Consider the following 72,089-nt stretch of genomic DNA (forward strand, 5'->3'; position numbering starts at 1 on the left):
TTGTGGTGAGTTGTTATACAACCGTAGAAAGCTAATGCATCTCATTAAGCAGAATGCTTAATGGTTAACCAACTAATGAAATTCAGACAGAGCTTCAGGGGAAGAAAGGAAAAAATACACCTTCCCTAGTGTGTAAAACAATTTTTTTCCTTCTCTGGCATTCTGGGGTTGAGCCCTCTGGTTGTGAAAGCTTCATAGGTTTCTGGGAACACCCAGATGGAGATAATTCTGTCCTAGAAGTGATGGCTATATCGAAGGGTTGTTTGTGGAGTAATTGAAGATACCACTCTAATCCTTCTCACAATTTTCAGGGTAAAATGACTCTTCAACACTGGGGCTCTGAAAGGAGAAGTCACCTTCTTCGCCCAGTCATCCTAGATGTTCCCATAAAATAGTAAATGAACAGGAAAAGAAAATCAAACTGGAGAATGGAAATCTCAGCTCAGGATTAGGAAGCAAATAGCATTCCAGTTTAAATGGAGTGGAAAAACCAGAAGCAGAGGAAAGAAGGCAGAAATTGAGATATACTGTCAAGGAAAGTATGTCTTTTCTCGTGGGATTATAATTTTACTGGGGATACAAGATGATGAAACCAATGAATGTTGTTTCTAACACAGACTGCCTAGAGATGGGATATATTAGACATTTCTGGTTTGTGAAGCATGTGGCTGTCCCGTGCAGAACTCCACTTCATGCGGATACAAAACAGAGTTAAATGTTAAAGAAACAGGTGAGGAAAGTTAACATGCCATGAGGAATCCTTTATAATGATTAGTTAGGATTTCAGATTTCATTCTGGTTTGGCCCTGTATCCAGAGTGGTCTTATTTCTAATGTCTCTGATCCAGTGGGGGCTGGTTTTAAATGTTCCTGAGACAGGGTTTCTCTCTCTCTCTCTTTTTTTTTTTTGGATGATCTTGCATGCATTAATCATTTGAAAGGCCTGATGCTAAAGTTCCAATACTTTGACCACTTGATGAGAACAGCTGACTCATTGGAAAAGACTCTGATGCTGGGAAAGATTGAAGGCAGAAGGAGAAGGGGGCAACAGAGGAGGCGATGGTTGGATGGCATCACTGACTCAGTGGACATGAACTTGGGCAAATTCTGGGATATGGTAGGGGCAGGGAAGCTTGGAATCCTGCAGTCCATAAGGTCACAAAGAGTCGGACAGGACTTGGCAACTTAACAACAACAGCATGCATTAAGCTAAAGATTTTTTTTTTAAACTGAAATTCATTTTATTATCTCAAGATTTCTCTTCCTGTCTCTGTCTGTTAAGAATATCCAGCTGGTTTTCTTATGAATTTGATTTCATTTAATTGGTCATCAGTTTTTTGTTCCTTTCCCCCCGTTTACTACTTTGTATTTATCACATATTTCTCCCGTCTTGGATCAAGCTAATATCTATGGACATAAAATGTGCACAACTCTATTTGAGATCACTATTGCCAGTGTCATTGTTTTTCTGTAGGTTAAAACTTTTCCTGAGTATTTAAAGCAGCTCACTTGTCTGGAGTCCTCACTGCAAATGCGTGTGCTATGAGTCTGTCCAAGTAGAAATCACTTTAAGTGCAGAAGCCTTATTCCGAGTTCACTTACCAAGAGCTTTAAATTTACAAACTCCATGAAAAAGGCTGGCTCCGAAAAATAACAGTAGTGTGAATAAAGAGGATGTTCCTCCCAGGCAGAATGACAGTCAGTAAGTCTTCACATCTATGTTTAAAAATGTCTCAAATACCTACCTCTCCAAAAGCCTTATCTGATAAATCTTCTTGAGCAGTCCAGATATTTGAGCAGTCTGGAGAATTTGGGGTTTTAACTCTCTTGGACACTTACATTTTATTTTGTGTCATAGTTTACTGTAATTTCCTGATAACCCCCCGCCTCATAATTTTCTCACTATAGAGAGGGGATAATTTACTTTTATAACCTGTTTATCAACTAGTGAAGAGCCTAGAATATATTATGATTTTGGACAAGACTTTGGCTAAGAACTGTCACTGTCTCTTCATTTAAATATGCATTAATGATGTGTCACATTCTAGGCTAAGATTTCCTGGTGGCTTCCCTGGTGGCTCAGATGGTGAAGAATCCACCTGCAATGCAGGAGACCCAGGTTCAATTCCTGGGTCGGGAAGATCCCCTGAAGAAGGGAAGAGCTACCCACCCCCATATCTTGCCTGGAAAATTCCATGGACAGAGGAGCCTGGTGGGTTATCACAAAGAGTCAGACACGACTGAGCGACTAACACACACACAAGCGTAAGCTGGGTCTGGGGAAATATTCACAATGCTTTAGAATTATATCAGCCTATTTTTGAACTGAATCCTGCATTCTAGACTCATGAGTGAAAAGACATATTTGCACAGTCTTATGGGTAGAATGAAGCTCTATCTAACCCATCCCTGCTCCCAACTTAATGATATTTTATCATAATCAAGGGTCTTCTCTGTCCCCTCCTGTTTGGTGTGCAAACTCCTTATGGCAACGTTGTTTTGCTCAAGACAGAAGGACACATATCATCTAATCAACAAATAAGATGCAAGTCACTTCATTACTGTATTTAACTATCTCTTAACTGCTAGAATTAACACACTATATGACATACAGATGGTCAAAAAGTACGTGAAAAGATGCTCAACATTACTCACTATTAGGGATCCACAGATCAAAACTACAATGAGGTATCACCTCACATCTGTCAGAATGGCCATCATCAGAAATTCTACAAACAGTAAATGCTGGAGGGGGTGTGGAGAAACGGGATCCCTCCTACACTGTTGGTGGGAATGTACGTTGGTGCAGGCACTATGGAGAACAACACAGACGTCCTTTAAAAAGCTAGAAATAAAGCTGCCGTCCATGTATGCATCCTAAGTTGCTCAGTCGTGTCCGACTCTGTGCAACCCTATGCACTGTAGCCCGCTAGGCTCCTCTGTCCATGAGATTCTCCAGCAAGAATACTTGAGTGGGTTGCCATGCCCTCCTCCAGGGGATCTTCCCAGCCCAGGGATTGACCTGGCATCTCTTACCTCTCCTGCACTGGCAGGCGGGTTCTTTGCCACTAATGCCATCTGTGAAGCCTGATTCGGCAATCCTACTGAGCATATATCCAGAGAAAACCATGATTTGGAAAGATACATGCATCTGAGTTTTCACTGCAGCACTATTTACAATAGCCAGAACATGGAAGCAACCTAAAATGTCTATCAACAGAGGAACAGATTAAAGAATATATGGTACATCTATACAATGGAATTTTATTCAGCCATAAAAAGAACAAAATAATTCCATTTGCAGCAACATGGATGGTCCTAGAGACTGTCACACCGAGAGAAGTAAGTCAGACAAAGACAAATATTACATGATATTCCTTAAATGTGAAATCTGAAAAAAACCTGTACAAATGAACTTATTTGCAAAACAGAAATAGAGTCACAGATGTAGAAGACAAATTTATGGTTACTGGGGTGACGGGGGGAGGGATAAATTGGGAGCCCGAGACTGACACGTACACACTGCTATACGCAAAATGAACTTCCCAGGTGGCGATAGCGGTAAAGAATCTGCCTGCCAATCAGGAGACGTGGGTTCGATTCCTGGGTGGGGAAGATCCCCTGGAGGAGGGCATGGCAACCCACTCCAGTATCCTTGCCTGGAGACTCCCATGAACTGAGGAGCCTGGCGGGCTATAGTCCATAGGATGGCACAGAGTCAGGCATAACTGAAGCAATTTAGCACACACAAACATATGTAAAGTAGATAACTAATAATGACCTACCGTATAGCACAGGGAACTTTACTCAGTACTGTTATGACCTATACGGGAAAAGAACGTAAAAAATGGACACATGTATATGTATAACTGGTTCACTTTGCTGTAAAACACAAACTAATACAAAGTTGTATATCAACTATATGCCAATAAAATTAAAAAAAAAAAAAGAAAAACAGCAAGAACAACAACAAAACACTGTATTACAGGACAGTATAGGCTGAGTTAACAGCATGGTCTCTGGACCCAGTTAATTCTGGCTTTCTAGACAGCTCCAACAAAGAATTCTCCAAATGCATAACTGCTTAACCATATTAGGATATTGTTTTATATTTAAGTGAAAGTTTCTCTTTGGGTTGATTTCTGGCAATGTTGAGAGATAAGAGTGAAAAATTATTTTCTCCACGTGGATATCTCTGACAAAGTTCTGTCTAGTCGAGGCTATGGTATTTCCAGTAGTCGTGTACGGATGTGAGAGTTGGACTATAAAGAAAGCTGAGCACCGAAGAATTGATGCTTTTGAACTGTGGTGTTGGAGAAGACTCTTGAGAGTCCCTTGGACTGCAAAGAGATCCAACCAGTCCATCCTAAAGGAAATCAGTCCTGAATATTCATTGGGAGGACTGATGCTGAAGCTGAAACTCCAATACTTTGACCACCTGAAGTGAAGAACTGACTCACTAGACCCTGATGCTGGGAAAGACTGAAGGCAGCAGGAGAAGGGGCTGACAGAGGATGAGATGGTTGGATGGCATCACCGACTCCATGGACATGAGTTTGAGTAAACTCCAGGAGTTGGTGATGGACAGGGAGGCCTGGCGTGCTGCAGTCCATGGGATTGCAAACAGCTGGACATGACTGAGGGACTGAACTGAACTGATATGAAAGTCTCAGTGTTCCAGGGCCATTTGTTGAGAAGGGTGTTCTTTCCCCAATAAAGTCCTACTACTCATGTTGAAATCTCTTGAAGATGTGTATATTATAGTATTCCTGGACTCTGTAACCTGCTGTATTCATCTATATACCTATCTTTATGCCAGTGTTACAGTCATGACTGTTTAGTTTTACCACAAATTTTGAAAACAGGTAATTAAAATCTTCCAATTTGTTGCTCATTTTCTAAGTTGCTTCGGCAAATCTAAGTCTTTTCCATGTAAGTTTTGTCTTGTGCTTGTTCCTTATAAACTGCATTTCCATGCAAATTTTTAGACACAGATTTTCGAGTGGCTGGAATTTTGCTTGAAATTGCATGGAATGTGGAGATTGATTCAAGGATAATTGACATCCTTACAGTATGCAATCTTCCAACCCATTAACTTAATATACCTATTTATTTTCACTGATCTTCTTAAACCCCTCTCGGTATTCTTTAGCTTTTATGTACAGGCCTTGACTGTTTTTATTAATTTTGTTCTTAAGTATGTCATAATTTTTTTCTGCCATTGTAAATGGAATGATTTTAACTTTCTTTTCAACTTATTAGAGCCTACATAAAGAAATATAGTAAAAAACCTTCAGCATTTGAATCATAGGTTTGAATTCATTGTCAATGATGCCAATGTCCTTGCTGTATCCTGTTCTGGTTTGGACGCTGGCTGTCTTCTCAAACTCTGTTTTATGTCTTTTAGCATGCTTTGCCATCTTTTGTGTCAAGGCAGATGTCATCTACTGGGCATAAATAGGTCTTAGTAAGGTAGTGGTAAGGTACGGGGAATGAGAAATATTCTATAGTCCTATTATATTATTAGTTCTCAGATTTCCAGTGCCCCTGTGCCTAGCACTCTGAACTTTACATGTGCTTCTAGGTCCTGTTTGTTGTTTTTTCACGTCTGTAGATGGTGCACAATGGCTAGATGGGACTATTGCTCAGTTGTTAAGTTGTGTTGAACATTATGAGTTCATGGACTGCACCACCCTCTGCTTTCCTGTTCTTCACTGTTTCCCAGAGCTTATTCAAACTCATGTCCATGGAGTCGGTGATGCCATCCAACCATCTCATCCTCTGTCACCCCCTTCTCCTCCTTCCCTCAGTCTTTCCCAGCATCAGGGTCTTTCCCCAAAGGGGCTGGAGTTGAGCATTCTCCTTAACGCAGGTTGATTATGTTCTGATAAAGCTCCAATAGATTAGGCTCTGGAAAATAGTTTCTCCTGTGGGCATGCTTTGTTAAGTAGAACAGAATGCTCTGGTCTAATTTAAAAGTGTTTCCTTTTTCCCTTCCCCTACCAGAAGCACAGGGCACTTTTCTCTGATCTTCACCGTGAGAATCTGCTTAAATTCCTGAAGGTAAAACTCTTCAATGTGTGTTCCAGGTTTCTGCTCATGGATGCCTGTGATTCTTTGTATCTTCCTGTGTATCTCCTGTTTTGGGTACAGTGGTTTGTCCTGTGACCTTACTTCTCTGATAGATCTAAGAAGATTTGTTGATTTTTCAGTTTATTTGACTTTTTCCTTGTGAGCATGGAGTGATGGATTCCAAGCTATTGACAAGCCAGATTGAATTTTATTGACTTTTCTTTACTATTTGCTTTCTGTTTTTGTTGTTTCTGCTTTCAAATTTATTATTTCCTTTCTTTTACTTACTTTGCATTTAAATTGTTCTTCTTTCCCTAGATTCTTATGGTGGAAGCTTTGGTCATTGACTTGAACATTTTATTTGTCTTAATAAAGCATGTAAACCTACACATTTCTTGTATTAGGAACTGCTTTAGCTGCATCTGATATATTTAATAGAAATGTGAAAGTGAAAGTGTTATTCCCTCAGTCATATCTGATTCTTTGCAACCCCATGGTCTTAGACTGCCAGGCTCCTCTGTCTAAGTTGTTCTCCAGGCAAAAATACTGGAGTGGGTTGCCATTCCCTTCTCTAGGGGATCTTCCTGACCCAGGGATCAAACCTGAATCTCCTAAATTGCAGGCAGATTCTTTACCCTGTCTGAGGCGAACATATGCATTTAAATTAATTATCTTTAATAAACTCTTTTTAATGTTTCTCATGATTTCTTCTTTGATCTGTGTATTATTTGGAATTGTGTTAATTTCCAAATATTTGGGGTGAATTTTCAAGCAGTTTTATCGATTTCTAATATATTTCAGTTTTGGTCAGAGATCATACACTATATAATTTCAATCTTTTACATTTCTTGAAACGTGTGTTATGGACTCATATGTATTTTTATCTTGATGAATGTTAATTGTTCAGCTGAAAAGAATGTATACGCTGCTATTTTGGGGTGAAAGTCTTTATAAAAGTATACATTAGGCCAAGTTGGTTGATAGTGTTATTCTATTATTCAAACGTTTTCTATCTTTATGGATTTTTTTTTTTCTTTTTTGGTCTAATGTGCCATGGCAGTTGAGATATGACAGGTATAATCTACCACTATTATGGTAGATTTGTTTTTTTAACTCTTTATTTGTATAGTTTTTCGCTCATGTATGTGGAAGCTCTATAATAGTTATGTTCACATATAGAATTTTTAAGTCTTGGTTTATTCACTCACCACTATTTAATGCTCTTCTTTGTTTTTCCATTAAGTTGTCTTGAAAACAACGTAATCCATTCTTCTTTGAAATAATTTATTTTTCACTGGAAGATAACTGCTTCACAATATTGTGTTGGTTTCTGCCATATATCAACATGAATCAGCCAGACATATACATGTGTCCCCTCCCTCTTAAACCTCCGTCCCATCCCTCACCCTGTCCCACCCCTTTAGGTTATCACAGAGCACCAAGTTTGAGCTCCCTGCATCATGCAGCAAATTCCCAATGGCTATGTATTTTACATGGGCTTCCCTGGTGGCTCAGAGGTTAAAGCGTCTGCCTGCAGTGTGGGAGACCTGGGTTCGATCCCTGGGTCAGGAAGATCTCCTGGAGAAGGAAATGGCACCCCACTCCAGTGTTCTTGCCTGGAGAATCCCATGGACGGAGGAGCCTGGTGGGCTACAGCCCATTTACATATGGCAATGTATGTGTTTCTGTGCTACACTCTTAATTTGATCCGCCCTCTCTTCCCTTACTGTGTCCACAAGTCTGTTCACTATGTCCAATCTTAACATATCTTTTGAAGGTGGTTTTAATTAGTATTCACAATGGTATATATTTTTTAATACTTTCACTCTGTTTTTATATTTAATGTATACTATCCTGGTGGCTCAGCTGGTAAAGAATCTGCCTGCAATGTGGGAGACCTGGGTTCGATCCCTGGGTCAGGAAGATCCCCTGAAGAACGGCTACCCACTCCATATTGCCTGGAGAATTCCACAGACAGATGAATCTGGCGGGTCACAGTCCACAAGGTCACAAAGAGCTGGACACGGCTGAGTGACCAATGCTTTTCACTTCATACTAAGCTATACGCTTAGTATACGCTTTTTAAGTGGCCCACTTAAAAAAAATTCCTGACTTACTGTATCTGCTTTGAGTTAGACTGTCAAGATACTTTTATATATATTTTTAAGAGCACTTAGACATTTAGATACTTTTCAGTTCAGTTCAGTTCTGTCGCTCAGTCGTGTCTGACTCTTTGCGACCCCATGAATCACAGCACGCCAGGCCTCCCTGACCATCTCCAGCTCCCGGAGTTTACTCAAACTCATGCCCATCAAGTTGGTGATGCCATCCAGCCATCTCATCCTCTGTCATCCCCTTCTCCTCCTGCTCCCAATCCCTCCCAGCATAGATACTTTTAATTTAACGTAATTTCTGCTATTCAGAAGTTTGATCTGTCCTCCTGCTATTGATTTACTATTTACCTCATCTATTTACTAGTATTGTTTCTTTTTCATTCTTTTCTTCTTTCTGGGGATCAAGTGATTAACTTAAAAAAAAATTGTTTATTTGACTGTGCTGGGTGTTAGTTGGAGCATGTGGGATCTAGTTCCCTAACCAGGGATGGAACCCAGGCCTCTTAAATTGGGAGCGTGGAGTCTTAGTCACTGGACCACCAGGGACGTCCCCGGGTGATTAACTTTCGATGTTCTATTTTAGCTCCACTTTTGGCTATCTGTCTTTAACTCTCTTATTTTTACTCTCGCTCCTTTTTTTTTTCACCCTGTGTCTGTTCTTGAATTTTAGTGTATAATTTTTGCTTACATTGTTTTCCTTTACGTTTCATTTCAATGCTTTGAGAGAGTGTAAGAACCTTCCAGAAATATGCTTCCTTCTCCTCCTCTATATTCTGTGTGCTGTTTTATCCTTTTATTTATATTATAGACTCCTTAGTACATTGTTATTATTTTTTCCTAAATCAAGGTTTTTCAAATTTTGACCCAAGAACCCTCAAAACCCTAAGATTCCTTCTAGTTGTTCTTGAGATGGGAACTACCTCCAGAATAATTCTGAAACCTTATTTATTATTTTCCTCTCATCCTCTTGGGGGGGGGTGGGTATATTTGTATTTCCAGAGGCTACATATCATATGTTATTGTAACAAACTGACAGCTCCGAGCGGCAACCTTCCATCTTGGGGGCTCGTCCAGGAGTCGTGACCTCCAGAGAAGAGGATTTCAATCCGGGGCCAGAGACGAGGCTTGGTCACAGGAAGCTTTTGTGGAATGAAGTTTTATTAAAGAATAAAAGGGAGAGAGGGGAGCTTCTAAAATAGACATCAGAAGGGGGCAGAAAGGGTGACCCACTTGCTAGTTTTTAGCAAGGAGTTACATATCTGTTATATATCTTTAAAAAAGGGCTTCCCTGGTGGCTCAGATGATAAAGAGTCTGCCTGCAGTGTGGGAAACCCAGGATTGGGAAGATCCTCTGGAGAAAGAAATGGCAACCCACTCCAGTATTCCTGTCTGGAAAATCCCATGAACAGAGGAGCCTGGTAGGCTACAGTCCATGATGTCGCAAAGAGTCAGACACGACTGAGCCACTTCTTTCTTTCCTTCTTTTCTGTATATCTGTTAGCAAGTTGCTAATCAGTAAAGAATGACTTCAAAACTGAGAGAGTTGCACCAGGCCCCTCTCTCACATCATGCACTTTGAGATAGCATTCATACAAGGTGACTCGTCCCTGTCCATAAAACAATTAACATGCATCTTAAAGAGAGGCAGTTTTCCAAGCAAATCTGTAGTTTCGTTAACATAGCTGAAGAGAACATTTCCATGAGTAAGACTACTGGTTTGCAGAATCATTGTTGGTTCAAGGTTTGAGTCTTAGGTGGAACTGATTTGAAGAAACACAGATTCCAAGGCAGATACATAGTTTCCTTAACATAGCTTAAGGAAAGCATTTCCATAAGAAAAACTCATTGGTTAGCTCAAGGTTTGAGAAAAGTTAAGTTCAGGTGGAATCAGGTGTCGTCATGACAACACAGAATTTAAAAGAAGCCTCCTTTAATTTTGTATAGAGAAGGGGAAACAAAGTCTGCCACTTGCAATTTATTTCCTCCTGTCGGTTGGGGACCCCTAGCCTTCCTACCTGTCACCCTATCAACACAAAACAGATATGAGAATCTAGATATCTTCTCTTAACTCAAACATTAGAGACATTTGCAAAAATATAAAGCAGCTCCAATTTTCTTTTTAATGTTTTTGTTTTTATGTATAGTTATATATCTTTAAAAGGATCTTATTTTTGTTAACAAGTATGAGATTATCATTATTTCCAAGTATGTTATATATTACATATGTAATATAATATGATGTATAATTTCTCAGTTTTTGTTTCTAGTATGTAAAATATATTTCTAAGTATGTTAAATAATATATTTACATAAAGAAAAACTCTTCAGTATCCTCATTTTTTTTTTTTTTTAGTTTAAAGGGTCTTCAGAATAAACGGTTTGAGAATTAAGTCTTTAAACCTTAAAATAATTTTTTAAAACTTAATTTAATTACATGCCTATTATTTCTGCTGTTTTACCTTCCTTCATGAAGATATAAGTCTTTATTGCTGTTGTTCAGTCACTAAGTCTTGTGTGACTCTTTGCGACCACATGAACTGCAGCAGACCAGATTTCCCTGTCCTTCACTATCTCCTGGAGTTTGCTCAAACTCATGTCCATTGAGTGGGTGATGCCACCCAACCATCTCATTCTCTGTTGCCCCTTTCTCCTCCTGCCCACAATCTTTCCCAAGTTTCTATGAAGGGTCATTTTCCTGCAACTGAAAAAGATTTCTTTAAATTTTTTCATACAGTTACTGCAATAGATTGACTTTACTTGTGTTTGCCTAAGAATATCTTTATTTCACTTTGGAACTTAAAAAAAAGAAAACTGTATACAGAATTTGAGGTTGATAATTGTTCTTTTAGAGAAATTGCTGGTGAACATGCATATGCCTCCCCATTTTTATTCAAAGAGACTAGTTGCCCCAACTTTTTGGGGATGAATATTGAGAAGGTCAAAGTCAGCAATGTATTAAGAAAATAATGCAGCTGGCATGAGGAATGAGAAAGAGCGTTGCATCCATTTTTAATTTAATGTGATAAATTTGCCCTTTTTACCAATTCATGTTCCATCTGCAGAAACCAAATATTTCAAGTTCAGTTCTCCTGTAAAGTTTGTATTTTTGCCCTGATATCAAATCTTTAAAGTCTTTGTTCTCAGGAAAACTAGACCCTCAACACCTGACTAATAGAAGTTTTAGTTAAATTTTAAATCCTAACTCGTTTTAATGGTATTGTACATTTTTGAGAAAAGATATAAAGAAGCAATTGGGTGACCTTTTATAATTTCCCCCCTGGTCTTTATGTTGCTAACAGTGGTAGCCATAAGCCTTACTAGAAAGTTACAATTCTTTATAGAATGTCATAGAGTGATGTATTTTACTTGGTGTTAGAACACCAAGTGTTTTATTACAAATTTTAAAGGGGACCAGACTTTTCACTTGTGAAACTGACAACCTTAGACCCATTTCAACAACAAACGCATAAACCAGAACTTACACAAAGGAAAAACATAAATCCAATTATTTGCAGAGAACACGTGGGACCCATCAATGCCATCCAACATCATACAAAATTGTGACATATGTTTAGAAAATGTGTCGTTTAAATGTAGAGGTGTATGTCCCAGAATGTGTGCTCTGATCAAGATTCTCTCCTTCAGGGGAAGCAGTGCCTCCAAGGAGAAATGGAAAAACACCGTGAAGAGAAAAAGACATTTCAATGAATTTCATCCCATTTCAGCTCTGTGTTCCACGGCTTGATGACAGCTGTCCTCCTGACATAGGTATTTGCAGGAGGGCTCAGCATAAGCCGATGCAGGTGTTACTCGAGTGCCCTTTGCTGTCTGTGCGGCTGTGGTCTGCTAGGAGTATTTGTAAATACACGAGCCTTGTAGGGCTTCTCGCCACCCAACCCCTGCTCCTTCCCAAACACTTGTCTGGACCCCAAAGCTTTCTCCCCGTCTTTATCCAAATCCTACTCAGTTCTCAGGGACTCACCTCATGACCTCACTGTCCATGAAGCCTTCCCATAGACTCAGATAGAATCAGTGCTCTTTGCTTGATGACGAAACACAGTGTCACTTTGACGTCAGTGTCACCTGCGTTGATTGCTGACTTGTCTGTGCCCCTCCCGAGCTGTGTGAAGAGACTGCTTTTAGACCCCAGTGGCACATGGTGTGTGGTGGAGAGGGGAATGGGCATCACTAGGGAGCACTTAGGGGCCAAAAAAGAGCAGAACAAGTGACTACCTTTCTTTGTTTGTTGGGCCCGTATGGCAAAAATACCATAGACTCAGTTTAGTTCAGTTCAGTCACTCAATTGTGCCCGACTTTGTGACCTCATGGACCGCAGCACGCTAGGCCTCCCCATCCATCACCATCTCCCAGAGTTTACCCAAACTCACGTCCATTGAGTCGGTGATGTCATCCAACCATCTCATCCTCTGTCGTATCCCCTTCTCCTCCTGCCCTCAATCTTTCCCAGCATCAGTGTCTTTTCAAATGAGTTAGCTCTTTGCATCAGGTGGTCAAAGTATTGGAGTTTCAGCTTCAACATCAGTCCTTCCAATGAATACTCAGGACTGTTCTCCTTTAGGATGGACTGATTGGATCCCCTTGCAGTCCAAGGGACTCTGAAGAGTCTTCTCCAACACCACAGTTCAAAAGCATTAATTTTTCATGCTCAGCTTTCTTTATGGTCCAACTCTCACATCCATACATGACTACTGGAAAAACTATAGCCTTGACTAGACGGATCTTTGTTGGCAAAGTAATGTCTCTACTTTTTAATATGCTCTCTAGGTTGATCATAACTTTCCTTCCAAGGAGTAACTATAGACTAGGTGGCTTATAAACCACAGGCATTTATTTTTCATAGTTCTGAAGGCTGGGAAGCCCAAGATCAAGGCTCTGGTAGATTCAGTGTCTGATGAGAGTCCAGTTCATAGATGACTGACAACTTGGTGTGTCCACATATGGCAAAAAGGGCAAGGGATCTCTCGGGGCTCTCTTTCATCTGGGCACTAATCCTATTCACGAGCACCCTGTTCTCATGAACTAATCAATTCTCAGTGGTACCAACTCCAAGCACCATCCAATCAGGGGTAGTGTTTCTACATGTAAACTGTGGGGACAGAAACAGTCTATAGCAACCCGCAAACTCTCATTATTTTGCATCTCACTCTCTACACTCTGCAGTCAGTCTTCCAGTGTGCAGTGTCCCTGTTCTGATGCTGTACATATTTACGGGGTCAGAACAGGGCACACCTGTATGACTCTGGCCAATGGATGCTCCCTGGTCTGACAGGTGGTCTTGTTGGGAAAGTTGAGCAGTGGCTGGTGTCAGTCTGTTCATCTGAGCTACCCCTCTGCTGTGTCATCAAAAGAGTGGAGGAGTTGTTTTTAGGGCCAAACAGTTTTTCCTCTCAGCAGGAAGTTGTAAGGAAGAGGCATGTCTTGTTGACTTTTCTATCCTAAGTCCTAGCACGTAGCTGACTGGATGAGCGTCAGACCCCACATGTTATTAAGACATGGCTGGTGTGGACAGAAGAGCTGCATGCTCAAATCAAGGCATTCAGGGAGCTCTGTAACTACTGGGTGCCACACAGCCTTCATCAGAACAGTCCACGGACATCCCTTTGGGGCTTGCACCCCAATACTGGGGCTTCCCTGGTGGCTCAGATGGTAAAGAATCTGCCTGCAATGCAGGAGACTCAGGTTTGATCCCCGGGTCAGAAAGATCCCCTGGAGAAGGGAATGGCAACCCCCTCCAGGGTTCTTGCCTGGAGAAGTCCCTGGAGAGAGACACTGGTGGGCTATCGTCCATGGGGTCACAGAGTAGGTCATGCCTTAGTGACTAACACACACACAGCACGGATATCAGTGATGGAACAGCAACCCAACAGGTATATCTCAGTCTACCACTAAAGGGTTGAGACACCACCACCAGCCCTCCTCAAGGCGAGAAATAGTCTTTGTGATGTAGCCTTTAGGGCCCTAGGGCCCTACTAACATCTCCTAATTGTGCTCACCTGACTTTCCTGGTTGTCCACTCTCACTTCACACTCCATGTCCTCAGAGACTTATTTTTGTTGTTCCTGAATGCTTTCCAAAGTATATCAAGCAAGGTTTTCCCCTGTTGTACCACATGATTCTCCAATGGAAGTGCACTGCTAAGACTTGTAAAAAACAAAGCTACCCTTTTGGCCATCAGACAAGTTATAGACCCTGCCTTGACTCTTTCTGTATGGATGTTAGTTGCTCAGTTCTCTCTGAGTCTTTGTGACCCCATGGATTGTAGCCGGCCAGGTGCCTCTGTCCACGGAATTTTCCCGGTAAGAATACTGGAAGTGGGTAGCTATTCCCTTCTCCATGGGATCTTCCTGACCCAGGGATTGAACCTGGGTCTCTTGCATTAAAGTCAGATTCTTTACTGTCTGAACCATCAGGGAAGTTTTGACTCTGGCAGGAAGCAATATTGCAGCCTCTTGAGCTTGAGAAAAGGAACAAGATGTGCTTGCTATTATCACTGTTATTACTCTGAAGTTCTGCTGAGGAGTGATTGGCATTTCATTTCCCTGTTTTATAATACAGGAAAGTGTTAGTTGCTAGTCATGTATGACTCTTTGAGACCCCATGGACTGTAGCCTACCAGACTCCTCCCTCCATGGGATTCTCCAGGCAAGAATACTGGAGTGGGTTGCCATTCCCCTCTCCAGGGGATCTTCCCAACCCAGGGACTGAACCTGTGTGTCTTACCTCTCTTGCTTTGGTAGGCGGGTTCATTACCACTAGTACCACCTGGGAAGTCATAATATAGGAATTAGAAGGCAAATATATGACAAGCTGTGTTAGAAAAGAAAGAGATATGAATTAGAGCTAGATAGGAGCTGGAATCCTCCAGGCAAGAATACTCGCGTGGATAGCCCATTCCCTTCTCCCAGGGATCTTCCCTGACCCAGGGATTGAACCCAGGTCTCCTGCATGGCAGGCAGATTCTGTACTTTCTGCACCACTAGGGGAGCCCTATAGCAGACACGGTGATTTCCACTTCAAATCAGAGCAGGTTGACAGCAGCCAGAAGACACTCTTAGAAGAACTTTGCTTTCCCATTCACACAGAGTGGAAGTTTCTTCCCATTTCCTGATGTTCAACAACTTTGCTTTCTACCATTTCAGGAACTGATTGGGAATAATTCCTGTTTTCTTTGCTTAGCTATTTCTCTGATGGCTGTGTTACACCTCTGGACTTTAGAGGCTTAAGTGGCTCTCCCTGCTAAGACAATCATCGTTATTGGAAATGTATCTTCATTAGCAAGCAACTGTGTGAAACAACCCTGCTATTTTAATTTTTCATGTACGGTTATGCATTTGAACTCAGTTGAATGCCATTCACCTAGTTCGCTGCCATAAGAAATAAATAATAACGTCTTTCAAGTCTAGAATGCTAAACCTAATAAAATTTAATCCCAGAGAGGAAAATGGACTCTACCGTATTTCTCTGAACTTTTTCTATAAATTCTCTCGTTGAAGTCTAACTCACTGATCACTAAATTTTAACATTAGCTCTCACTGCAGCTTTGATGTCACTTTAAACCAGTTTTTTTCCCCCAAAGAATCTTATACTGTCAGTTCTCAGCTTCAGAATTAGAAGACTTGGGAACAGATTGAAATCTACAGGTCGTATGGTTCAAGTACCAGAAATTGTCAAGAAAAGTCATAAAGGTGTTTTATGGTTTTCACACATTTAGTCAGTCAGTTCACTCCCTCAGTCGTGTCCGACTCTTTGCCACCCCATGGACCACAGCACGCCAGGCTTCCCTGTCCATCACCGACTCCTGGAGCTTTTCAAACTCACGTCCATCGAGTCGGTGATGTCATCCATCTCATCCTCTGTTGTCCTCTTCTCCTCCTCCCGCCTGCAATCTTTCCCAGCATCAGGGTCTTTTCCAATGAATCAGTTCTTCACATCAGATGGCCAAAATATTGGGGTTTCAGCTTTAGCATCAGTCTTTTTTTAGTGTTACCTATTAAAAAAGAACATATATCAATTTCATTTTAATAAGTCACACACATTGCCGCTTTCAGAATTATCTTCATAACATATTGTCCTAAATTACTCTTGGTAGGATATAAAATGGTGTAAGTTTTCAGACGTGGGATTATAGGGTATCAGTCAGAATAAACTATGTTTTCCTGAAGTCACAGGTAATCCCCAAATCTCAGTGGCTAAAAATGGCTAAGTAATATTTCTCTTTCACACAACTGCCCAGTGTGGATTGATAGGAATGTCCTGCCGTTCATAGTTATTCAAAGTTCAGATGGACAAAAGATTCATCTCAGTGCAAGTTTTGCAGTTTCCACAGTAGATGAGAGGGAATGTGGCAAGTCACACACTGATTCTCAAAGGTTATACCTGAAGTGATATATTTCCCTTCCATTCACTGATCAATGGCTCAAGCAAGATACTTTTGTTGTTCTTTAGTCGCTAAGTCAGTCTGACTCTTTGCCACCCCATGGACTGCAGCACGCCAGCTCCTCTGTCCTCTGTTATCTCCTAGAGTTTGCTCAGACTCATGCCCATTGAGCTGGTGATGCTATCTAACCATCTCATCTTCTGTCGCCCCCTTCTCTTCCTGCCTTCTATTTTTCCCAGCATCAGGATCTTTTCCAATGAGTCGTCTGTTCATATCAAGCGGGCCAAAGTATTGAAGCTTCAGCTTCAGCGTCAGTCCTTCCAATGAATATTCAGGACTGATCTCCTTTAGCATTCACTGGTTTGTTCTCCTTGCAGTCCAAGGGACTCTCAAGTCTTCTCCAGCACCACAATTTGAAAGCATCAATTCTTCAGCGCTCAGCCTTCTTTAGGATCCGACTCTCACACCTGCACATGACTGTTGGAGAAACCATAGCTTTGACTAGATGGACCTTTGTCTGCGAAGTGATGTCTTTGCTTTTTAATACGCTGTCTAGATTTGTCATAGCTTTTCTTCCAAGGAGCAAACGTCTTTTAATTTCATGGCTGCAGTCACTGTCTGCAGTGATTTTGGAGCCCAAGAAAATAAAGTCTCTGTTTCCATTTTCCCTCTTCTATTTGTCATGAAGTGATGGGACCAGATGCCATGATCTTAGTTTTTTGAGGGTTGAGTTTTCAGCCAGCTTTTTCACACTCCTCTTTTACCCTTACCAAGAGGCTCTTTAAAAAACCCAAGTTACTAGACTACTTTTACTTATTTATTTATTTATTTTTTAGACTTACTTTTAAAAGAGAAGTCCAGCCTTGCCACATGCTGGAAAGAAGGCAGGATGCATATTTGTACATTTACTTCAACCTTTCAGAAGTGAAATTCCCTTGCTTTATTTTTATAATTAGATTGGGATTAACTTAGGAAAAGAAAAGCTTCTGGAACATTAGAAAGATGACTTCTCAATGTCAGTGACTTGAACCAAATATAAACCTCACATTGAAATCACCTGCGGAGAGTTTTTTAAAGACTCAGCCCCTCCAGCAATCTCTAGAACCGCTGCACCAGGGTCCATGGCACAGGCTCCGCTGTCTTCTTTAAAACCTCTCCAGATGGTTCCAACATGCAGCCTGCGCAGGAACCCCTGAATTTGGACCCCACTGCATTGCTTCTCCTCCTCCTGCCCACTCTAAAAATCACTGGGAAATACCAGGGCCTTCAAGTGACTGTTCATTTGAACTCCTGTAGTGAAGCTTCCCAAGCGGCTGCGAGGTTATGAATCCACCTGCCAACACAGGAAATGCAAGAGCCGTGGATTCCATCCCTGGGTCGGGAAGGGTAGGAAATGGCAACCCACCCCAGTATTCTTGCCTGGAGAATTCCACGGACAGAGGAGCCTGGCAGGCTGCAGTCCATGTGATTGCAAACAGTTGTACATGACCGAGTGAATAACACACACCACTAAAGAAAGTGGCCATTTGGAATACGCTGCATCTGTAACCACAGAAGCGAAATAGACTGGCTGTATTCTCTTTCTAATTGGATACTGGATTGTTTTTCAGAGAAAACAGAGTAAAATCATGGAAGAACCAAAGGAGCGGGACAGGGCTGGATCTTGAACGCCAGAGCCCTTTCGGAAGTGAGGGGTCCTTTGTACAGGAAGATCTGGTGCCGAAAGCCCCTTTGCAATACCTTACCACAAATGGCCAGATTTCAAGCCCTCTGGGGGAAACCTGCCTGCCAAAGCTTCTGCTCACCAGCCTGTCCTCCCCTAATTCCTAGAAGTTTGAGCAAACCCCAGATAGTGTAGACAGATCTGAGCCCTGCCTCTCATCTCCTTGCTGGTCAACCTTGCAATAAAGCATTTTCTTTTCTTGAAGCCAGTGCCATAGTGTTGGCTTCTATGTGTGTGGGGCAGTAAGCCCTTTGCTGGGTAACATGCAAGGTAAACAGACTTCTACATCTCACTCTGGCTATACCAGCCATTTCTTGATTTTTCTGTAAAAGAGCATCTTATATTTTCCTCAACACAATTCTGAAATACTGTGCAAACTCAACCTTCAAAGCATTTTCAGTAAGCTAGATGCTGCTCAAGATTTTAACCATGTTGGATGTTGTGAGCCTTATTTTTACTATGTTTCAAGTGATTCCTAAACTCATTATCAGAGCCTACACCTTTTGGGGAAAATAGAAGCTATTTCAATGGGTAGATTGTTGTTAACTGTGTACTTGGTAATGGCCCAATTGCTTTGCTAATAAGAGTTCAGAGTAGATGGAGAAAGGAGTGTTGATTTGAGTAAAGGCAGCAGGACTGATGTAAAATTATCCATTTAATGGAGTTGCACTAAGTAAATGAACCAACAACAAAAGCACATTTTAACTATGAAGAGTTACATTAGTTTGGATTCAGTATGTTAACATCTGATTCTGTTGGCAAGATTCTGCCACCCTAATTTATGCCAAATTCTTTTGTATTAGTGTAAAGCCATGAAATAAACCAATTATGTAAAATGCTTTCATAGCTGAAATATATTATAATTGGGATGAAAAACATATGAAAAAATGGACAATTATGTAACTGGAACAGTTCAGATATGAAAGAGGCAAGAGAAAAAGATCATTTGTATAAAAAGATTCAGGGGATATTATGTAATGGAAATTCTATAATGGACATCACATCATAATGTAGAGAGAGGACTTGATGCTTGACCTCACATTCACCTTGGCATTGGGTTTTTAACTTTAAAATAGAATTACATGAGAACTATCAAGTTTCAGATATAGAAATATGTTTACTTAGTGCTCAGCATGATTTCTAGATTTCCCAGCATTGGTGATGAACTTAAATAACAATTACTTCCAAGGTATCAGAGGAGAACAGTTAGGAACTTCGGTATGAAAATCTAAACAAGTGCTTCTTCACTAACATGAAAGTTATTGAGTCACAGGATGTTAAAAGTTAGGGCCTTCTGGGACTTCCCTGGTGTTACAGTGTTTAAGACTCCACGCTTCCAACGCAGGGGGCATTGGTTTGATCCCAGGTCAGGCAACTAAGATCCCACATGCTGGAACTTCTGCCCAAATGAGCAGCAAAGCTTTCTATTCATTTAAAGGGAAAATACTTTATTTCAGTATTTATTTCCTTGCAGGATACAAGAGCCTCTTGATGAAGATGAAAGAGGAAAGTGAAAAACATGACTTAAAACTCAACGTTCAAAGATCATGGCATCTGGTCTCATCACTTCATGGCAAATAGATGGGGAAACAATGGAAACAGTGACAGACTTTATTTTCTTGGGCTCCAAAATCACTGAGGACAGTGACTTCAGTCATGAAATTAAAAGATGCTTGCTCCCTGGAAGAAAAGCTATGACAAACCTAGACAGCATATTAAAAAGCAGAGACATTACTTTGCTGATAAAGATCCATCTAGTCAAAGCTATGATTTTTCCAGTAGTCATGTATGGATGTTGAGGGTTGGACCATAAAGAAAGCTGAGTGCTGAAGAATTGATGCTTTTGAATTGTGGTGTTGGATAAGACTCTTGAGAGTCCCTTGGACTGCAAGGAGATCCAACCAGTGCATCCTAAAAGAAGTCAGTCCTGAATATTCATTGGAAGGACTGATGCTGAAGCTGAAGCTCCAATATTTTAGCCAAAGTGCTAACTCATTGGAAAAGACCTTGATGCTGGGAAAGATTGAAGGCAGGAGGAGAAGGGGATGACAGAGGACAAGATGGTTGGATGGCATCACCGACTCAATGGACATGAGTTTGATCAAGCTCTGGGAGATGATGAAGGACATCAAAACCTGGTGTGCTGCAGTCCATGGGGTCACAAAGAGTCGTATATGAGTGAGCAACTGAACAACAACAAGATACAAGAGGGTGAGTCTTGCATTTTGATGCCATTTTTTCCTAGGAGCACAAAGCCAGATACGATGTTTCATTAATCCTCACAACTTCTGCAAGAAGCTGTTAAGAAAAATCATCACCCCTTGACAGAGGGTGCATGAGGAACCAGTGATGCAACATCTTCTGGCTCAAACACTGAAACTGTGGGAAGTCAGAGGATGAAAGAAACAAAGCAGGGAAGTATACTCAATATTCTGTAATAAATCATAGTGGAAAAGAAGATGAGAAAGAATCTATACATGTGCATGCTAAATCATTGCAGTCATGTCTGACTCTCTGCAACCCCATGCAATCCACCAGACTCCTCTGTCCATGGGGTTCTCCAGGCAAGAATACTGGAGTGGTTTGCCATTCCCTTCTCCAGGGGATCTTCCTGATCCAGGGATTGAAACTGGGTCTCCTACATTGTGGGCAGGTTCTAATAACCCTTTGCATTTCCATCACTGTCCACCAAATACACACCATCAGCTTTATATTTTTTCATAAACATGTCTCCTTATATCTGAACAGATGAGCATTTGTTCCTACCTAAAGTTTGTCCATTCTTCTTGCCTTATTTTACTGTTTACTTTTTATTAAAAAATTTTACATTAACAGCAAGCTTCAGTACAAGTGTAGCAAATATTAAATAATAAATGGAAGACTTCCTGTGGCCACAGTTCCCAGATTATGAAGGTAAACTTCTTGTCACCCTTGCTTCTGTTCTTCAAGGACTTTTCCCTATCTAATAGAATGGCAAGGTGACAGTATTAACAGAGCTGATTTGTTTAGCTTTGTTCTCTTATAAGTTTATTTTGCATCAAAACACATGCAGTAATATGAAAAAGGAGATATATATGCATATTTTGTATCATATATTTATATGAAATATATTGCACATATGCAATGTACTTTTTTACATATTGAAAAATTTATTTATATTTATATTAGTTAATAAATAATTAATTATTTATATTTATATTCAATTATATTTAATTGAAGGATAATTGCTTTACAGAAATGTGTTCATTTCTACCCAACATCAGCATGAATCAGACATATAAATATTTATGTTTTGTTATCATGCATCTTACCTCACTCAGGATAAATTCCTCAGAGAATTCTCAGAGTGACATGCAGTGCATCAGGAACGGGAAAGTAAATCACAGTGGAGACGTAATGATGAAAGGACAAGACATGATTAAGCAGTGTTTACACAGTACCTGAATGGGGATGTTCAAAAAACTACTTAAACATGAAATGTCTCAGTTTGGTTTGGAGCCTCATTGTCATCTTATGATTTGTGGTGTTGAAGCTGAATCTGGCCTCTGTACCCCAACACTGCATTAAATCTCAGAGACAAAAGCTTTGGGTGAAGTAGAAAAGAACAGCTTTATTGCTTTGCCAGGCAAATGGGGCACAGTGGTCTAAGGACCTCAAGACCATGTTGTTTCCCTGTCTGGAGGGGGTGGTGAAGAGTTTTATAGCAATGGTTTAAAGAGGGCATGATCAGCTCATGGACATTCTTCTGATTAGCTGGTGGTAAGGTAAATAGAAGTCAGCATCACCAATCAGGTTCTAATCTGTCTGGGGTCTCCGTGCTTGTGAGCAGCATACCATTGTTAAGGTTAACTTCTCCCACCTGGAGGGGTTTCAGTATCTGCAAAGCGGCTCAAAGATATTGATGTGTGTATTGATGGGGAGCAAGTACCCCCTGCCCAGAGGCTGCACTATTGTTTCTCTTGACTATTTCTCCCTGGTCTTCCAGATTAATTAGGTGTCCCCTCCCTTTCCTAATTAACAACTGCTTGAATTTGCCCCTTGGAACTCAGGAAAGGTCATGGAAGCTGAATGAAGGGTGTTTCCTATAATCAAAGAAATGGGGAACATGGAAAGCTTTGTGCCCAGGAAGCCCACAGGGCCTGCTCGGCATCAGTGTCGATGATAACTTGGCTTCTAGACGTGTCGATGCAAGGTGGAGGGCGTGCAGAGGTCCACATGTGCTCAGATGTGCAGGTTCAGAAACCAACTGCCCTTCCCATGGATTCAGAACAGACTCATCTGCCTTCTCGTAATGGGGGTGGGGAGCCTGGGACTCATGTCCCTGCTCTGACCAGAAGAGAGGTTTTTATAGTGGCCTTGAATGTCCCCAGGCGCAGCGAGTAAGATGCTGCATAAATCCAACAACTCATTTGTGTCAAGTCCACCTATTAATATAATCAGTAATATTTTTACGGTTGGGAAGACTGCATCTTTCTATTTAAGTGCTTCTGACAATATCGCTGTATATATTTTCTTCTTGCCTCTGCACTTAAGCCAATGTGTTTACAGTTTTTATACCTTTAAAATAAAGCCCTCTGGCTCTAAATGAAATTCTTGCTGCAATCAATTTCAGGTTGACGAATGAGCTATAATGTCGGCTGAAGTTATGGAGACACAAGAGACTGTGTCTGCTGGAAAGACATTAAATTCCAGAAGAGGGACTGGGTGGATTCACATTGGTGGGGATGTGAGATTGTTTGCCTGCTTTGTGGTGAGCACGTAGCAGCCCATGGTGAAGGAGGTGGGAATGGGGGGCAGGTCAATGGGACTTTAGTTGTGCTTTTTAGTGGAAATCTTTTGAAATGAATATTAAGATACATAAATGCAGGGTGAGCTCTTGCCAGAAGTGGAACTGTGAGAGGCTGTTTGACATGGAGGGGGCCTCCTGTCAGCTCTGCGTCACTGTCCTCTCAGGGAGATTCCCTCACCCCCTCGTGAGTCACAATACAATCATACTACACGTCAGGAATTGGTTATGTCGGGAGAGTGTGTAATTTCCTTGGTTCTGTCTCATCGCAACAGAATTTGAAGCTACAGATGGACCAGTGTTACAGCCCTTGGACAGACCAGTGTCACAGTTTTACAGCTCCATGTTACAGCTCAGTTTTGTTTAGAAAGTAAAGGAAAATATGTTCTTGAGGTGTGAGGGCACACCAACTCAAAAGACGTGAAGAGAAGAGAGGCCCCGGCCCACTTTTGGCTCCTCTTCTTATATGTTTTTTCCCCTCCCCCGGGCCTGCCCTATGTAAATTGGGCTAGCTAGGAGCGCTGTTTGTTCTACCTGAGGTCCTCACTCTGGTCCTCAGACCTTCCTTTGTTTTATCTTTCATGGGCTTTTCCCTTCCTTGTCTTTTAGCCACCGCCATTCTGGACTCCTTTTTCCTACTCTAACTGCCTAACGGTTACACCCCCACCCCCACCACAGCTGGGAATCATGGAAAACTGAAGGAAGAACACGACTCAGTTAAGTGGAAATCAAGAACTTCATTTGGCCAAGTTCTGTTGCTGGTTCTGGTCACTATTCTTGTCTCTAGAGCAGCCTTTCTACTTAGCTACAGTTGAGGAAAGAGGAGAAAAGCAGGGTAACTAGAGATGCAGTGTTTGGGGCCTGTGACCTGCAAGGAGGCGAACAGACCTCAGAAAACCCAGGAAGCTCCTGCACGTCCTGAGAGTCTGCTCTGAGAGACGAATGCACAAAGGAGGAGCGGGCCTGGGGCTGCTGAGTTTTGTCATAACTGCGCTGTGCTCAGTCGCTCAGCCGTGTCCGACTCTTTGCGACCCCGTGGACTGTAGCCCACCAGGCTCCTCTGTTCATGGAATTCTCCAGGCAAGAATACTGGAGTGGGTTGCAATGCTCACCTCCAGGGGATATTCCCAACCCAGGGATCAAACCTGGGTCTCCCGCATTGCAGGCAGATTCTTTACCATCTGAGCCTCCAGCAAAGCCCATATCATAACTGGGTATAGGCTATCCTGGCATGAGAGAAGCTATCACACGCAAAAGGCAGGAAGTGGCTGAATAATATTCCATTGTGTATATGTACCACAATTCCTTTATCTATTCACCTGTCAGTGGACATCTAGGTTGCTTCCTTGTCCTAGCTATCGTAAATCAGTGTGATGAACGCTGGGGTACATGTGTCTTTTTCAGTTATTGTTTCCTCGAGGTATATGCCCAGCAGTGGGATTGTTGGGTCATATGGTAGTGTTATTCCTAGTTTTTAAAGGAACCTCCATACTATTCTCCATAGTGGCTGTATCAATTTACATTCCCACCAACAGTGCAAGAGGGTTCCCTTTTCTCCACACCCTCTCCAGCATTTATTGTTTGTAGATTTTTTTGATGATGGCCATTCTGACCGGTGTGAGGTGGGTGAACCCAGAGCCTATTTTACAGAGTGAAATACGTCTGAAAGAGAAAAACAAATATTGTATATTAATGCATATGCATGGAATCTAGAAAGATGGGATGGATGAACCTACTTGTAGAGCAGAAATGGAGATGCAGACAAAGAGAGCAGACTTGTGGACACGCTAGGGGAAGGAGAAGGTGGGACGAGTTGAGAGAGTGACATCGAAACAAATACATTCCCATATGGAATATAACCAGCCAGGGAATTTGCTGCATGATTCAGGGAGTGCGAACCTGTTGCTCTGACAACCTAGAGGGCCTGGGATGGGGTGGGAGGTGGGAGGGAGACTCAAGAGGGAGGGGACATATGTATACCTGCGGCAGATTCATGTGGGTGTACGGCAGAAACCAAGACAGTATTGTAAAGCAGTTAACCTCCAGTGAAAATAAATTAATTAAAAAAACAAGCACATGCTACGTTTTTAGCTCAAAGCAAAACAAGAAACAAAGACAGCAGTGAAGGGGAAGCGGAAGAAGCCAGCGGCAGGTTTCAGAATGGGTTTAGTAAGCTGCTTGCACGACCGCTTCGTGAGCAGCTTAAAAAGACAGCCCAGCTGTCGCTAAGCCCGGGACATCTCATCTTCCAGAGAGGGGTTAATGAAGGGTGTCACGAAATGGGTCAAGTCAGAGTTAATGAACCTGGGAAGGGATGTTATAAGACGTTCTGAGGGTAAATGGGTCAATAGAGGAGGCAGAATTCCATTTCCCAGGGCCGAAATGTGAAGGAAGATTGACAACTATGAGCGTTGTCTTTTGCAATAGAATAATATAATACTTACAGTGTCTTGGAATACAATGCTATTATTCAAATGGTGCTTTCACACTGCAGAAGCAAAAAGCAAGAAATACATTCTCTTGCTTAGAAAGAGATGATGAAAGCCTCGGAAAAGAGCAAAACCGTAATGAATGACAACCATCTGTCCAGCATTGAGAGGGGGACCCCTGGGAGGAGATACCTGGGGATATGGAGGGGCTGGGACAGAGTCTCTTTAGGCCACAAGAGGTTGTACAAGGGGGCCCACAAAAATCTGCCCATGGATAGATTTGGCAGCAAGAATAAAAATTCCTTATTTAGAACATAACTGATTTTGTGTGGAGAAAAGGGAACCCTCTTACACTGTTGGTGGGAATGCAAACTAATACAGCCACTATGGAGAACAGTGTGGAGATTCCTTAGAAAACTGGAAATAGAACTGCCATACGACCCAGCAATCCCACTCCTGGGCATACACACCAAGGAAACCAGATCTGAAAGAGACACGTGCACCCCAATGTTCATCGCAGCACTGTTTATAACAGCCAGGACATGGAAGTAACCTAGATGCCCATCAGCAGACGAATGGATGAGGAAGCTGTGGTACATATACACCATGGAATATTACTCAGCCATTAAAAAGAATTCATTTGAATCAGTTCTAATGAGATGGATGAAACTGGAGCCCACTATACAGAGTGAAGTAAGCCAGAAAGATAAAGACCAATACAGTATACTAATGCATATATGTGGAATTTAAAAAGATGGTAATGATAACCCTATATGCAAAACAAAAAGAGACACAGATGTACAGAACAGACTTTTAGACTCTGTGGGAGAAGGCAAGGGTGGGATGTTCTGAGAGAACAGCATTGAAACAAGTATACTATCAAGGGTGAAACAGATCACCAGCCCAGGTTGGATGCATGAGACAAGTGCTCAGGGCTGGTGCACTGGGAAGACCCAGAGGGATGGGATGGGGAGGGAGGCGGGAGGGGGGATCGGGATGGGGACACATGTAAATCCATGGCTGATTCATGTCAGTGTATGACAAAACCCACTACAATATTGCAAAATAATTAGCCTCCAACTAATAAAAATAATGGGAAAAAAAACAAAATAAAATAAACAACAACAACAAAAAAATTCTTATAGAAATGTGCTTACCATAGCTTGAATTATAGAATCATAAGACAACCAATGATCTAATATTTTAATTTATTTATATATATATTTTAAATAAATTATATAAATTAATATATTTAATTTACATAATTTATTTTTAAATGTTTTTTTTTATTGTGGTAAAAGTCACACAATATAAAGCACACTGTTTTAACCACATATACAACTGTACAATTCAGAGGTACTAAATGAATTCACCTTGTGCAGCTCTCAGCATCATCCAGCTCCCCAAATTTTCACCTTCCTAAACTGAAACTCCATCTCCACTGAGCAATAAGTCGTCATCTTCCCCACACCCCTTTCCCTGGCTTCTGACAGCTGCTAAAATCTAAGTCATTTAATCTTCTCCATCCAGGGATCAGACCTGTGAGTCCTGCATCTTCTGCCTTGGCAGGTGGATGCTTTACCACTGAGCCACCTGGGAAGAACCCACACATCTTTAATCTGAGACACACGGGGAGAGGGAGTCATGGAGAAGGCTTGAATCTAGTTCATTTTTGACTCAATATTGAAGGCTCTTAGGCGAGAGGTGAAACGCCAATGATAAGCTTATTTTAACAGGCAGGGTGGCTTTCTATCTGCATGGTAGTTATTTATGCATTACTTCCCCAATCAAATTATGAAATTTTCAAGAAAAGAGTCATGCTTGATGCACATGCTGTCTCCTACAAACTCAGCATGGAGGAGGAGTATGTGAAATGTTTGGAATGAATTTTAGTGCCTGGACTAATTTCCTAGGACTGTCATAGCAAACTACAAAAATAGGCAGCTTAAAATGATGGAAATTTAATCTCTCAGAGTTCTGGAAGTTAGAAGTCCAAAATCAAGTTGTTGGCAAAGCAACACCTCTCTGAAGGGTCCAGGGTTTTCTGGTACCTTCCTAGCTTCTGCTGGTTGTTGGAGATCCTTGGGATTCTCTGTCTTTTAGGCTCATCACTACAGCCTCTGTCTCCATTGTCCCGTGATGGTGTCTCCTCTGTGTGTCTTCACATGGCACTCTCCTCTCCCTATCTGACTGTGTCCACACTTCCTTACCGTAGAATTATGCCAGTCCTTGGGTTAGGACCCATCTTAATCCAGGTTTGCCTCATCTTAACTTGATGACATCTGCAAGGACCTTATTTCCAAATAAGACCACATAACCAGGGGCTAAGATGGTCAATATATATCTTTTTTTTTTTTTGGTTGGGGACACAGTTCAACCCACAACACTGCCTCATTCTGAAGCCCTCAGTACTGTAAAAGAAGCTCTATGCCAAGTTACTTCAGCTGTGTCTGACTCTTTGCGACCCCCATGGACCATAGCCCGTCAGGCTCCTGTGTCCATGGGGTTCTCCAGGCAAGAATACTGGAGTGGGTTGTCATGCCCTGCTCCAAAAGAAGCTCTGGTAAGATTTAAAAGATTTAAAAAAAATTTTCTTTTTAAATATTTAAGGATTTTTTTTGATGTGAACCATTTAAAAGTCTTTATTGAATGTGTTACAATATTACTTCTGCTTTGGTTTTTTTCACCTGTGAGGCATGTGGGATCTTTATTTCCCTGACCAGGCATCGAACCCACACCCCCTGCATTGGAAGGCAGAATCTTAACCACTGGACCACCAGGGAAGTTGCTGGTATGATTTTTAAGATACCTGTATTTTCCTTAAATGTTTTTCTGAAGAGCTAATACAATAATGACAATGAAAACTTGGTATCAAAACATAATAAAAGTCAAAAAACAACCCCCTCCCCCCAAAAAAAAACCTATAACATCATTCTCATGAATGCTCTGAAAGGGTGATTTCCCTGTTTCCGTATCTAACAAACGGAAGTGCCTGTGCAAAGAGCTTGTGTTTAATGAGTGGGAGCAAAGCCAAGGACAGAATTACAACCTCCCCTGGGTTTGAGGATCCATGCCTTCGCAGGCCTCCCTGTGGCCTCTGTGAGGCGCAGTTCCTGCTCACTTTGACACAAACCGTAATGAGCACAGACAGGTCCTAACGAGCCCCATCACTTGAGAAGACCCACCCTGATTCTCAGTTGCACATGCTGATCAGAACTGGTTGCTGGCAGCTCTCCATCCACCGGAGCTGAGAAACCTCGAGCTCCGACCCCCAGTGCTGCACAGTCTGCATTTAGTTAGGGTTTTATGGTGACCGAGGGCAGTCGGCGCGGATGACAGGCACACTGGGATTTCGAGGACTATGAGTGCTCCCTCTGTGACTTTAGTGCATTGAGAACACCTGTCTTTCCCAGAAGATCAAAGACAGTTTTGGTTTAGTGAGGTCTTTGAAACTATTCTTTTTCTGATAAATCAATCACAAATGCCAGAGATATAATGAAAAAGTTCTTGGTGTCTCTGGAAGCAGCTTTCCATTGTCCAGCCTAATTATTTGCCTAGGAAGCATGGGAACGAGCTGCCTTGAGCAAAAATCGAGGCCCTACCTTGCTAATAAGAATCCTGTGGCATGAAGTAAGACTTTCATGTTTCAGGGATGATATTATGGGTTGAATTGTGTTCCCACCAAAGAGATACACAATAAGGCCCCTACATACGAATCAGTTCTATTCCCAGAGCACGTTCATAAGTCCAGTTATAAGTCCAACTAAGTTAGCCTAGGTATCCAACTGACCCAATTGACTGTATAGCATGTGCATATGTGGTCAGTTACTCAGTCATGTCCTACTCTTTGCAACCCCACAGGCTGTGGTCCACCAGCCTCCTCCATCCACGGGACTTCCTAGGCAAGAATACTAGAGTGGGTTGCCATTTCCTACTCCAGGGGATCTTCCTGACCCAGTGATCGTACATGCATCTCCTGTGTATCCTGCATTGGCAGGCAAATTCTTTCCTTCTGAGCCACCTGGGAAGCCCTGGCTATATAATACTATACTGTAATAAGTTTATAACACTTTTCACACAAATAGCACATTAAATTTTTTTTTTTAAATTTTAATCTTACAGTACAGTACAACAGCCGGCATACAGGGGCTGGCATCAAAAGAATAGCCGAGAAGAGTGACCAACTGCAGGAGAGAGGGGAGATGGGAGACGGCAGAGCTGAAGGGTCGGCAGCAACAGGAGACAGGGCCAGCTGCAACGTGACTCACGCCTCACGCTGATGGACCGCGCGTTCACATCTTTGAAAGTTCGCAACTTGAAGGTTCACATGTAGGGAACTTCCTGTCTTTGGAATCCTCACCCCCAGCAGACCTCACCCCCTCCAGACCTTATTTGGAGATGGGGACTTTACAGAGGGAATAAAGTTAAAATCAGTTCATTGGGGTGGGTCCAATCCAATATGATTGACGCTCTTACAAAAAGGGAAAATTTGGGTGCAGGGACAGAGGCATGGACGGAGGGAGGGCTACGTGGAGAGACACAGGAAGAAGATAATCTTTTATAAACAAAGGAGAGAGGCCAGGAACAGATCCTCCCTCAGAGCTCCCAGAAGGCATCAACCCTGCAGACACCTTGATCTCAGACATCTAGCCTTTGAAATAGTGAGATGATAAACATCCCTTGTGTACGCCCCGGTCTGGGGTACTTTGATCCAGCAGCCCCAGGAGACTGATGCACATGGGGAGCAGTTTATCCAGAACTTGGACAACTTGGGCCTAAAAGGAACAAGCTCATCTCCAGCAGGTGGGGTTTTAGCTTTGGTTTTCCTGATTTGTTGCTGTTCAGTTGCTAAATCCTGTCCAACTCTTTGTGACCCCATGGATTGCAGCAGTCCAGGCTTCATTGTCCTCTATTATCTTCCAGAGTTTGCCCAAATTCATGTTCATTGAGTGAGTGATGCTATCTAACCATCTCATCCTCTGTCATCCCCTCTTCTCCTCCTGCCTTCATTCTTTATCAGCATCAGGGTCTTTTCCAATGAGTTGTCTCTTCACATCAGGTGGCCTAAGGACTGGAACTTCAGCATCAGTCCTTCCCATCGATATTCAGGGTTGATTTCCTGTAGGACTGATTGGTTTGATCTTCTTGCTGTCCAAAGGACCCTCAAGAGTCTTCTCCAGCACCAGGATTTGAAAGCACCAATTCTTCTGTGTTCAGCGTTCCTTATGGTCCAACTCTCACATCAGTACATGACTACTGAAAAAACCACAGCTTTGACCATACAGACCTTTGTTGGAAAAGTGATGTCTCTGCTTTTTTAATACACTGTCTAGGTTTGTCATAGCTTTCCTTCCAAGGAACAAGCGTCTTTTAATTTCATGGCTGCAGTCATAATCTGCAGTGATTCTGGAGTCAAGAAAATGAAGTCTGTCACTGCTTCCACTTTTTCCCCTTCTGTCTGCCATGAACTAATGGAACCAGATGCCATGATCTTGAGTTTAAGCCAGCTTTTTTTTATTCTCCTCTTTCATCCTCTTCAAGAGGCTCTTCAGTTCCCCTTTGCTCTCTGCCATTAGAGTGGTATCATCTGGTTTCCCTGATAGTAAGATTTTTTCAGAATAGAACCTGTCCTCTATTTGCTTTCCTTTCTCTACTTTGCCCGTCACTTCAACTTCTTAAAAAGTAGGCCAGGCTCTATAACCCCAAACAGAAAGGTAAGTTGTCTGTATATGGAAATATCTTTTGTGAATTACTTATTGGCACCAAAATATCTCAAATGATGAATGCCTAATGAAATTGTCACTTGGAAAATCAAAGAGCTCTTGAGTTGTTTATGGCATCTATTTTTGTTAGCTTCTCTCTCTCCTCTTTCTCTCTCATGTTTATCCTTTAGTTATGCTTCCTGAGTGATGGGTAACTATTTGTTCAACATAATGTCCTGTGGAGAAGAGCATGGTTTTTATTCTGACAAAGTATGCAAATGTGGCACAAGATAATTGAACATTGTTGGTAATTATTTATTAAAGAACATGTTTTTATTTTTTTTATTTTTTCAATTTGTTTTTATTAGTTGGAGGCTAATTACTTTGCAATATTGTAGTGGGTTTTGTCATACATTGACATGAATCAGCCATGGAGTTACATGTATTCCCCATCCCGATCCCCCCTCCCACCTCCCTCCCCACCCGATCCCTCTGGGTCTTCCCAGTGCACCAGCCCCGAGCACTTGTCTCATGCATCCAACCTGAGTTGGTGATCTGTTTTACCCTTGATAATATACATGTTCCAATGCAAAAACATGTCTTTAACATTTGATTATGATGGCTCACTTAAGACAATGCCAGAGAGCTTAAATTATCCACCTAATTTAGAGAGGAAATTCATAATGTCTAAATATGTTGTTTTGATTTAAAAGTTTAGACAGGACCTCAACAGGAGAAAGCAAAGCATAACACTGTCCAGTTAGTTTAATTTACAAAGGTTAATTTGGTCTTTACTCAACACCCAGGGTTTTAGAGAAGTTTCCAAAGACAACCAGTGCATTATCAGGAAGCTCTAATTTTTATGCTGTTCTTTCTTGAGAGAAAATTTGTCTCCCTGAAATTTCACGTAGCTGTTGTGCTTTGCACCTTGTCCCTTCATATATATAACAAAGAGGTCCTCATTTTATGTTGTGGTTTTGCCAGAAACTTGGACTCAGTGAAAGGTCTCCACATGTCTGCTCCTCTGGCTAAACGTGCTGACCCCCCTGACCTTTCCTCATGTGGGAAAGCTCTCGGTGGCCGTCTAGGTCCATCCACCTTGAACGCTGCCTGGGGTGGCCTTGTCCCTCTGCAGCTAGGGTCCAGGAACAGTTTATGTGGTTCTGACCCCCTTCTCCATGGTGCTTAGCAGAGTGGAAGGTGATTGTCCCCCAGCAAAGGTGGACCTGAGCCTTCACTGAAGCTGCATTCCCAAGACGGGGGGTGAGTCAGTCTTCTCAGACAGTTGTGGGCTCTCAAGTCTGCTGATGGGAACACACATGCATGCATGTTGTCGCTTCGGTCGTGTCTGACTATTTGCAATCCTATGGACTGTAACCCACCACAGGGGTCGAACCCATGTCTCTTCTGTCTCCTGCATTGGTGGGAGGGTTTTTCGCCACTGGAGCCACCTGGGCACACATAGTATATTTTAATTTTTTTAACTGAAGCTGAGTGGATTTACAATGTCGCATTCTTTTCTGCTGTGCAGCAAAGTGATTCAGATATCCCTGGGTTGAGAAGATCCGCTGGAGCAGGGCACGGCCATCCACTCTGGTATTCTTGCCTGGAGAATCCCATGGACAGAGGAGCCTGGCGGGCTACAGTTTGTGTGTGTGTTAGTCCCTCAGCCGTGTCCGACTCTTTGCGGCCCCATGGACTGTAGCCCGCCAGGCTCCTCTGTCCATGGGATTCTTCAGGCGAGAATACTGGAGTGGTTTGCCATTTCCTCCTCCTGGGGATCTGCCCGACTCAGGGATCAAACCTGGGTCTCTTATGCCTCCTGCATTGGCAGGTGGGTTTTTTTTTTTTTTACCTCTAGCAGCACCTGATTAATACAGGGTCACAAAGAGTTGGACACAACTAAAGCGACAGCATCCATGCATATTTATGTGTATGTATATGTGTGCTAGTAGCTCAGTCGTGTCTGACTCTTTCCAACCCCATGGACTGTAGCCTGCCAGGCTCCTCTATCCATGGGATTCTGTGGGCAAGAATAACTGGAGTGGGAAGCTATTCCCTTCTCCAGGAGATCTTCACAACCGAAGGATTGAACCTGGATCTCCTGCAGTGCAGGCAGATTCTTTTTGGTATTCTTTTCTATGTGGTTTATCATGGGATACCGAACACAGTTCTCAGTGTTATGCATTAAAACCTTGTTGTTTATCCATTCTCTCTAAGATAGTTTGCATCTGCTAATCCCAAACTCCCAATCCCTCCCTCCCCCAGTTTTACACCTTCCCTCCGGCAACCACAAGTCTGTCCTCTATGTCCATGACTCTGTTTCTGTTTCATAGACAGGTTCATCTGTGTCATATTTTAGCTCCCACACATAAGTGCTATCATATGGTATTTGCCTTTCTGATTCTGACTTTACTTAGTAGGATAACCTGCAGTTGTTGCAAATGGCATTATTCCAGTCTTAATGGTCGAGTGGTATTCTATTGTATATGTATATACCACATCTTCTTTATCCATTCATCTGTTGATGGATACTTAGGTTGTTTCTGTGTCTTGGCTATTGTGAATAGTGCTGCAATGAACATAGGAGTGTGTGTATCTCTTTGAGTTACAGTTTTATCCAGGAATGGGATGGCTGGCTCATGTAGTAGCTCTATTTTTAGTTTTCTGAAGAACTTCCATACTGTTTTCCAAAGAGGCTGCACCAACTTCCTTTCTCACAAGCAGTGTAGGAGGGTTCCCTTTTCTCCACCACCTCTCCAGCATTTCTCATCTGTAGACTTTTTAATGATGGCCATTCTGACTGGTGGGACTTCCCTGGTGGCCTAGACAGAGAAGAATCTGCCTGCAATACAGAAGACCTGGGTTCGATCCCTGGGTCGGGAAGATCTCCAGGAGAAGGGAATGCCCACCCAATCCAGTTTTCTTGCCTGGAGAATTCCATGGACCGAGGAGCCTGGTGGGCTGCAGTCTATGAGGTCACAAAGAATTGGAAATGACTGAGTGACTAACATTTTCACTTTCTTTCTGACTGGTAAGTGAAGGGAAGTGAAAGTCGCTCAGTCGTGTCTGACTCTTTGCAACCCAATGGACTGTAGCCCACCAGGCTCCTCTGTTCATGGAATTCTCCAGGCAAGAATACTGGAGTGGGTTGCCATATCCCTTTCTCCAAAGGATCTTCCCAACCCAGGCTTCAAACCCAGGTCTCCCGCATCGCAGGCGGGTCCTTTACCATCTGAGCAACCAGGGAAGTCCAGTAATTCCCAATAAAACCTCACCTCTGACTGGTAAGGCACAGACAATTTAGAACATAGGCTACACTATGGAACAGTGCAGGCAAACAACAACCTGGAGGCCAAATCAGTCTGCCTTCTTGTTTTTGTAAGTGAAGATTTCCTGGAACGCACCCACATTGGTTATCTCTGTGTTGTCTACGGCTGCTCCATGTTCCAGCAGCGGGGGAACAGCTGCGACAGAGGCTCCAGATCCTGAACAATTCACGAACTGGCCCTTCAGGGAAAAACCAAAACAAAAACAAAACCTTACCCGACTCCTTGTTATAGAATATCGGGTTTATATTCTTCCCCCTCTAAATATCTGCTAGTTTTATTATTTCCTTTTAAAATAATAGTTATACAGACCATACATCTTAGAGACCCAGGGGGCCTAGAAATAATCTTTTCTAATGCCCATGCAAACACATGACTTTGATACCTTTTTAAATGTGCATTTATTGAAATGAACTGTTACTCCATCCAAGTGAGGTGTGCTTCTTGGAGTAAGCCAAACCCAATCGCCTCGGCTTCTGGTGGAGCCTTTGACTCTGTGATGTGGGGGAGGTTTTCCTCTGGCGTCTTCCGTGCTGGACTGTGTCCTGTTACACACTCACCTCCTGTGGGGTCTGCCAGGCCCCTCCTGGTCTCCCCATGGCCCTCTTCCTCTCGGGTTATCCTCCCCGTGCCTCTCAGCTATGTGCAGCACGGTTCTCCGGGCACTCTCTAATTCCCGGGTTTCAGTTTTTATCTCCCCGGCACAGACCTCAGGAGGCTTCTCATTTTTTACTTCCTTTAGACCTTATTAGGAGCACGGAGTTTAGAGTTAAGATGCTACGACAAGCCATTTCACAAGCTCTCTTGGAAAGAGCTGATTAAAACTCTAATCATTAGTCTGGTTTTATAAATCTGAGGGCTTCTTATACCTCAATATTTTTATCCCTGTAATTAAGTTGTGTCCCATGAATGCTTCATCTAACAGATTAAATGTATGTGAAAAGAGAAAGCTGAGAAATAAAAATTGATATTCAAAATGTTAAGTCTTGTGTGTGTGTGTGTGTATGTTTTTCTTTTTTTAGCTAATATTGATTTCTCTGTTCAGAGCCGCACATGGAGATCACGAACATTTGTCTGGGTTCTCCAGGGCCGTTCCAGATGCTGAGGTGAACTGTATGGCATCACTTGCAATCTGTGGTTCTTCAAGGTTTGCTTCACGGATTTCATAAAAGATGTGCATTATGGCTTAAACTGCTGTCAGTTTTGAATTAAATAAAGTAGGTTGTTTTGGTGATGTGCAGATAATTCTAAGAAATACCGCATTTAGATTTATTTCTGCTCTGGGATGTATTCAGTGAGTTGGAGGGGGGAAGCATAGTGCAATGAATTTTAAAATAGATCTTGCTATAGGGATATTCTGATACTTGTGGCACCATACGCATTTCTCTCCTGTATGATAACTTCAAATTAATATAAACACATGGATTCATAGTCCTTGACAGCTGTGGGAACATGGGGCTTGGTGACTGGCTCCTTGAATATCAGACTGGCTTTGGAAAGCCAAAAAGAAGATGCATAAAAATGAACCACAGTCAAAATACACACAGGAAGATAATAAATATTGTTTGAAATTTCTGTCTTAGTGAAGGGAGTTTGGGATGACATTAAGCTGGTGTCACCAGCTGCCTGGACATGAGTTTGAGTAAGCTCCAGGAGCTGGTGATGGACAGGGAGGCCTGGTGTGTGGCAGTCCATGGGGTCGCAAAAAGTCGGACATGACTGAACAACTGAACTGAACTGAACCAGCTGCTTGCCCCTACCTTTCTGGTATTGCTCTGGGGTAGGGAGCCCGCATGGAAGCTGCAGCAATTATTTGTTTATGCTTTGGCTTTGCAGTTGATTGTTTGCTTCTCAGAGGCATGATATTGGTGGTTTAGTTGCTAAGTCGTGTCCACCTCTTGCAATCCCATGGACTATACAGCCTGCCAGGCTCCTCTGTCCATAGAATTTTCCAGGCAAGAATACTATTTATCCAAACTATTATTTGTAATAGAAGGAATACAGGTGAAGAAAAGAAGGTGTAGAAGAAAAGAAGGTGAAGAAAAGAATGGCTGATTCATGTTACTGTATGGCAAAAACCATTACAATATTGTAAAGTAATTAGCCTCCAATTAAAATAAATAAATAAAAAAAAAAGAAAAGAAGGTTAAGGTCCAGGTAATGAGATCAGTTTAAATTTTGTTTTTAAATTTAAGTTTTTAAAGTTGGCTTTTTTTTTTATTAGTTGGAGGCTAATTACTTTACAATATTGTAGTGGTTTTTGTCATACATTGACAAGAACCAGCCATGGTTTTACATGTATTCCCCATCCCGATCCCCCACTTTCTTTTAGACTATTTTGATAAAAGCTGTTCTAGATCAAAGCCTCAGGAAAGTGGTCAGATATTCAAAAGCAGTTTGATTATTGGTCATTGATGCCAGAAGACAGGAGAATGAATGATTTGGGGAAGTATATCGATGCTGGATCCACCAGTAACCTCTATCTATGTCAGAGCACTCAAGAGGGAGAGTAAGTGTAATAGATTGGTGAAACAGGAGGAAAGTGATGTCAGCTGAATCAGATATTTTAGAGGAGAATTATAACGGATCATTGTCAAATGCCAGATTTGTCTCTACCAGCATTATTAATCTAATAACTAGACTAGTAAATGTTCTATGAATGAAAACAAGTTGTAAGGGGATAGTAATGAGTAGGTCATTGATAACCTTAATCTGAAGGTTTTAGGAGACAGGTGAGGTTATGGAAGCTGCAGTGTGGCCAGTGGGTGGGAGGAGGAAGCAGAAACTATTCTTATAGATGCTGTAGAAATTTGACAGAAAGAACAGAGAGAAATAGGTCAATTGCATTAATATAAGGAGTAAGGAAGATCCAGTTTAGGAGTGAAATAATGATTTTAGAGCTGGCGAGAGGCTTTTCCTTTTCTGTGGTCACTCTGCATGTCATGTGGGATCTTAGTTCCTGGACCAGGGATTGAACCCATGCTCCTTGCAGTGGATGTGCAGTTTTACCCACTGGACCACCACGGAAGTGCACTGAATGTACTTTCATACATGGAATAAAGTGGGAAAAGAGGAGGAGGAGCTGATGATACAAGTAATAGAAGTAGTGCTTGCTGGTAAAAAATAAGATAAAACCATGTCAAAGGCCAGTAGGTCAGAGAAGAGCCTTCATCCTGAGGAGAGATGCTCTAATTCTCAATGATGGAAAGATGTTGATGGGTGGCTGATGTCTGGGATTTTTCCAGTCTCCACCAGCTGCCTGTGGACAGCCTGACAGGGACTTGATGGAGACAGAAATGTCCACTAATGGACATCTAGGTTACTGCATTCAATGTGGGCAAGCTGGACCTGGTGGACCGGTCTGGACCAAGTTTAAGACACACAAATTAGGTTCTGAACCGGCCAGGGAGGCCAAAGCACCCTGAAGGACAGCACCTGTCTCCAGCCTGCTTGTGCCTAGACACCCCTCTTGTGGGCTTGCTGCACCTCCAGGGGTCAGTGGAGAGATGCAGAGAGGAGAAACATTAGAAGAAAAGTCCTTCGTGGGACAGAGGCTTCCTCCTTGAGCAACTTAAGTCTTGCATTTCTTTCCTCCCTTTCTCTGGACTCTGCCCTGGTGCTGGTCACATTCCAGAAAGGAAAGCCCTTTCCACGCACTGGCTCTATTCCCAGTGTCCAAAAAATTGCTGAGAGCTGAAGATATTTAAGCTAAAAGATTAGTAGATGTTCATGAAGCCAAAAAAAGAGAGATAGGTATGATGTGAAGGAGGAAGAAATAGCAAGATCTTAGAAAGAAGAAATTGGAGAGCAAGAAATTCTAAAAGAGTCTCGAAAGTACTCCCCAAATGGACTGTACAAGTTTTAATCTTTATACTGAGAATCTATTGACGGTACCATCTTGTCACAACAGCAACCTTGACTTTGAGTCTTAACCTGGTCATTCCAGACAGAGAAGTGAGAGTGACACTGACTACCCCAGGGGTCATGGAATGTAATCGCCCGATGGGATACCTGTGGGGTGAAAAGACAGTGCTTGGGACAATAGGAATATGGGATGGGAACGTAGGAGAGTCACTGGAGTGATGTCTTGTATTTGCATCTCATTTGTTTATCTATCTATGCATTCATTAGCAAGGGAATTGGCGAAATGGTTATTTATTTACTTTAATTTACATTACAGTACAGTTGCTTCATAATGTTGTGTTAGTTTCTACCACACAGCAAAGTGAATCACCGATATGTACACAAATAACCACTCCTATTTGGATTTCCTTCCCATTTAGGTCACCACAGGGCCCTGAGTTGAGTTCCCTGTGCTATACAGTAGGTTCTCATTAGTTATGTTTTATGCATAGTACCAATAGTGTGCATAGTTCAGTTCACTTTAGTCACTCAGTCGTGTCTGACTCTTTGCAACCCCATGGACTGCAGCCTGCCAAGCTTCCCAGTCCATCAGTTCAGTTCAGTTACTCAGTTGTGTCTGACTCTTTGCAACCCCATGAATCACAGCATGCCAGGCCTGCCTGTCCATCACCAACTCCTGGAATCTATCCAAACCCATGTCCATTGTGTCGGTGATGCCATCCAACTGTCTCATCCTCTGTCGTCCCCTTCTCCTCCTGCCCTCAATCATTCCCAGCATCAGGGTCTTTTCAGATGAGTCAGCTCTTAGCATCAGGTGGCCAAAGTATTGGAGTTTCAGCTTCAACATCAGTCCTTCCAATGAACACCCAGGACTGATCTCCTTTAGGATGGACTTGTTGGATCTCCTTGCAGTCCAAGGGACTCTCAAGAGTCTTCTCCAGTACCACAGTTCAAAAGCATCAATTCTTCGGTGCTCAGCTTTCTTTAGTCCAACTCTCACATCCATACACGACTACTGGAAAAACCACAGCCTTGAGTAGAGGGACCTTTGTTGGTAAAGTAATGTCTCTGCTTTTTAATATGCTGTCTAGGTTGGTCATAACTTTCCTTCCAAGGAGTAAGCGTTTTTTAATTTCATGGCTACAATCACCATCTGCAGTGATTTTGGAGCCCAGAAAAATAGAGTCAGTCACTGTTTCCACTGTTTTCCCATCTATTTGCCATGAAGTGATGGGACTGGATGCCATGATCTTAGTTTTCTGAATGTTGTGCTTTAATCTGAGGTTACTGATATTTCTCCAGGCAATCTTGATTCCAGCTTGTGCTTCCTCCAGCCCAGCGTTTCTCATGATGTACTCTGTCCATCAGAGTTTGCTCAAACACATGCCCATCAAGTCAGTGATGCCATGCAACCATCTCATCCTCTATGGTCCCCCTTCTCCTCCTGCCTTCAATCTTTCCCAGCATCTGAGTCTCTTCTAATGAGTTAGCTTTTTGCATCAGGTGGCCAAAGTACTGGAGCTTCAGTTCTCCCAATGAATATTCAGGATTGATTTCCTTTAGGATGGACCGGTTTGATCTTGCAGTCCAAGGAACTCTCAACAGTCTTCTTCATCACTGCAGTTCAAAAACATCAGTTCTTTGGAGCTCAGCCTTCTTTGTGGTTCACCTCTCACATCCATACATGACTACTGGAAAAGCCATAGCTTTGACTAGATGGACCTTTGTTGGCAAAGTAACGTCTCTGCTTTTTAATATACTGTCTAGGTTGGTCATAGCTTTTCTTCCAAGGAGAAAGCGTCTTTAAATTTCATGGCTGCAGTCACCATCTGCAGTCATTTTGGAGCCCAAGAAAATAAAGTCTGTCACTGTTTCTATTGTTTCCCCATCTATTTTCCAGGAAGTGATGGGACCAGATGCCATGATCTTTGTTTTCTGAATGATGAGTTTTAAGCCAACTTTTTCCGTCTCCTCTTTCACTTTCATCAGGAGGCTCATTAGTTCCTCTTCGCTTTCTTCCATGAGAGTGGCGTCATCTGCATATCTTAAGTTACTGATATTTCTCCTGGCAATCTTGATTCCAGTTTTTACTTTATCCAGCCTTGCATTTTGCATGATGTACTCTGCATATAAGTTAAATAAGCAGGGTGACAAAATACAGCCTTGATATGCTGGGGAGCCAGCAAAGGGACTGAGAATCCCCCAGACAATTTGACTTTGAAGTCCAGGGTGTATAAAGAAAGGGTTATTTAACACACACTCTGTGCCTTCTTGTGCCCAGCAGTGAAAACACTCACGAAACTATTTACTTCTCTTGAGGAGTGTCTAGTCTGGATGGATGGACAGTTAAAAGTTCAGTTTACCCTTATGTGAAATGTGAGATGATGGCTTGAATATAAGTGCTTATTCAAGCCTCAGAATGCCAGCGAAAGCTTTCCTGAGAAGGTGATGTCTAATCTGTTACAAAGATAGACTGAATGGAAAAAACTAGTAAAGTCTCCAGGAGAGAACAAGCTATAGATCCCCGATTCCAGAATGTCAAGGCTCAGAGACAGGATGCTCTTCAGAAACTGACCTAGCCTGAAGACAAGGATGCTCTGAACTCAGAATTATAGGAAATGACTATTTCTGATGAAGGTTCTAAGGGCCATAGAGCCCAGATTTGGACTTGAGCCAAAGGAAGTCCTTGAATTGATCTGCTTATTTAAGACTCTCTCTTTGGATTAGCCTAAGTGGGGACTGAAGGAAGCAGAGCTGTGACCAGGAGCTTCTTTAGGAGGACAGTTGTGAGGTGCCTTCACCAAGGTTGCATCGGGGACAGTGGAGCAAGGTAAACATACTAAGAAGGCAGAAGGGACAGAGAGACTTTGGGGACAAGCTAGCCATAAACTAATTATACCTGTAAGCATCTGACTGACGATAAGCCATTATCCAGGGTGTTTTGATTTCTCTCAGAATAAATACAGACAGATGGAGCGGCACTGTGGTGTGTCTGTAACCAGTGAGATGTTACTGTAGGAATAAATACCAAGAAAATCATGATTGACTAAATATACATTTGGCTCAGAAGTGACAATTTTTATAATAACTTACATGTATGAAAACACCTGCTAAGTGTTCCACACAGTTGATCTCCTATTCCTGAATCTACATAACGTACTGTGTCTGCATTTACAAATGAGGAAACGAGCTCTCCTGAGAAGCCCCCTTGGGTGGCTGGTCCAGAGTCAAGGTCAGGGTGTCTCAACCCAGAGCTTGTGCGCTGCGGGCAACCCCCAAGCTTGATTCTTCATCCCGGGAGGGACATTCCTTTGCGTGATTCCTGGCTTCTCGCCGCTGCCCCAGAAAGAGCTGAATCCATTGTGGACCCCGGGAAATGCAAGCTGAGCCCCTGGGGCTGCCCGGTCCGGCCCACTGTGGGGACACCTGCCTGACTCAGTGAGTCTGCCACAGGCGCTGCCCCTGCCCTGGGTGGAGAAGGGAGAGGGGCCTGCACCAGAGCTCGCTGTGCAGGAGCCGGTGTTCCCCAACCAGTCTCTATCAGGCACCTCGGTGATGCTCCTGGAGGCATCTGCTCAACGACTGCCCTCGCCCCGCTCCCCTCCCCGGCTGGGGCAGAGCCCGGTGGGGAAACGGGCGGAGGAGGTTGAGGTTGTACCGGACCCTTGGTCTCTCTGTCACCTACTCTCTGTTGTGGGGACGGACACTGAACAGTCTGTGCTGGGACCACGTCTGGTTTGTGCGTCCTCATTCCTGCAAGTGAGGCTGGAGCGACAAACCTGCCCTCACTGCCCACGGTGAAATCTCCTGGCTGCTGCTCATTGACGTCCAGCGTGAGGGACGTCCAGCGTGAGGGACGTCCAGTGTGGGCGACGTCCAGCGTGGGCGGTGTCAGAGGACGAGTCAGCATGGCGGAGACTTGGGGTCGGAGGCCTTGAGGCCAACTCTGATGTCAAAGCCAAGCACCTTAGCTTCCACTGGTGGATACTGTTCCTCAACTTTGCTGAATCTGTTGAATGTCTTTCAAAAACATTAAAGGCCATTTGTAGAACACTGTTACAAATGATGTTGGAAATGCTGTGAAATAAAGACTTCGTTTGCTCAGGGCGGATTTTCTCATAGTATTTCCTTTCAGTCATTTTCTTTTCAGGGTTTCCTTTCATGAACGTTTAACGCTGTAATTTTCTTTTTTGCAGTACTTTTTGCCTTTACTACACAATCCATTAGAAGAAACAGAATTCGATTTATTTTACTCTGAGCTTATTTTACATTGGAAATTTTCTGTAGCAAATAAGCCCCAATAAGTACACACTAGCACTTTATTCTGAAAAAATGACAGTTGTGAAAAAATGATTTGCTAAGGAAAAAAGATAAAAGCAACGGAACCAGTGTTATAACCGGAAAGTGTTGTGACCTGAATTTCACTGCTTTGTCTAGAAAGTAGGAACGTAAAGAGAACTTTCTCCTTTCCTGTGTTAGCTGCAGTAGATAATCTGACCAATTAAAATTTCTTAGGTTTTTAGGTATTTTTATTTTTTTATTTCCTATGCAAGTGTTTTCTCGCTGTTTTTTCATTGATTTGGGCTGAAGGTTTCTGATCCATCAAGGATCAGCATCTTGTCCTGATATTGAACCATCTATCTTATATGGGACCTTGTCAGAATCTTTCTCAGAGATCAACCTGTTTTACAAGAATGATCCATAGTGCGTGATAAATATTTGATTCTTAGGAAATTTGGATACAGATGGTTTGTGTTATTAAAAGATAGAGTGACTTGCTATGAAAATAGATAAATAGATTATAATAATTTCAGTCTTTCTTTATGAATTAAAATGGAAGTGGTGTCTAGAGATGAGAGACAAAGCATCAATTTCTTTAAAGCCCTGATATAGTTTATTTTATTATAGGAGAGGTTATGCAGAAGAAAGCAAGCCAGATCTATTTCAAACATATTGAGCAGTCACATTTTTTCCTCAATAAAAATGTCTAAGATTTTTCCTTATTGTTTAGTGGCTCAGTCATGCCCAACTCTTTTGTGACCCCATTGACTAAGCTCACCAAGCTCCTCTGTCCATGGGATTTCCCAGGCAAGAATACTGGAATGAGGTGCCATTTCCTTCTCCAGGGTATTTGCCCGACCCAGGGATCGAACCTGCATCTCCTGCATTGGCAGGTGGATTCTTTCACCACTGAGCTCCCTGTAAAGCCTCAAGACTTTTCCTAGTGATGTAGATCATACCTGGTCATTGTACAAAGGTGTAAATATTTGCAACTAGAGAACCAAGAAGAAACAAATCACCGTAAATTTCAGTATTGAATACCCAAAAATGTTTAGTGGCCATCCTTCCAGACATTCACACATATGCACACATACGCACATGCACATATACTGTCTATAATACATACAAAATGTTCATTGAATATTGTCTTTAAACACACACATGTGAAAACATGCCTATGCGTGGGTTAAGGAACAGAGCAACTCTAAGTAAAATGAACTCAAAATGGAACACTTATCTTACCCACTGCATTTTAAAATATAACTCAGCATTTCCTCACTCCCAACTATCTGAACTCAAAGTTTGATTTTTTTCCCCCTAATGGCATACACTTTTACTGGAAAAATGGTGAAATCCTGTGTTATTTGAAATTGCTAACTACAATTATTTATTCTGTATTACTTCTAGAGCAGCTGGAAGATCCATTTCATGTGATTCAGTTCACCTACCACTAAGCAATAGTCTTGGGTAGAAGCTGTAGCAGCAAGAAAGGATATTTTTTAGGAGCAGCAAATTTTCCTCTGGGTCCATGGTTTTTCTCAACATAGGCAAGGATGCAAGATCTTTCCACAAGCTTTAAATGCTGTTGCTTGTTTCAGAATATAGAATTCCAACTTACTGTAGAGGCAGTGACTATGAAAAGAAACTAAAATGGTTGTAGTACATTCGGAAATACTTTTATTTCTGGTTAAATAAATGCATCTATGTTTAATAGAATCCTAATTTATTTTTTATTGATGGGTAATCAGGTGGTTGCTTCTCGTCTTTATGTCTCCTTGCTTAATGTTCAAGTTGATGCATCTGAATTTGATTTTTCTTTCTTTTCTTTCCTTTGTGATAAAAGTCTTCATACATTCCAGAAACAAGATCTTTGCGACCCTGTCAAATGCTTCACTAAAAGCACTTCGTGCGTGCGTGTCTGCTCAGTCCTTCAGTCGTGTCCAACTCTTTGTGACCCCATGGACTGCACCCCACCCTCCGTCCATGGAATTTTCCAGGCAAGAATACTAGAGTGGGTTGCCATGCGCTCCTCCAGGGGATCTTCCTGACCCAGGAATTGAGCCCATGTCTCCTGTTGGCAAGCGAATTCTTTACCACTGAGCCACCCAGAAAGCCCCACTTCCTCTATATTCTGAGTCTAGAGTAAACCATTTCGATAGTTTCAGTTATTTTTTTCTACAGATAACACTTGCTGATTGGTTTTAACATATATTAAAGACCAACTTGGCTTCTTTTCAATGTAATGAATCAAAACCAGCTTAAGTTGAGACACTTCTCAGCTTTACTGAAGGAGATGAGATGCACTTCTCCCTGGATACAGAGCATGGTAATCACAGAGCAACATAGAAATTTGATCATCTGAACAGACTTCAGCTAATAATTAAAAATACTGTCATGTTCAAATGAAGTCTGATTTGTCTGCCTTCCTTCCTTCTCAATTCGTCATTCAGGTGTGCTAAGTTGCTTTAGTCGTGTCTGACTCTTTGCAACCCTGTGGACTGTAACCCTCCAGGCTCCTCTGTCCGTGGGATTCTCCAGGCAAGAATAGTGGAGTGGGGTGCTGTGCCCTCCTCCAGGGGATCTTCCTGACCCAGAGAATGAACTTTTGTCTCTTATGTCTCTTGCTTTGGCAGGCAAATTCTTTACCACTAGTGCCACCTGGGAAGCCCAGTCCTTTATAGCACCTGTCAAACAGATGAGAACATTGAGTTGCCTTTCTGAGATTGGACAGAGTATCCACAGGTGTTGGTGTAGAAAGTTTAAGACAAGCCCTGTATAAGTGACCCAGATAATTTTCCAGAATGTCATTAATATGTGGCATTGCACTCTTCCCTTACATTCTTTAATCAAGAAGTTTGAAAAATCCTTCTGGGGCTCGATCTTAAATGAGTAAGAAAAGTCCAGGGTATAGTCCTCAGCGCAGGTGATGCTCTTTTGGGAAATGAAAATATCTTGGCTTCTTAAACTGTTAAAAATGATAGTAAGATGTCTTTGTCAGTGTTAGCAGGAATTTTCTCTTTGGCTCTGGGTTTACTCTTTAAACTGAAAGATCATAAAAGTGAAAATCCATGAAGAAAAAATATTATTTCAATCTGCTCAACCATTTCACTGTCTTATCACAGATATGTTGGTATCGATAAGTGAAGGACTGTTATTATTTGCATTTGTCATAAGATAAAAAGCAATTGTTACCATGGAACAGAGTGAGGTCACAGTTCAAGATCCCACAGCTTTCTTCTCACTGGCCCTTCTGCAAGGAGGTCATTTCCCAGCAGAACAGCAGCATGGCTGCTGTATGGAGATGCAGAGTGGATATCAAACAAAGGCCAGGGGCAAAGGATAAAATGGTCTCCATCCTTGTTTGCTGGGGTCAGTAAGTAACTCAGCAGCCTTGTTCCAGGAGGTTACTTCTGACAACTCTTAGTCTAGGTCTGAAAAGTCTATGTTGAGCACTTTCTATTGTAGGCTTACACTCTCAGTGTTCAGGGGCTAAGCCAAGTTTTCTCAAAAACTAATACGTATTTTCACATGGGGCTGTCCATGTTCTAGAACTGTTACTGAACCAGGTTTGTGTGTCCAACATGCAACAAGCCCAAATGTTGAGATATTAAAGTTTACAGCAGAGGAAAGGTTTATTCACAAGGCAGCCAAGCAAGGAGATGTGAGGACAACTCTCAGCCCCACCTCCTGGAAGGCGAAGGGCTTGAGATATTTATGGGATAGAGAATCAAGGTGTTATTAGGTAGAGGGACAAGTGGATCAGTGGTAAAAAGACCCACCTGCTGATACAGGAAATGTGGGTTCAATCCCTGGGTTGGGAAAGGGAAATGACCACACTCTCCAATATTCTTGACTGGGAAATCCCATGGACAGAGGAGCCTGGCGGGCTACCATCCTTGGGGTTGCAAAAGAGTCGGACAAGATTGAGCGACTAAACAACACAGGTGATTGGAGGTAGGAAAAGGTGAGGCAGTCAGTGTTCTGTGCAGCTGTATCTGAGCTACACACTTCTTCATGGGATGCACGTTAAAAAATGGAAGTGCTTAGCATGATCTGAGGGGGATATTTTTGGTCCTCAGACGTCAAAAGGCCATTCATTGGACACCTGAGCAGGCCCAGTTTTAGAGTCTGTGGTCCCAACCAGTCTTAGCTAGTTTGAATTGAAATTAGACATGGCTGACCCCAAGTTCCTGGAAAACAACTCAGGCAAACATCTTATTATTTAGGTTATGTGAAGTTGGAATGTAAGCGATTTGGAACAAAATAATTAAAGTGACCTGCTCAGGGAAGGCAGGTTGTCAGCAGTGGGGCTTTTAGCAACTTGAAATACAGACTCAAGAATTTATGTTAGTCACCAGCTTCTGTTAAGCCTGGGAGCATGGTTTCAGAACAGAATCGCATGTCAAGAGGCAAACCTGAAAACAAAGCCTTGGGTCTTGACTCACAGCCCCAGGTTCTCATCCACGGGAAGTTCAACCATCTGTCTTCTTTCCTAGTTCCTGCATCTCTGCCTTCTCCCTCAGTGAGGGGGTTTCCCTCTTCTGGAGAAGTCCTGCCTTGAAGGAAGCTGTTCTGGAGGATGCAAGCCGACAGCACCCGTTTTCTCAGAGAGATTTGGCAGAAGAGATGGCTGTGGTGGCAGTTTCCCTGTGCTCCCCGCAGCTCTTCGACGGCTGTGAGAGGAAGACCTTCCTCTGCAGGGCAGGGATGTTCAGTCTGCAAGGGAGGATAACGCAGTCACATCCCTGGTTTATGAGTTTCCAATAAGCTCTCGGTGCCCAGTTATGGGGATTCCTTCAGGGCAACACAGAAACAGCAAATTCATAAACTCTTCAAGTTTCTGCTGATTTTCTTCCGTAAGTTGCTGTAACAGGTGTGTGGAAGCAGACTCTAAAAAGAGCAAATAGACTTTTTCTGGACCATTTCTTTTTGAAAGTTATTGCCTGGAAGTGATCAGCATCATATGTTCTCAGAGCATGAAGAGACTAAAGACAGGCTGAAAACAGAAGGCAGCAGGAGCCCTGACCTGCACAGGGGTCTACAGCGGGCTTCGAAGGAAGTCCAGGTGTGAGCAAACAGCACTTGTTTGCAGTCTCCAGAACAGCTTCTTTCAATCCAGGATTTCTCTGGAAGAGGGAACTGCCCTCGATGAGGGAGAAAGCTCAGATCAGGAGCAAGGACTCACGCCCGGACCGAGAGCTGCCTCCAAGATGAAGGCGTCGTTGTGCCGGGACAGGAATGCACACCGGGGCACTGTGTTTACAGGGGCCTAATTCTCAGTTGGCAGGGTTGTCACGTCATTTTCACGGGCTTTCAGCTCTTGTGGTTCAGCAAGACACGTATGTGTTGCACAAGTTTGGGGAAATGCCAGGGTCCATGTTCTCCCAGGAAACTGCCTAAGATGCTCTCCATGTCTCTTCTCACCACGTGTCCCCAATCCTACAGAACATGCCAGCACACACCCCTTTCATGCACATCCTCTCTCACATCCGTACACTCAGGTAAGTTCAGTTCAGTCACTAGGCTGTGTCTGACTCTTTGCGATCCCATAGACCACAGCACGCCAGGCCTCCCTGTCCATCACCAGCTCCCAGAGTTTACCCAAAATCCTGTCCATGGAGTCGGTGATGCCATCCAGCCATCTCATCCTCTGTCGTCCCCTTCTCCTCCTGCCTTCAATCCCTCCCAGCATCAGGGTCTTTTCCAGTGAGTCAGTTCTTCACATCAGGTGGCCAAAGTATTGGAGTTTCAGCTTCAGCATCAGTCCTTCCATACACTCACAGACACTGTCACACTCTCACAGCCATCCATCTAGTCACAAATACAACGTCACAGCTTCATACACAGTTCACTCACATCCATGCACTCACATACAGACTTGCACACTCTCACATGCACCCACACACACTTACACTCATCATCCCCTTAACAAACACCCACATGCTCACAATCACATTTTCAAATACAGGCTACAAACAGACATCCTCTCGCAGACGTTTCCCAGCCCACCTCTCTCTCCGTCTCTGTCTCTGACACACATGTGTGCATTCACCACACACTCGCCCCTCTCTGCTGCGTCTCAGCCCAGCGGGTGTGGGACTCGCCCTGTCAGACGCCGTTGGAGGTGGAGGGAGGCTGAGCCCTTCTCCTCCTCGCCCCCACGGTCCCCGCCTGCCCCCTCCTCTGGCTCAGGAGCAGCAAGGGCTGCGGACCACGTGCCGGCCCCTCTGCCGGCTCCGCACCAGCGCTGAGACGGGCGTTTGCTGGGACAGCCGGGCGTGAGAGGCTGGTGTGATTCAGTCTCCTGTCAGCCTCCAGCTTTAAGCTTCGCGCATCCTGCCCTGGAAAGAAAAATGCGGTGCGGTTGGGAGCCCAGCCTCCCCCCCAGGTCCCTGAAAAGCCGCTCGAGTCCCGTTCTTGGAGAAACGCTGTCGTTTCAGCCGACAGAGGGGAGAGCCGGGCACAGGGCCCGCGAGGCCGAGGTCTTCGGGAACGAGGCGCCGTCGGGACCCCGCGCTGCCCCTCGGGGCGGTCAGGGCGCGTCCCCAGCCTCCGCTCAGCCTTGCCTCTCCCCTCACGGGTCCCTGTGGGGCGGGGACCCCTGCTCCTCCCGGGTCACTGGTCTGCGGTTCTCAGCGCTGCCCGGACAGGAGCGCCTCTGGTTGTCCTGACTCCGGGGCCCCTCCCCCGGGGCTGATGACCGCGGAGTGCTGACCTTCCCTGGGAAGTGGGGTCCCTCTCTAGACCTTCGCCCAGGGATTCGAGTGACAGTCACCCCGAGCTCACACAGCAGAACTAGTGGGAAAGAAAGAAAACGACGGCAGCGGGCAGCTTAAACTAGAGGCCAAGCGAGAGCGACTCAGGCGAAAGCCGTGCGGGTTAGAGGCGGCTGCAGACGCTCACGTGGCTGCCCCGAGGGGGCGGGCCACGGCTCATCAGGAGGAGCCGTTCTGCTGGAACTGTCGGCGGGCGTTAAGATAACGCACCCTGATGCGGCGCAGCCCGTGTGAGGTTAGAGGCGGCTGCAGACACTCACGTGGCTGCCCCGAGGGGGCGGGCCACGGCTCATCAGCAGGAGCCGTTCTGCTGGCACTGTCGGCGGGCGTCAAGATAACGCACCCTGATGCGGCGCAGCCCCTGTGAACTCAGCAACTGATCGAAGGCCGTGTGGGGTTGGCGTCCTTTGTTTCAGCAGATAGGACAGCATTTCCAACTAGGAGAAATTGAAGAACACCATGCACCAGCCGGGAAATCTTGAGAAGATTCAACCCCCGGGACCTCACTGGTTCTCATCTGTGTAGCTCACGCAATCCTGAGACAATCAAAGGCAGTATCGCAGTGACTGTGGCTGGGGGGAAATCGCATGTCAAGTGGAGTGTCTGCCATGCTTTTATTACAGTCCCAGGTTTGGGGGTATCATTTAGACACCTCACTTTCTGAGTTGAGTCCTATAATCGTCTCAGGGTTTAATGACCTCTCAGAAGCCGACAGAGCAGGTAATAGGACTTTAATCCGTCCTGCTCACCTGAGGAGCTCTGATTTCACTGACCTCCCACGAGCGGCCCTGAGGAGCCCTGGGGACTCTCCTCCTGAGTCACAGGCGCCTCGTGGGCGTGGGCTCTCTGACGGCCGTGGACCCAAATGATGTCAGATTGTGAGTGGCAGTCAGAGGGCTTCCTTTTTTCTAATAAACCTCAAGCCCTAATTACCTTTAATATAATCAGTGAATGGAATCCAGACATTGTGCTTCCGCCCCTTCATGGCTGTGGGGCGGCTTGAGGACCCGGGCCACACAGCATCACCCCTGTTATCGTGACTTTCGGGCGTGGATCAGGCTTTAACGGCACATGTGGAATAAGTGAATGAGGAGGGAATGGAGTCAACACTAATCTGATTATGCTTTATGATCATTCGTGGTCTCATCTGAGTGCCACGGAAGGTCAGAGATCTGCTGGTCAAAGCCCTGTGTTTTGTCTTAAGGAGGATGAAATCCAAATGGACAGAGTTGGCAACACGGCTGTAAAACTACAGGGTTATAGAAGCAAGTCCTGAAGCCCCAGGGCAGGGCTCCGTGTCCTACTCCTCCCCCCGTGCGTTCTTCTGTTAGCCCTGGGGAGACTCGCTGAAACTGAAATAAGGAGAGAAAGTGCCTGGATTGTGAGCCAGCCAGGAACAGTGCTGAATGTGTTCCCTAAGAGCCTTGAACGGCTGCTGTGAACGGCCTTTGTGTTGACTCAGTCAACTCAGAGCCAGACTTACATTTGTTTCTGAGTCTTCTGTGTCCCGAGAGGCAGGGTTGTGCCATTTCGCTAACGTGCTTAGGGGACCTGGGTGAGGCATGAGGGTGACCGGACCCTGAAGGTGTTAGGACCCTGCACATCCTTCCCCGGAGGTGACGCAAAGTGTCCTCTTCACCCAAAACGAAGGACTACCTTGAGACGAGCAATGAGCCCCGTTGCCTGCCCCGCCTCTGGCTTCTCTCCGGTCCCCCAGGTGGAGATGAGCTGCTCACCTCGAATATCCACTCCTGTCTGTTAAACTGCTCCAAGACACAGTCAGTTTATAAACATGACTCGCTCCAGACTTCGAGACCTAGCAAAAAAGGAAAAGCTTAAATACATGGCATGTGAGTAACCTGACTTTGTTTTCATGCACTTGTGTCCTCAAATCCATGTTGAGTCCCATTCCCTGAAAACCTGTCCACAGACCAGCCGTCCTCACGTGACTGTACCTTCTCTGTGTGCATAGCATCCCTCTGGTCCTGGTGCTTGATGCTGCATCTTCCTGCGTCTCCAGTGGTCCAGTGGGTGGCAAAGGTTCTCCCCTCCACAGACACAGGCCCCACCGGCAGTGATGAATGATGTCTCCCCATGTCTGAGACTAACCCCCAACCTGAACATCTAAGCCTCTCTTGTCTGGGAGCCTCAGGTCACTGGCTCTTCTCCAGAGTTTGGAATTACTCCTGGTGCTCACAGAGATTCTCCTTCCTGGGATACCAATCACATGGGCATTTTTCTTTCCTGGCTTAAACTCTCGAGTGGGTTGCTTGGTATTAGTCAGCAGCCTTCACACTTCCTGGAGGGGCAGCTTCTGTCCTTCTGGAGAATAGCCGATTTGTCTGGTAGCCAAGTTAAACTAGAAGGTACTTTCTGCCCATTTTTAAAAAGAATTATTCTTTTTTTCCTGTGGTGTTGTGAGAATTTAGAGACCTATGGTGTTTGATACAAGGCTATGGGACTTTTGAGGTTTTTGGAGTGATTCTTGTGTCTAGTAACCACCAAAGGATGAAGAAAATGAGGGAACAGATCCATTTATGGTGGGTAATTTGTACCAGGAGGCACAGTTCCAGCATCTCACGAGGACACCTTCCTGATCGGTGATAGAGGCAAATGACATTTCTGGTTTCCAGGTGCATCAGTCACCAACTTTCTTGATTACTGGGCCTCATTAACTCTGAGTATGGACCTTGGCTGCTTGCTTGCTGCTGACAACACAGTTGTGCCTGGTAACTTCACTGGTTGTGAACTTCGGTTGGCAGAGCCAGAGAAATGTTTCAGTTATTTTGTACTTTAAGGGAAGGAGTTTATAATAAACTTTTCCTGAAAAGAAATAGAAAAGCTCACTGCTGATCTTCCTCTTTTGCTTTCCAATCCAATATGAATAAGCATTACAAAATAGATGAATGCCCTCTTTTAAACTGGCTTCCTATGTGGTATTCATGCAATGAGTCAGCCAGTTTATCTTGTTATCACTGCACCTGCCGAGTAACAAACATCCCTCCTTTTCAAAGGAGTTCTGACCCCAAGTTTCTGTACACCCTTGATTGTGATGTCCTTTTTTTTCCTGGCCCACCACTTTAAAAAAATGAATTATTTACTTTTAAATGTTTATTTATTTTCGGCTGTGCTGGGTATTTGTTGCAGCACATGGGCTCTTTGTTGCTGCCCAGGCTTCCTCCAGTTGTGGCAAGTGAGGGTGGTGTGGGGGCTTCTGGTTGCAGTGGCTTCTCTTGTGGAAAGCACTGGCCCTAGGCCAGTGGGCTTGGTAGTTGTGGCTCACAGGCTTAGTTGCCCCCTGACATATGGGATATTCGTAGGCCTGGGATCAAACCCACGTCCCCTGCATCAACAGGCAGATTCTTGACCACTGGACCACCAGGGAAGCCCTGGCCCACGCCCTTTACGATGTGACTACTAGCCTCCTCATGGCCACTCTCCCTGGTGGTCCCACTGTGCCTGGGGTAGCCCCCTCCCACACTGAGGGGGGCTGCTTGTGTAACCAACAGCATGCAGCGGGGGTGATGCCCCTTCTGATGGGGCTGATGGGGACCTAGGCCCCATCCCAATCCCATGCCGGGCTCCTTGTTACCCAGGATGTAAGTGCTGCCCTGTGGAGAAGGAGAACCCAAGAGTGAGTTTAACAGGAATAAGCTTGCTTCATCTGCAGTTCACTCTGCTAACTTTTCTGACATGAAGAGGTAGCTGGACTTAAACAATGTGACTAAGGAAATGTAGTGACAAACATTTTTTTCATGCCTGATTGTGGCCACTACAAATAAATATAACTTCCTGTGTACAGTTTTGGATTTTTCAGCTTAAGTGATTATCTCTGATTTTGCAGAACTCACATGCGTGTGTGCTCAGTCACTCAGTCGTGTCCAGCTCTTTGCAGCCCCATGAACTGCAGCCCGCCAGGCTCCTCTGTCCGGGGGATTTTCCAGGCAGGAACACTGGACAATGTTGACATTTCCTTCTACATGGGACCTTCCTGACTCAGGGGTTGAACCCTCGTCTCCTGTATCTCCTGCATCAGCAGGCAGATGCTGAGTAACCCGGAAAGCCCTACTTACCCATACAGTTAAAGCTTAACATCAGGTTTCCTGACTCAAAGTCAACTACATCTGTTTTTTTTTTTTTTTCCCTTTGTTAGGTTGTAGAAACCTATTGGGTCACAACCAACAGGCCTGGGGAAGAGTTTCTTGTCTCTGTCTGCTCACCAGTGACGTTTGGGCAGCTTGCCTCCGGAACGCTAAGGAGGCCCTTGACAGTCATTGTTACATATCATGCCATTGTTTGTTTTGGAGACTTATTTACTAGTAGTAGTTGAGAAATAAGTGCTCTGGTTTCTGCTACAAACTCTTAGGTTTTGGCATCTTCTTTGAACTGAAAGAAATAAATATTTGTACTGTGTTTTACGTTTCATTGGCTCTCATTCAAGATAATCCCGGCAGTGATAGCTTTTTCTTTTGTGTGAGTTAGTGCCAGAAAAGAGTCCTGGCTGGAAAGAGGGGGATGCAGGAAATTGATGCTGGAAAATGCAAAGGAAACCATGGACAAAATGAAAATACCACCTACTGAATGGGAGGAAATATTTGCAAATGATATGATTAATAAAGAGTTAATATACAAAATATATATACATCTGGTACAACTCAGTATAAAAATCCAATAACCCAATTAAAATATGGACAGAAGATCTAAATAGACATTTTTTCGTAGAAGATATGCAGGTGGCCAACAGGCACATGAAAAGATGCTCAACATTGCCAATTATTAGAGAAATGCAAATTAAAACAATGAAATATCACCTCAGAGAAGTCAGGATGGCTATCATCAGAAAGATAACAAATAACAAGAGAATGTAGAGAAAGGAGAAACTTTGTGCAATGTTGGTGGGAATGTAAATTGGTGCAGCCACAATGGAAAACAGTGTGGAAGTCCTGCAAAAAAATAGAACTGCAGGAGGCAACTCTTGAAGCTCAATTCCAGAAAAATAAATGACCCAATCAAAAAAATGGGCCAAAGATCTAAACAGACATTTCTCCAAAGAAGACATACAGATGGCTAACAAACACATGAAAAGATGCTCAACATCACTCATTATCAGAGAAATGCAAATCAAAACCTCAGTGAGGTACCATTACATGCCAGTCAGAATGACTGCTATCCAAAATCTACAAGCAATAAATGCTGGAGAGGGTGTGGAGAAAAGGGAACCCTCTTACACTGCTGGTGGGAATGCAAACTAGTACAGCCACTATGGAGAACAGTGTGGAGATTTCTTAAAAAACTGGAAATAGAACTGCCATATGACCCAGCAATCCCACCTCTGGGCATACACACCGAGGAAACCAGATATGAAAGAGACACGTGTACCCCAATGTTCATCGCAACACTGTTTATAACAGCCAGGATGTGGAAGCAACCTAGACGCCCATCAGCAGATGAATGGATAAGAAAGCTGTGGTACATATACACAATGGAATATTACTCAGCCATTAAAAAGAATTCATTTGAATCAGTTCTAATGAGATGGATGAAACTGGAGCCCATTATACAGAGTGAAGTAAGCCAGAAAGATAAAGACCAATACAGTATACTAATGCATATATATGGAATTTAGAAAGATGGTAACAATAACCCTGTATGCAAGACAGAAAAAGAGACACAGATGTATAGAACAGACTTTTGGACTCTATGGGAGAAGGCGAGGGTTGGATGATCTGAGAAAACAACATCGAAACATGTATATTATCAAATGTGAAACAGATTGCCAGTCCAGGTTGGATGCATAAGACAAGTGCTTGGGGCTGGTGCACTGGGATGACCCAGAGGGGTAGGATGGGGAGGGAGTTGGGAGGCGGGTTCAGGATGGGGAACACATGTAAATCCATGGCTGATTCATATCAATGTATGGCAAAAACCATTACAATACTGTAATGTAATTAGCCTCCAACTAATAAAAATAAATGAAAAAAAAAAATAGAACTGCCATGTGAGCCAGCAATTCCACTCCTAAGTATATATTTGAAGAAAAGTAAAAACAGTAATTCTAGAAGATACAAGTACATCAATATGATGCTGAAACTGAAGCTTCAATACATTGGCCACTTGATGCCAAGAGCCAACACATTAGAAAAGTCCTTGATGCTGGGGAAAGATTGAGGGCAGAAGGAGAAGGGGATGACAGAGGATGAGATGACTGGATGGCATCACTGACTCAAACGACATGAGTTTGAGCAAACTCCAGGAGACAGTGAAGGACAGGCAAGTCTGGCGTGCTGCAGTCCATGAGGTCACAAAAAGTCAGACACGACTGAGTGACTGAGCGACAACAATGTTCATGGTAGCATTATTCACAATAGCCAAGATATGAAAGCAGCCCAAGTGTCCATCAATAGGTGAGTGGTTGAAGAAGATGTGGTGTGTATATGCACTGCAATACTACTTGGCTACTAAATGGAATGAAATTCTGCCATTTGATGAACCGAGGGAGAATGATGATTAGTGAAATATGTCAGAGAAAGACAAGTCCTCTTTTTTATCATGTATATATGGAATCTAAAAAATAAAACAAATGGTTGTATATAACAAAACATAAAATAGATTCAGCGATATAGAGAACAAACAAGTGTTTACCAGTTGGGAGAGGGGCAAAATAAAGGTATGGGGTTAAGAAATAAAAAGTATTTTGTGTAAAATAGATAACCAACAAGGATATATTGTACAACACAGGAAAATATAACCATTATTTTGTAATAACTTTAAATGGAGTATAATCTATGAAAATATTGCTGTACCCTGAAACTAATATAGCATTGCAAATCAACTATACTTCAATTAAAAAAATGGTCAAAAAATAAGAAGAAAATTTTAACTGATTAAAAATTTTAATCCATATTTAGAGCTATTTAATATCAGTGAGATATGTACCTGAGAAACATATAATACAGAATTCAGTTTTCCTTCACTTCTTTGCCCTCAGCTTATAATTGTACACAGGATCTAATCATGAGTCCAATTCAGGTATGGATAAGGCTCTTCAGGTATGGTTCCTGGAGTAGAGTCCTAGAGTATAGCATCTTTTTATCTGTGTTGTTTGGTTTTTAAGTCACGTCTGATTCTTTGAGACCTAATGGACTATAGCCTACCTGGTTCTTCTGTCAATGGGGTTTCCCAGGCAAGAATACTGGAGCGGGTTGCCATCCCAAGGGTAGAACCTGAGTCTCCTGCTGGGCAGGTGGATTCTTTACCACTGAGCCACCTGGGAAGCCCTATCTTTTTATCTTTGTTGTTCAGTTGCTGAGTTGTGTCTGATTCTGCGACCTCATGGACTGCAATACACCAGGCTTCCCTGCCCTTCACTATCTCCTGGAGTTTGCTCAAACTCATATCCATTGAGTCAGTGATGCCATCCAACCATCTCATCCTCTGTCACTCCCATCTCCTACTGCTCTCAATCTTTCCCAGCATCAGGATCTTTTGCAATGAGTCAGCTCTTCTCATCAGGTGACCAGAGTACTGAGCTTCAGCTTTAGCATCAGTCCTTCCAATGAATATTCAAGATTGATTTCCTTTAGGATTGGCTGGTTTGATCTCCTTGCTGTCCAAGGGACTCTCAAGAGTCTTCTCCAACGCCACAGTTCAAAAGCACCAATTCTTCAGTGCTCAGCCTTCTTTATGGTCCAAGTCTCACATCCATGCAGGACTACTGGGAAAACTATCACTTTGACTGTACAGACCTTTTTTGGTAAAGTGCTATCTCTGCTTTTTAATACACTAAGTTTGTCACAGCTTTCCTTGCAAGGAGGAAGGGCCTTTTAATTTCGTGGCTGTAGTCACTGGACATAGTGATTTTGGAGCCCAAGAAAATAAAGTCCATCACTGTTTCTATTGTTTTCCCGTGTATTTGCCATGAAGTGATGGGACCAGATGCCGTGATCTTTGTTTTTTGAATGTTGAGTTTTAAGCCAGCTTTTTCATTCTCCTCCTTCACCCTCAAGAGGCTCTTTAGTTCCTCTTCACTTTCTGCCATAAGGGTGGTGTTGTCTGCATATCTGAGGTTGTTGATATTTCTTCCAGCAATCTTGATTCCAGCATGTGAGTGATCCAGCTTTACCTTTCACCTGATGTATTTTGATATTCTGAATATAAATTAAATAACACAACTCGTTGGTCCACAATAATTCTGAAATCTCACAAGATTATTGAAGGACACAGTCAGAATTTAAGCACTGAGAACTAGCTCTTGAATCCACATTTTAGTTGGTACCTCATGCCACGTCTTAAGACTTTGCATGGATTTGTAAATGGTTATGGAGACCTGAATCTTGAAAACCTTTTTTCTTTTTTTGCCCATAAGAACATAGTTTAATAAAGGAAGCATCAAGATTCTTTTGCTTGTTTGTTCGTTTGTTTGACTTATTTTATTATTTTTTTAAATTTTAATTGGAGGTTAATTACTTCACAATATTGTGGTGGTTTTGCCATACATTCACATGAATCAGCCATGGGTGTATAGGTGTGCCCCATCCTGACCCTCCCTCCCACCTCCCTCCCCATCCCATCTCTCAGGGTCATCCCAGTGCACCAGCCCTGAGCACCCCGCCTCATGCATCCAACCTGGACTGGCGATCTGTTTCACATATGATAATATACATGTTTCAATGCTATTTTCTCAAATCATCCCACCCTCGCCTTATTTGTTACTATTTTTTCCCTTCTTTCACTGCGGCTGTTATATTTCATAAAAGCTTCATTTTCAGGAACTGGCTTCACAGTTACTCCAATTGCATATTAATTGACAAAGAAGATTTTTCCAGACCATATCCAGGAGGATCTTTCAGTGAACCAAGAAAATGATTATGAGTTAACTCAAAATATATTCTGAGGACACGAATGTGCCCTCCTGATCATTATGGACAAAAGTTATTAAGAAGAGAATGAGATGCCCAGCAGAGAAACTATGCCACATACCCTGTGTTATGTTGCTCAAACTGCTTATTTTTAGGTGTTTTCTCTTTAGAATTTCTTAGGCAACCTTAACGAAGATATTATCCAGAGCTGTTACTGAAAATGAGAGGGATTAGACTTATTCTGTTTGACTGTATTAGGTGGACTTATACACAACTGTCAGGCGTAAACATGATGATTTTATGCAATGATTTTATGAGATAATTTTCTGAGCATGGAACAGATTATCTAAGGAGGTAATGGATATCTGTTCATAGAAGGTTTAAGTATAAGTTGGATGACAATGTGATGTGAATTGACTAATTAATTAAACAAGTGTAGCATTTACTAAAAGTGCATTCTATGTGCTAGACATGGTATTTGGCAATGGGGAGTCAGCAGTAAACAAAATGGACTAGAATCCATCTTGAAGACTAAACTTTAGTGAAAAAAATAAATTCTAGTTGGGAATGACTAATAAATTTATAAAAGTACCATTGTATTTTATTATATTTTGTATCATGCCATATTAGTGATAGTGATAGATAACATCACCAATATTAATATTAGTGAAATGTATAATGGGAAGAAATGGTATAAGGGTGACAGAGGGCATGAGAAAAGCAGGAATATCTAACTGTGTGCTGGTTTTGGACATAGAGGATGCCAAAGCTTTGAGTTTGGAGCGTGCTTGCCAGTTTCAACAAGAGCAAGGAGGCCAGGGTGCACGGGGCAGAACAAAGCCAGGAGGGGAAGACAGTGGGTGAGATCAGAGAGCTCACGGAAAACCAGACTGTGGCCATGAAAGTCGCTGTGACGACTTTGGTTTTCACTTTGACTGAGATCTGGAGCCTTACAGGACCCTGGGAAGAAAGGTGTCATGATCTGACTTGTTCCTTATGCGGATCACCCCAACTTCTGGTTGAGAATAACACCCAAGGGGTAAATGTAGTAGAAGATCAGTTTTAAGGCTACTGGCCCAGCAGAAAGATAGTGGGGTCTTGGAGAAAGTGGTAGTGGTGGTTGGGGGGGGGGGGGGGCGAATCTTTGTTGTTTTCATAATTTAAAGCCAGAAGAGTCCAGGCAAGGAACAGGCCTGAACACTTATTGTCCCTGAAAGAGTCTGTCAAGATGGATATTTGCAGGTCCTTGGCCTCTGCTCCTTCCATCACATGTGTATTCTTGGAAGTCTAGGTGACTCTAGCATCTTCTGTAGGAAAATATGTGGTGAGTTTATGTGTTTCTTGAGTGTTGACTTGCAACTGGACACTGTCCAACACAGTGCCTGTAACTCACCCACCACAACCCTGTTCTTATGTGAACCATTCCCCAGTTCAGGAGGAGCCTGATATAAGGAGGACTTCTGCCAGAATACTGGGGATCTGAGATTTACCTGCAGATGGAAAGGGTCCTTTCTATATCTCATGGAATCTCAAACATGGGATTGTCCTAGGACTTTCAGAAGGCCACCTAGAATAAGGAGCTTTCTCCTGATGGGGACCTTCTCCACTTCATCCCTCATCCACGGCTTCTTGCTCTGAGCCTGGAAGGATCTTTGTTTCAGACTCTTGGACACTGATCTGAAGTTCCCTCTGTGATCTGACCAATGGGCTGTCCAGCAGACTTAACCCAGGATTTCTGACCGCAAAAAGCCAGCCATAGACAATTTTCCTCCTTCCAAATATCCTCTGCCTCTCAGTTCAGTTCAGTTCAGTCTCTCAGTCGTGTCTGATTCTTTGGGACCCCATGGACTGCTGCACGCCAGGCTTCTCTGTCCATCAGCAACTCCTGGAGCTTATTCAAACTCATGTCCATCGAGTTGGTGATGCCATCCTGCCATCTCATCCTCTGTTGTCCCCTTCTCCTCCTGCCTTCAGTCTTTCCCAGCATCAGGGTCTTTTCCAATGAGTTGGCTCTTTGCATCAGGTACCAAAGGATTGGAGTTTCAGCTTCAGCATCAGTCTTTCTGATGACTATTCAGGACTGATCTCCTTTAGGATGGGCCAATTGAATCTCCTTGCAGTCCAAGGGTCTCTCAAGAGTCTTCCCGAACACCAAAAGCATCATTTCCTTGGCACTCCACTTTCTCTATAGTCCAACTCTTACATCCATACATGACCACTGGAAAAACCAAAGCTTTGACTAGGTGGACCTTTGTTGGCAAAGTAATGTCTCTGCTTTTTTAATATGCTGTTTGGGTGAGTCATGACTTTTCTTCCAAGGAGCAAGCGTCTTTTAATTTCATGGACCAAATACAAAGTTACCTTCTTGGAAGCAGAGGAAGACCGACATAAAGAGCCCAGGTCTTTCTGAATCGCTGGGGGTGATTTGGGGCACTTCTCACATCCCGTGCTGTCATACTTGTGTGTTCTATTTAGTTCACTCTTGTCGTATGGCCAGACTGTGGACAAGGCCATCCAACTTGAAGTATTTCCTTGGAGTTACTGTCTTTGTGTGAACCCAGGGCTTTGAGAGATGTTTAACTTTCTTTATTGTCTGGAGGGTTCAGGGTGTGTTGAACCCAACAGACAATAACAAGGGACCTCCTTTTGTACAATTTGTTTATAGACTCATCACAGTTTGGTGCTGCAGAGGGTTACAACTTTAACAATAAAAAGGTTAGAGAGTCTCTTTTTATTGAAGCTAGAGTTTGGAAGACTTTTATAGAAAATTCAATGTCTCTTCAAAATGTGGCATAATCGGGAATGAGTCTTTCTTCCTGTCTCCCAAAATAAGTAGAGAATTAGAAATTAAAAAGTGACTTATAGGAGAGAAAAGCAATCAAGAATATCCAGTTAAAAATAACACAGTAAACGTAGTCTATTTTGCTGATTTTTCCTTCTCAGTTTTCAAAAAAAATTTCTCCATTTGGATTCTGGAAGAAGAACTCTGTGGAGGGAGGTCACAGTGTAGTAGGAAGTGTGTTGACCCAAAACCCAGACACTGATTCCAGCCAAATTCTGTTACAAACTTACTGTGGGATTTCTGTCCAAAACAGAATGCTTCTCTTCTGTGAAATGAGGATGTTGACTCTAGGTTAGCATGGTCCCAGAGAAATATAATGTGAAACACAATTAAAATATTCTAGCTGCCACATTAAAATAAGTAAAAACAAATAGGTAAAATTAGGTTAATAACATATTTTGTCTAGCTCATTATATCCAATATGTTATCATTTGGGCAAGTAGTCAATATAAAAATACTTATTAATATTTTCTATTCTTTTTTCTGGACTAAGTCCTCAAAATCTGGTGGGTATTTGTGTTTATATTTCATTCAGACCAGCCAAATTTCTAACTAGTGACCACATGTGGCTGGTGGCCGCTGTATAGAATAGTGAAGTTGCAGATGGTGTCAGACATGACTTAGTGACTGAATAGTGAACAACAAGATGGTTATCAGGATCATTTCTGGTCTGACATCCTGAGCATCTAAGTCAATGCCTTTGAAGACACTGTTTTTGGTTTATTTTTTTAATTATTCTGTTTTAAGTAAAGTACCAGGAGTTGTAATATTGATTGGAAAGAAAACAATTACAACAGTTTACTACTCTTAAAGTGTTACTCGCTCAGTTGTGTCCACTCATTGCAACACCAAGAGCTGTAGCCCGCCAGGCTCCTCTGTCCATGGAATTCTCCAGGCAAGAATACTGGAGCAGGATGCCATTCCCTTCTCCAGGAGATCTTTCCAATCCAGGGATCAAACCCTGGGTCTCCTGCATTGCAGGCAGAATTTTTACCATCCTAACTAGATGCCAAATATTACTTCTAATATTTATATTAACTCATATAATTCTTATGGTGACACAAGAAGATGGATAATACTTATTCTGCCCATTTTAGAGATCACAGTGCTGAGGCAGGAGGAGGCTCAGTAAATGGCTCAAGGTCGCACTCAGAGGCGATGGGCAGAAATTTCATCTGCAATGTCAACTCCAGAACCTGCATGGGGTCCCCCCACAGTTCTGACCTCTCCTTTCTGTTCAGAAGAAGCAGAAAGTGGACAGACAGAGCCCAGGGAAGCAATGTCAATAGTTATGCCATTTCTTTCTGGAAGTTTTGAACTTCAGGCCTTGCTCTCAGCTAAACTGACTTGTGTGACACATGCTGGAGTCCCCAGGGGCCATGGGAATCACATGGATTGGAAGGCATAAGGGAAACTTTTCTTTGTCCATCTCCAAAGTCTTTCTCAAGGAGAGAACTTATGATACATAATTCCTTGAATACCACATTTTCCTTCTTATTTAAGTATTTTCCTCCTGCTGAAACCATAGCTTCTGATGCTTCCTCTGCTCATTGCCCCTTCACAGAAGCTGAACAGCATGTGAGAATTGGACTATAAAGAAGGCTGAGCACTGAAGAATTGACGCTTTTGAACTGTGGTGTTGGAGGAGACTTTTGAGAGTCCCTTGGACTGCAAGGAGATCCAACCAGTTCATCCTAAAGGAAATCAGTCCTGAATATTCATTGGAAGGACTGATGCTGAAGCTGCAACTCCGATCCTTTGGTCACCTGATGTGAAGAATTAACTCATTGGAAAAGACCCTGATGCTGGGAAGGATAGAAGTCAGGAGAAGGGGACAACAGAGGATGAGATGGTTGGATGGCATCACCGACTCAATGGACACGACTTTGGGTAAACTCTGGAAGTTGGTGATGGACAGAGGGGCCTGGCATGCTGCAGTCCATGGGGTCTCAAAGAGTCCGGCAGAACTGAGCGACTGAACTGAGAAGTGGAGAAGAGCTGCTTGTTCACTTGAAGTTGACAATTTGGGGGTTAGTATTGCAATCTGGATGGACATGGACACCCCTGGGAAGGCTGATTTTCAGTTAGCGGCAAAGTTCCTCCATCAGGACAGCAATAGTCCCTCAGTGACCACCGGCCCCCACCTCATTAATTCCGTGTGCATTGGAAGGATTCTCTTTGGCTGCCTCTTCTCAGGGTTCCTATGTTCTACTCCTGGGTTGTGAAGACCCGATAGTGTTTCTGAACCATTTAGGGCTCAGAGCAAGACCAGGCGGCAGGCCAAGCCTGGGTTCAAGGTTTAGTTTCCATAGAAGATAGGCACTAGATTATGCACTCTTATGGTGTGGGAACTCCCTGGGGATCTGGACTATGACCTGGTTCTCTAAGGAAGAATTTAGAAAGTGGAAGGCTTCTTGGCCATACCCATGAATTTCTCAAAAACTAGAGATGATACAGTGTGAGTGGAGGTGAGAGGAAGTGAGTTCAAAAGGAGAGAGGGAAAAGAAAATGAGAATGAAACAGGCAAACAGTATCTATTAAAGCTACCGTAGGACTTTCCAGATTAATATGTTTACAGAATATCGAGAAAGCCGTTTAAGACTATATAATTCAGTAGTAATCTTCCTGACTCAGAGATGGAATCTGGGTCTCCCACATTGCAGGCAGATTCTTTACCTTCTGAGCCACCAGGGAAGCCCATTAAAGAGACAAATTTACCATATTTATCATATTTAAAGAGGTTATTTACCAAAGATCTTTTAATTTGATTGCAACCTCCCTCTGGCTTCTTCCTCTGCTGGAGGTCCAGCCTGGAGCAGACCCTGTCGCGGAGGCAGTCATCATTTCAACATCCTGTCTTCCTTCTCCCCACCTCAGTGTAACATGCGCCTTCATAACACACAGCATAATGGAGACGTGTGTACAGTTTTCCCTTAATGGACCCTGAGTTTCATGAATATCTTTAAACCCTTCAGGTCTCGTTATCTTGATTCCTCAGGATCTAGCCCAGGCTCCTCAGTGGGACCCAGTAAAGAAATCTGTTATCATGGACAAGATGACAAACACAATAAGGAACATTATCTAGGAAAGCCTCAGAGGTTGAAGAAAGGTCTCTAGGCTTCCATCATCATTTTCAATCCTGGGAAAGAGAAAGGTAAGAACTGATTTAAAAATGACACGTGTTTTTATCTTTGAACATTTCCATTTCGTCTCATGTTTCAGAGTAAGTATGAAAATACACAGTTAAAAAGCAAGTGTAATGTCAGAAATGCTGCCTTTCTTAAAAACAAATTTTAACTGCAATTACCTTAGGTTTAATTTTTAAAACATTTCTAAATAGATTAGGTCAAGATGTTGCTTACAACTCTAAGTTATCTTTTGATTAAGCCTCACATGACTTATTTGGGGGAGGGTGTATGTTGTGGCCTGTACAGAATGTTCTAGAATGCTTTCCAAACTATGACTTGGAAGATACTTGTGTCATGAACCTAAACTGATAATTTTGAGTACTAATATATAATTTTATGCAAAAAGTTTCTTAATGAGCATTTGCTGTTACCATGTGTTTCTACTTTACGATATGCATCATTAAAATAATACTGTTACTCAAAACTTGGTCTTGGGACTTTCCTGATAGCACAGTGGCTAAAACTCTGCCTTCCAATGTAGAGGTTGCACTTTTAATCCTGGAGAGCTAAGATCCCACATATCTTGTGGCCAAAAAATCAAAACATAAAACAGAAGCAATATTGAAACAAATTCCATAAAGACTTTAAAAATGGTCCATGTAAAAAAGACTTAAATAAATAAAAACTTTGTCTCAACAAAAGAAAAATATGATTATTTGTAGAAATAGCTCTAAGATAAAATGGTAACTTTTAGTGAGCGAAACATTTGCTTGTTCAGTTCGGCATTAAGAATTAATTTTATGCTATACTCCCCAAAGAATAGTAAACAACAGAATCATAATCTCATCTTACATCTCAGTTTATGGCAGAATATTTGTGATCTTAGTTTAAGAATGACAGGGTTTTTCACACTGACTTCTCCATATTCACCTTTTTGAAAGGGTGAATAGATGATAACTCTTTGGGCTTAATCCCAATCATGCTATTATTCTCATTTTAATGACATGTCATATAGAAACCCAAGTTAAGTGAAATGTTATCCCATAAATCAGAATTCCAATTTTTCCATTAGCAGTCCTGTATTACAAAGATTTCTTGATTATTATTACACTTTTAAAATTGTATTGATAGAAAAATTTTAAAAATTGTTATATAAGTACTTACAGGGGCTTCCTTGGTAGCTCAGATGGTAAAGAATCTGCCTGTAATGCAGGAGACCTGGGTTTGATCCCTGGGTTGGGAAGATTCCCTGGAGAAGGGCAAGGGAACCCACTCCAGTATTCTTTCCTGGAGAATCCCCATGGACAGAGGAGACTGGCAGGCTAAAGTCCGTGGAGTAGCGAAGAATTGGACATGATTGAAGTGACTAAGCATATACAACAGAGCAGGAACTTACAGAGTATCCTTAGTTTTGGCTCTTGGCCTGTTAAACCTAAAGTAGTCAAAGTTTTGAGAAGGAAATGGCAACCCACTCCCGTATTCTTGCCTGAAGAATTCGACGACAGAGGAGCCTGGTGGGCTAGAGTCCACGGGGTGGGAAGGAGATGGACACGACTGAGCTACTTTCACTCACTCATTCAAAGTTTGGAGGGAGACAATTTTAAGTGCTTACCTTGTAAAAGAAAGATTTTGGAACACTGATTTACATTTCCACTTTAGAAGCTAGAAAAAGAAGAGTAAATTAATTACAAAAATACTACAAAGATGGAAAGTTCAGAATTTAGGATCAAATACAGTATTCAAAACTGATGGTGAATTAAACAAAGAAGTTGATTTGTGACTCCACAATTAAGGAAAATATAGCCATGGGAAATATAGAAAACCAAGGAAAATATAAACTCCAAATTATAAGAAGCAATTCCTAAGACTGTAAGGCACATGTAAGAAATTAATAACTTAAAATTGAAATTCCAGACAATTTTAACACCTGAGAAGTGAGAAGAAATTGATGGATGCATGTGACTGATTTATCCTTTTCAAATCAGAGAGATCTCACATAGGGTTAAATATTGATATAAAAGTTTGTTTTGTTAAATATTTAATTGAGTCAAATAGAAGAATATAAAAGGCTATATGTGAGTTTTCACAGTACATATGAATGAGATATATTTCTTCCCAGTTTGAGATGAAATAAAAATTCAGTTAAAAGTCATTTATAAGGAACACACCAGAAATAAAGCAACGCCACACTATATGCTGAGCCTGTTAGAAGCACTGAACTCATTTTTGCACAGATCATGTCATCTAATCCTCAAAATGACATTGTGAACAGAGCATAGTTACTGACCTAGACTATACTATGGGCAGTTATAAAAGTGAAAAGTGTACGGTAAAAGATCTGTTAGGAATCAGTTAAAAAAAAGTCTGGAGATGTTAGATCAGAATTTCAGCTGAAAACCATTATATAGGACTGTGCTGTGTGTGCTCATTCGTGTCCGACTCTTTGTGACCCTAAGGACCGTAGGCCTCCAGGTTCCTCTGTCCACGGGATTTCCCAGGCAAGAATACTGGAGTGGGTTTCCATTTCCTCCTCCAGGAGATCATCCCGCCTGTATCTCTTGCATTTCCTGAATTGGCAGGCAGATGCTTTACCACCTCACCATGTGGAAAGCCCCATATGGAGACAAAAATTATAGTCCATGACAAACACAGGCTACATATCTTTTCTGCTGGTAGAGATTCCGAGTGTATAATAAACAAAAGTTATGTAACTTACCAGGAGAAATCTATAACCCAATTTGAATACTATAATACTCAATATTCAGAATTCAAAGAAATATTTTGAAAAAAATCCAAAGGTGTAATACAATGAACAGCTCTGGTCTAAGGAACACACACATACCATTTACCACAGCAAAGGCTTAATATCAAAAGGTACAAAGAGCCCCTTGTCGCAATTAAAATATATAAATGACCACATAGAAAATCATTCAGAATATAAATAAGGACATTAACAAAAGAAGTTGAAATGCTAATACACTTATCGGGCAACACATTATTTCACAGTAATTGGAAGCAAATTATAAAATCAATTGTATATGTACATATAGTTTATATACAATATGATATTTGCCTATCACATTGGTAACAATAAACAGATTAATGATGGAAATATAAAGCGATATAAAAAGGAGCATTTTCATTTTTTAGTAGATATCTTTTCACAGACCATTTAAAGAGCATCTTGGTCGTGTCTATCAGGTATTAATGGTGTGTGTCCTGTGACCAGCAGCATTTCTACTTTTAACATCCCTCACACACAATGAATAAACCATGTGTCTTACCACATGTGGACAGAGTCCCCTGCAGCCTGGTTTGGGGTAATGATCAGTCGGAAACAACCTGAATGTTTGCTAGTAAAAGGATGGCTGCATGTTCAAGTACACATCTATCAGTCAGTTAGCTCAGTTGCTCAGTCATGTCCGACTCTGCGACCCCATGGACTGCAGTACGCCAGGCTTCCCTGTCCATCACCAACTCCCAGAGCTTGCTCAGACTCATGTCCACTGAGTCAGTGATGCCATCCAACCCTCTCATCCTCTGTTGTCCCCTTCTCCTCCTGCCTTCAATCTTTCCCAGCATCAGGGTCTTTTCCAGTGAGTATCACATTACACCATACAGATTTTAAAGGGAGCCAGATATGTATACAGCTGAATGCACTACTTTGAAAAGACGGCAAAGTCATTTTGTTACACGTAAAAAAGGATATAGAAGAAATTTATCTACTTATGGGTACATACTGTAGATTAGTATGGAAAGATGGACCCTGTTAAGAGTGATTCCTTTTGGGGAAGAGGTTACAATTACTGAGTGAAGTAGGGAGACTGAGGGAGAGAAATTCTGTCCTTGATGGTTCTCTTGTTTTACAGAAAGTATGACATCATATATTACTTTTCAAGTAAAATAAACATGAGTATCCTCCAAAGCCTGTAAATATTTCTAGAACAAGTTAAACTTGTTTTACTTTAATATTTGATTTTGCACGTTTCAAGAAGATATATTTTCAATACTAGTTTGTGAAGAGTTTAACAATTTAAGGAATTTAAAAGTCTGTTTCACCACTGAAGTTAACTTCTCCAATGACCTTTTAATTCTCTTGGCTACTGGATTCTTATTTAAATTGTACTTCTGAGGGTTTATTTTCAATTTTATTAGATAAGGCAGTCTCCTATTTTTTTTTGCCACCTGTCTGGCAACAAATTTGTGGAATGAGTTGTCATGGTAACAAGATAAACCCATCAACAGGGGAAAGGTGAAGATAAAATGGATCCTGTTTTGTTGTCAGTGTACTGAGGAGCTGACTTAACCTTGGAAAATAAAGCAGAGCTTCAACAGAAGATTCACCCTGGATCTGTTTTATGTATTTACACCAAGCTGGGTGTAAAGAATGCTTGGCAACATCCTTCCTTATAAGTAAGACATTGTCCAGAATGGTTCTTCCCACATGTGGCCCTTTAGGAATCTCTTGAAAACCAGATCCTCTCTCCCGTTTGTTTTCTGAGGTCTCCACCCAGGCACCTGGCGTGGTTTGAACATCCCCAGCTGCAAACACAGGCCCCACAGCATCTTGCTCCAGGCACCTGTGAACAGCATGTGGGGCTCTGCCCACTCAGATGGTGTGAGCAGTGTTTGGTACTCATCCTCCACTGATGCGTTTGCTTACTCACACCCCTTGGTGAAGGGGTGTGAGTCTTGTGCCCTCCCGTCTCAGTGTGGGGGAATAGTCACAGGCCAGAAGGCAGACAGGTGGGTTAGCATATCTGTCTGGGTGGTCTCACACGCGGGGCAGGCTGTTACACATCACAGTGGAGACCCCCATCCCCCGACCGGGTGGATAACTGAGCTCAGACACTGCGGATGCAACTGGTGAGCTTCCAGGGACCCTGCCTGGAAGATGCCCTAATTTGAAAAGATGTATCTTTGAAAAGTTATAAATCAGGGGTGAAGGATGCTCCCCGCTGGCATCATCTCCACCACCCCAGAACCTAACGCATGTCTTCACCTTTGCTCTGGACCACAGACTGTGGGTTCAGGGGCCAGTGGACCCCTCTGGGATCTGTTCGATGCCAGAGTTCTGCTGTGACACCGCCATGTGGAAGCTGGTCTCCTCTGGGTCCGCAGCGGTGCCACCCTGCATCTGATTCATTTCAGTCTAGTTGCCTGTGTTCCCGGGTTTTCCCAGCGCTGTCAGAAACTCATTGTTATTTTTCCTAATTAATCCTCCAGAGGCAACTCTGTATTTTTCTCCCAACTCCCTTCCCTTCGCGGCTCATTATCATGCTGCCACTCTATTCAGGAACGCAGAATGGAGCCTCGCTCCAGGCTGGGAGCAGGCAGGGACCCCTGCAGGAGAAGGTGGAGATCTGGGAGAGGAGCGGGAGGGCTTTAGGTGCAGGAGATGGGGCCCAAGTGTGGGCCAGGGTCAGAGATCCATGGTGCCGGGTATCCTTCGAAAGAAGTATCACTCTGCCGGGTCACGCCTTCGGTGACCTGACTTCCGAGGCAGTGGACCATCAGAATACAGAGCAAAGGTAGTAGTTTAAATTAAGATTAGCTTAAGCCACTTCCCCACCCAGGGATCAAACCCACAGCTCCTGCATCTCCTGCATCCGTGGGTGGATCCTTTACCACTAGTGCCACCTGGCAAGCCAAGCCCAATATTCCTGTAAACATCTTGTCCACCAGGGACACCTGAGCACGGCTGTCCCCTACCTTTGTCCCACCTGCACCTATGGATATGTGTTCTCTAGCGGAATGTGCACCTGCATTTCTTGTATAGTGTGTACCACTTGAGGGAAAAAGTGTGGCGAAGGCCTGCCTTTCTGAGCAATAGATTTTCAAAATGTTATATCTTGAAATACACCTGGGTCTATACTCTCTAATCAGAGAATCTTGATGACTAAATTGAGAAATGGCAAAAATCAGTGGGTAAGAATAACTAATCAAGTGTCTACCTATCTCACTCAATGGTCGAGTGCAAAAAGAATGAAATAAGGCCATTTGCAGCAACATGGAATGGACCTAGAGAGAGTCATACTGAGTCAGATGGCATCACTGACTCAATGGACATGACTTTGAGCAAACTCCTGGATATGGTGAAGAACAGGGAAGCTTGGCATGCTGCAATCCAGGGGATGGCAGAGTTGGACACGACTGAGTGACTGAACAACAAAATCAACAAAAATGGCTGAGTAATATTGCGCTGTGTTTATATATGTATATATGTACCGCATCTTTGTCTAGTCCTCTGTCGGTGGACGTTAAGTTGTTTTCATGTCTTGTCTTGGCTATAGTTTACTGGCATGGTATTGACACAATCTTGTCTCTGCTGGTCTCCGTCTCCGCTTCCTCCCTGGATAATCCTTGCTAGCCTCCCAGGTCCTCCGCACGCTGGGGCTACACGTTCTGGCCTTCCTGTGGAGTGCACAGGTGAGTTATCTGGGAGTCCAGAAAGTAGATGCCCAGGCCGAGGGTATGGATAGATCTCAGGAAGCCTGCTGGCCACAAGCAGACAGTGTTGCAGCAAAAATGGAAATGAGACTTTTCAGATAAACAAAGAAAACAAGGAAACAATGAATAGGCTGGGAAAATAACATGAACAGACCCAAGTTAAGCAATCTTGGTTAGTCTTTAGCTGCTACTAACAAACACTTGTAGTTGGACTTGTCCTTCACAAAGCTAAACAGAGCTAATTACTCTCTGACTTCATATGAGTTGTACTCTGCACCTGGCATGCTTCTCCCCTTACAATGCTCTTGTAGCATTCTGTTTCAGAAAGAAGGTCACGGCCGGTAACTTCAGGGACACTAGACCCAGCTGCTGAGTCGTCTGATACCAGCTGTGGCCATTTTGAAACTTTACAGAAGGGAAAAAAAAAACATGCAAGACCCTCATGAGGATATAAAACATCTCCCTATTCCCAAGAGAAAGGGGCACAGTTCTTGAGGTGCTAGCATGCGTTTTCCCCTTTCCTAGTAAAAAATTAAGTCATTGCTCTTTTCCTCCAAGTCTCTGTCTCCGTGTTTTATTTTTTCAGCATCGGTGGAGAGAGAGTCAAGATTTTTGGCATCAAGAGGACAGCTCACCCAGATTTAGCAAACTCTAAAAATGTTAGTGTGAGATCCGTGCAGGGCTCAGCATCCGTGGTCCCCTTTCTGTCCAGAGTAAACCGGTAGGTGTAGTGGAAGCCAGGGAATGTTCCTTTCATAGTGGTGAGGGGAGATTGCAGTGAATGGCTGAGGCTGACTGAGGAGAGAATACAAAAACAGACTCTGGCAAGACTGATTAAGAGCTGCGCTCTTTTAACTGATGTCTTTGCAAAAGCCTGAGTCCCCCAGATTGCAATACAGAATATTTACAAATTCACCTGAGTAGAAGGAAGGTTCCTGTATGTGCACAAATGTTTGTAAATGTGTACAATCAGGACACGCGGAAGCTTGTCCAATCATGTGACTCTTGGGAGGTTATCCCGGGAAGTGGGTGGTGAAGACTTAATTTTCACCATTTACCCTTTTAGTTCATTAAAACTTTGTGCCCCTGAAGTTTTGTTTCATTGAAATTTATGCGTGTGCATTACCTAGCAATAAAATAAAATGGAAACACAAGAGAGAGAGAACACAATATAAAAATAGGAGAAACGCTATATTGTCCAGCTGCTATAATTAAGAACAAACACTAGCGAATGGCATTTGCATAAGAGAGGATTGTGGTTACAGAGAACCCACAAAGACAGCAATGCTGCAGCCACCACTATATTATTTTGCTTACCTACAACCATGACATATTAAA

This window comes from Odocoileus virginianus, chromosome 14, assembly GCF_023699985.2.
Source record: "Odocoileus virginianus isolate 20LAN1187 ecotype Illinois chromosome 14, Ovbor_1.2, whole genome shotgun sequence".
NCBI lineage: Eukaryota > Metazoa > Chordata > Mammalia > Artiodactyla > Cervidae > Odocoileus > Odocoileus virginianus.